Source organism: Melanotaenia boesemani, chromosome 11, assembly GCF_017639745.1.
Source record: "Melanotaenia boesemani isolate fMelBoe1 chromosome 11, fMelBoe1.pri, whole genome shotgun sequence".
NCBI lineage: Eukaryota > Metazoa > Chordata > Actinopteri > Atheriniformes > Melanotaeniidae > Melanotaenia > Melanotaenia boesemani.
In genome coordinates this window covers 21,482,974-21,543,921 of record NC_055692.1, presented here as the reverse complement: position 1 = coordinate 21,543,921, position 60,948 = coordinate 21,482,974, and the positions used below count along the sequence as shown (strand labels likewise).

Genomic DNA, 60,948 nt, shown 5'->3' with positions numbered 1-60,948 from the left:
CTTATTCATGTTAAATTTTTCATGGGCTTTTCATTTATTGATAATACGTGGTGAAACAGTTTGTTAGCAAAGTATAGATCTTAAACAAGCTTCATAGCTATCACTGGATCAAACTTTATTATTCTTTCTTTCTTTCTTTCTTTCTTTCTTTCTTTCTGTCTTTCTTTCTTTCTAACGATCTGCGCGTGTTGCTGAGTGCTGCACTGTGAACACCTTTCCTACAAGTGACCCAGCTCGTGAAGTCATTACGCTTTCGCTCTCTCAACAGGAGGTGGGGCTTTTCGGTGAAAACTTATTCCACCCATTTGCACAAAGACCACCGTGCAGTCACAGTCTTCTCCACGCTGTGACTGGCTCCACAGAGCGCTCCAGTTTGGAACTACATTGCATGAACCTGCGCACCTTTTATACAGGTTTCCTGACCGACCCTCAGTGTTGCGCTTCTGTCCGCTTTCCAGCAGATAATCCGACCCCGAAAGCTACCGGGCCCCGTGAACACTGAAGCTGCGGGAGTGGTCTAGAAACTTTTGCCATCATGAGCAGGCCAACGGTCAACCTTGATACCTACAGCCTGTCGCTGCTCACAGCCAAAGAGGACATCCTCAACCCTCGTTCCTCCACTAACTGGTAACGCACAGTCCTCTTAAGCAAACTTACTTCTGCCTGCAGAACCAAACATGATTTGTCTTCAGTGTAGAATGAAAATTCATTGTTATAATGGTGCATAATTATAACGAAACAGCTACGTAAGCAAAGAACTTTTAACGAAACTTTTATGCTCTTCTCCATCTTGTTTTACCAAACGGGTCGCTGCCGTCTTTGCACAACCAGAATGGCAGTTGCGCAATCGGAGGCTTGATTTGAATTAATCCAGTCAGCAAGGTAGAGGTGGCAAGCGCAAGGACAGCACGCAAGCTAAACTATATTTATAAGCACAAGTAGACAGTTCTAGTGGCAAGGTGATGCACTGACTTTAATTGCCGGCCATGACACACGTCAGGCGGCTGTTGTGGCTGAGAGCGCAGCTCCTGGCCGGTGGCCCAGTGACCTCACCTGAGCCTTGCGCTCCGTGACTCGGTTATTCATTGGGTCGTGTTTCTGCTGATTTGCTGATCTCCATCAGGGATTGTCCTTCATGGACAAACTTTTTATTTGACAGATAGCATCGCATAGACATATAACCGATGGTAGTTATTACATGTTGAACTAAGTTGGGTAAGTTGTTTAGAGATGAACAAAACAAGGTCTGTGTAGCGTTGCCAAACACCAACATCCAGAATGCAATTAAAGCTATTAAGCACATTTTATTTGAGATTTAAATGTTTCTGCTGGCATCTGGAACCATGACTCATGCTGAAATCTGAGTGCCTGACACTTGGCTCATTCTGTCTTTTTGTTATAGTTTGGCTGGTCTGTCACTATGGCAACAAAGCCATCTTTTTCAAAAGTTTACTTCTCTCATCACCCTGCCTTTCTTCTTTTATATGGTGTGTAAACTCCTGAGTGTTGTACCATCATCTCTGGGCACAGCCCTTATCCACTAAGTTTATAGTAAAAAAAAATGTTCTCACATAAAAATGTAGGGTGCATTCTACCCATCTCTGTTTCATCTTCCTCTACCTCACATCTCTCTCATTACCAAGCTTTTCCTGCCCACTTTCTTCTGTCTTCCTGACTTCAATTTGAAACTTAGGATGCCATCCAGGAAATGAGCTTCAGAGCAGTATGCATTAATCCCCCTGAACAAGCTAAAATGTTACATCTTCATAAACGAGAGACAGAAAGACATTCCTCATCTGGGCCGAACTTTCTCAGTTTCCCATCTCTTTTAGGTTTGGAAAATCTCCATGGTCGGAATCACTATGGAGATTTTTTCCATAGCAACAGCTCCATACTAACACCTCACTGATCCAACAGCTCCTAGTTTCAGAGCATCTTCCTTTGTTCAAAATAAGCATGTTTTCTTGTCCTTAGTCAACAGTCGAAGAAGAAGAAGAAAAAAAAAGAAAATCTCAGCTTTCAGTGAGGACGCTTAAATAAACTCTGCTGTGACTGAATAGAGAAGTGGGAGGGGTACCCAGTGATGTCAGACTGAGAAAGGAGTTTCACCCACTGTGTGGATGTAAGTGTGTTTTAGAAAGATTTTATGTGTGTGCTTGCCAGTATGTGTTTTTGCATGTGCGTATGCATCCTGCAGAGACAATCGTAGTGAGCTAAAAGCATTGAGAAATTTTCATGGAGCAGGGTAGGGGGCTTGTTTTGTTGCATGATCCCACCCCCACTGTGTGGCCTTGAGGTCCTTGTGTGTATTATCTAATGACCTTGTCTTCTGAATGGGAAACAGAGCCTTTGTGGGCAAGACTCTGTAGAAAAGAAGAGCAATTTCAATGCATCCTTCATTCAGACCTCTTCTCTCTGCGTTAAGCTTTGGAAGTCTCTGCTCAGTCCCCCATACTGCTGAACACGATGAAGTGTGTTATTTGTAGACTGGAAACTTGCATTGTGTCCATGTGTTATGTGTTTGTAGATGTTTTAACAGGCAGAAAGAAAGTGTAAAAGAAAAAATAAAGGAAAAAAACAGCGGCAGTGTGCAATGCTTTTTAAATATTTTTATGGAACACAAAAGCATCATATGTTTGCATACAAATTGAAGGTCTAGCACATCTGAGGGACTTTGAAGCATACAAAGCCATGTGCATAAGTATAAAAAAGGTTGCACACCAGCTTAGCCAAATGTGAAGAAAAAGGGCTTGGTGTCTACATGTATGGTGCAGTATTGTTTCAGCTTTGCAGAATATATCAGATATGAATTTCTCTGAAATTGTGGAGCAATTCATCAAAATGGGTGTGGACTCTTATGTAGTAATCTGTGGATCCTGATGGAGTAGAGCACAACTTCTTCAAAGACCTTTTTCTTTTAGGCCACTTTGAAACTGTGCCAAGTTTGTGGAAAGTATTCTCTGTTAGATATTATTGCAGACAGGCAGTGACACATAAAGTAAATTTCTGATTTCACTGTAACAACAGTGACTCAGTTTAAACAATATTCATGCACAAGACTCTGCTTCCAGAACTTAGTGAGATATTTAACTACATTCATTTACTAAGTGTATGTTTTTGAGGTGATATGAAGTGTTATAAACAGTATTTGTTCTGGGTCGCTACAGGTTCTGTATTGATTTTGAAAAGGATGTAGCCTTCAGTTATATACATTTTTTAATATGTTATAGTGTTGGGCAGAGGTATATACAATCTCTCAAGAAACTGGAACGGAGTGATCAAATTCCACCCCATGAATTAATTTGTTGGATGAAATTAACTCATTTATTTATTTAATAAGATTTTAACTCTATTTATATTTGCCTGCATGTAAATTAACTTATTGAGTTTACACATTTTGAATTAGGACATTACACACTATCCCTCATCAGCCTTCTAATCTCCTGTAGCAACTCTCCAGCTGATGATAAGTGGAGGGCCTTGTATTTCAGCACAGGCCTGGGGTGTTTGTGCTTCTCTTTCTTGCCAGAATTTCCACAGGCTCATGCATGATTAACTGATACCTAAAGAGTCCCTGAGTCTAAAGTTACTTGTCAGATGGAATACAACTGTAGGTGTGGAAAGTAAATGGGAGTGAGATAAAAATGTGGACTCTGTGTGACAGCTGCATGATGCAGCTGTCATAGGTTTTGGTTTTTGGTCCAGCTCTTTAATTATTCACAAAAAGCAATCTGTTAAAAAAATACAAATTTTTATTTTTTTAAGCTTTCTTTGTTATAATAAAACCTCTTGATCAATTCACTGAAGGAAAGAAAGCAACCTTGAGTTGATTTCCTCCTACTGACAAGGATATGTCTTCAAAGTACTGCCAGGCTAACACGACATGTTTGATTGAACTTTGATCTCATAGCAGCATTAAGTCAAAGGGCATGCACACTGAACCGAAGCTTGGTTTATTTCTAGCTGTCTTTCACTTTATCTCTGCTTCCTGTGCAATACCTTGCAGTAGCTCTTTCTAATATTGATCACCATTAATCTCCAAATAACAAATAAATAATTTTATTTATTTATTTATTTATTTTTACTGGGAAACACTTGTAAAATCAGTCTTGGTGTATTTGGTTTAACTGGAAGCGCAGGACTGGCTACAGATACTTAAGCACCTACTTGGGCCGATTAAAAGTATTTATGCAAATTCAAATGACAGCAGAGTTAATATTACATAAATAAGTGTCCTTATCAGGGCACATATGTCTTATTTAAAGGATTAAAATATGTTGTGCTGCAGTGTGAAGGTTGTGCTGACCTTCAGCTTTGCCTTTCTACCTGTTTGATCAGGCCTGTGGGTGGCATGTTGAGTGGGTGGATGATAATGATAGTTACTAAGACCAAAGCGAAGGTTATGATTTCAGTGGCGTTGGTTTGTCTGTCTTTCTGTCTGTTAGCAATTTTGATACAGTTTTTAGGAACTCTCAGAACTGGAAGAGTTGGAAGAAAAATAAAATTACAAAGGCTTGCTGGAGGTCTGTGCTCTCTGAGTACATCTAGTCATAATGGCTGTTGTACTATGTATCATTGTTTAGATCAACTTAGGGAATAATTTTGGCAGTTATCACTTAAAAACTGCTTATTACAGCCACAAATAGTATTTAGATTCATTTAAGTGTCCTTGATGAAACTGCAGGGTAATAGCAGGGTTTAGGCATGATGAGACATGACTACAGATGGCTTTCCTGAATGTAAGTTGTGTGAGCTTGTCTCTATATATATTTGACTCCGTAGGGTGCAAACTATAGGGTGGAAGATCACAGACTGACACAAATGTGTCTCCCCAACAGAAAATACAACAGGTTAGCAATTAAATTTTCATGACTTTAGGGATCTCCTGTGCTCTGTTCGTCTTGGTATCAAATGTCTATTGGGAGTGCAATAAAGGGCTGCTTCTTTAACAAAAGATATTTGTGTCCAGTTGGTGTGATATTTCTGTCTTTATTGTTGTAAAAGTTTTATATAAATATTGTTGTGGCAGACCTCCTTACACCTGACCTTTCTATCAAATCCTCCTTTTGTTTGTTCAAGTGCCCTCGCTGGTCACAGTACAGATGGCCTTTGCACATTGTTTCCACTGAAAATTTGTCCTTTTTATTCCAACAGTGGGAGACAAAACAAATATGTTATTGTTTTCCTTTGCAGCTCAAGATAAAGTCTGAGGCATTCTTCTGGAAAATATATTATCTATGTGGAGCTTTTCTTTTAAATATAATTGTTGTGGAGAAGAGAAATAGAATAGTTTATTCTAATTAGTGAGTGAGTGTAGCTGACAGTGTAATGTTACTAAGACTGTTAAAGAGCTGTCTGAAACCAACTGTATTTTACATTTGTGTGTCTGTTAAAGTGTCTACCAAAGGGAAAGAAATAGTTTATTTGGACTCTATTGAAAGTTTTGATGTTACAAACATCAGTGTTTCTTTTCTAAAGTTTCTGAGACTGAGTGTAGTAAGAGGCGAATGCTTTCTTCAGCCCAAAGACCAGTTAAGTTCTTGTTCTTACAAAGTTCTGTTTCAGAGCCACAGAACCAGCCATGGTGCACTGAACCAGCACTTTTCAACTGCACTGTCTGTCTGAAGTACAGTTCCAGTTGTCAAAGTGGTATGTTGCCCTGAGCAAGTGCATGACCACACATGAAAGTGTTATGATTCCTCTTCTGATACAATTGGCATTTTATTCTTGGTTGAAAATAGATGTTAAGTTCTGATTCCAACTCTTTCTTTATGATGGACACACATTCAGTCAGAGCAGTTCTCCACTTGTCCACTCCACTAATGCTGCTTTCATTACCTATAGACTCTCACAGAGATATTTGAATCTTTATATGTAAGATCTGAAATATTAAGGTTATAAATATGATATAAGTCTTTTGCTCATCTCTAGTATCCTGTTTTTATAGCTGCTGGATAATCAGAGCCTCAACAATGAATGGCCTCACTGAATAATGTGTAAATAACTGTGGATGATTAAAAATTTTGTCACTCTGACAGCCTGAACGTGCTTGACAGTTAATAATGTAATGTGGTTTTGCTTCAGTTGCAAACTCATGAAATCACCAGGCACATACCAACATGCAAATACATACACAAGTTGGCCAGTTCAATGAAGACAAAGTCCATTCTCAATCTTAAAGTTGTCCTGATGCTGTAAGGTATCACACGCTGCTTTCTTAGTTGCTAAAGCAGTCGCTGCTGCTTCACTGTGATTGCAAGAGAGCTCTATGGTTGCAATCAACATTTTTTGGGTTAAATGGAATCTTGCAACAAAGTAATACTGAATGCAGAACTTGAGCTGGGAACTTGAGCTGCTTTTCTTCTGACATGTTTGTTAACTGACTGGTGGTGGGATTGAGCGGTGGGCACTGGTAGACAGCTGATGAGTGGGGTGTGTGTTGTCCCGGCGATCCTGGTGGGAAAGCCAGGTTGTTTGCCAAGGGAGACTGAATGAATTGAGAGAGATAAGTGGGAAGGGATGGGGAAGGCTGGGAACGGGCTGAAAATGAATGGTCGAGGACACTTGCTAAGAAATATAGTGGAGTAATGGCACAAGATGTGAGTGAAAAGAAAAAGAATTCCTCTGAATTGAAGACTAGTTCAGCAAGGTGGTCTGGACAAGAAGTCTGTGCATTAATAAGCAAATGATAAAAGCTGTTGGAGTGATGCTGTGAAGATACTCTACAGATGAGAGGACAGGTGAAAGGGGTAAAGAAGGATGTGAAAAAGATTGAAGTATCAGGAGAGGTTGCAAAGAAGATGAGGAAAATAAGTGGACAAGTGATACTTGACTTTGTCTAGCTGTTTAACTGAAGGAAGTGGATTTAGATAAAATGCCAGTGTTTTTACTGGCTCCATTATAACTAATAAAGAGAGGGGAAGCTATTTCTGTAAGTATATATGTGTGTGTGTGTGTGTGTGTGTGTGTGTGTGTGTGTGTGTGTGTGTGTGTGCATGTTTGTGTATTTGGGACAACACTAAACGGAAATGCCAGAATGATCCCAGTGGACCATGATTTTAGAGGATTTATCATCATCATCTTCCCTCTTCTTCTACCATCTCATATTATGACTATAACAAAACATTGTGTTCCTATCTTGTTCCCTGCAGCTTTCTGAACAAAGTGGGTACCTCTTCTAATCATAACAATTTACCGCATGCCCAACAACTCCCCTGGATTATTTCCATCATAATGCTTGCCCCCTGTAAAACCACATATTCCTCCAACCCTGCCTGCAAACCTTCATTCCAGCCTGACTGTATCCCATTGTGGTGCCATTGTTAATAGATGCTTTTCAGTGTGAACTCTTGAGTGGCTTTTCTCCAGCCTGAACATTTCCCTCCCTCCCCCATTTACCTCATCACTCTTTAAGCTCACACCCTCATTATGACCGGGAACTTCATGTACCCATCCAAGCATCAGTTTTAAAAAAGCTTTTGCTTTAAGAGCTACTTACCTTTCGTGACAAGTATAACATTTGATAAGGACTGAGAATATTTTACACATTTAAGTAAAAAATGTCAGCTTCTTTTTTACTGCACAACATACAAATTTGAACATGGCACTATAGTCTTATTTAGCTAACTTTTGCCATTAAAAATTTGATCTCTTTCTATGCAAAATTCTCTAATACCAGACCCCAATTTAATATGAATAAACAGAAAATATATCTACTTATTTAGGTTGTCTGTGGCAAGGCTGTAATTAATGATAATTGGAGTTCGAGCTGAGCTTAATAAGCAAACATACATGCTTTCCCTGTGTAAATTGTTTCCACAAATGCTACTGCACATACAGCAGTGGGAATGCACGTTGAAGGGAATTTATGGGCTTCTTTCGTGGTGTGAAGGTTTTCCTGAATGGATGTGTGTAATTTAGATCTGAAAAGAAAGATACTGTCTCTGTGGATTTATTTGAAACCAGTTTTACTGAGCTACTAAAGTTGTATGCTTTCCAGTGTTTCGTGTCATGTCTTTAAATAATGTGTCCTCCTGAGATGAAATGCACTAGAAGTGACAGATAGATGAGCTTAAACTACACACAGTTATACCTTTCATGATGGTTGGGATTATATTACACAGAGATGAATGGTAGATGCAGTAAGTAATTAGAACGTGTGGGGCTCTGCTCGCATGATGACTGGCTAAAGGTATCTGTGGATTATCTTAAAGCTGAAACATGAGACCAGCTGTTGTTCATGCAATGCCTCATCACCTGTACTTCTCACTGCTGTTCATTCTCTGATCTCTGTGTTAACAGCCTGTTTTATCTGCATTTGTTGCAGGTTTGTTGCCTTAGGACACTTTTATTTGACATCTAGCCCACAGTAGTCATGTCTCATCATTGCCCTCTTTGACCCCCCCCACTACTTTTTTCCATCCACTTCAGTACAGGGAGAACTGTTTTTCTCACTGGTCCTTGGCAGTGATTTAATTACTTATTTGTTTAGTTTGTCATATTCCAAACTTCTCTGGCTCCGTGTTCTGCTGAGAATGGAGATTTTCTTCCTTTCCCTCCTCCATTCAGCATTCCATCCAGTCCACACTGCCCTTCACTCCCTCACCCCCACAGTCTGATATTGTATGCAGTTGTTGTTTACGTTTGAACCAAGCTTTTCCTGTATTTGGTTCAGATACATTTTCTGTTTTGTCTTGTAATTTTGTTCTCCATTGCCTCAATTATTTCTCCCACTATTTACTCTTCTCTTCAGGCCAAATAGCTTCAGTAGTCTGTAATAGTCTCCAGGGGAGTCTGATTCGTCCACCCTGACAAATATTATACAGTGTAACTAAAAGGGTGGATCTGAGCAAAAACTGTTTTTGGTTAAACAGGCAGCCCACTTTAAGTATGCTTCAAATTTGCTCTGCTGTGGGGAAAAGGGGGTGTGAGCTGTTTCACATATGATCACCAGATAATTGTGTAGACAGTTAGGACTTTTTCCATAGTTGCTGTTCATATCTTGATTTGTCATCACCTAAACATGGCTTATCATCAGTTTGAGTATCGCTCCACTATCACTGCAGAAAATCAACCACAAAAATTGGTTACATGAAAACAAAGCACAAGTTTTTTCATGTTTCTTACTAAATACATGAATGCAAGCAGCTATCATGTGGATGTATTTGAAGCGTGCAAAGCAAGCAGTGTTTTTCCAGTTGTGCTGTTGGAAGCTTGCAAGTGTAGTTACTTGATAATTTCCTTTAGCAATTAATGACATACTATGTATAGTTTAATAACAGTTGTTACTGAAGTGATATTAAAACAACAAACGTACGTTGTCTCAACACGGCTTTGCATGAAAATGTGGGCATAGAGAAGGGGATTACATGCAGTGAAGGACCACAGGTCGGAACTCCAACTCAGGCCGGCTAAGGACTTACAAGTCCATACATGGGGTGCCTGCTCCACCAATTCCTACCTCAAACTTTTCCTTTTTCAATTTAAAAATATAAGAAACTTGTCACTTTACATTGTTGTTTTAATGGGATGGCTTAACCAGTCATGAGTTAATTTTTAATTTTCATTATCAAATTTAGGATTGAAATTAGATTCTATAGTGTTTCTTTTTTTTAAAAAAAAGTATAAATTTTCTTTTTCCTCTGATATTATTAAATTTGATTGAATGTCTAATGACTGTTGAGTTGGACTTGGGCATTTAGTTACTGGTATAAGCTTTTGGTCCAGACATTAACAACCGACCATAACGTAAACCCTGTCAGAGGTTTAAACAAGGTATTTTCAGAACCAAGCTTACACATGGAACTAATATAGAGTTTGACATGTTTTCTGTTTAAAATATATATATATATATATATATATATATCTACGAAAAGTAGAGAATGAGCAAAATCATATATATATATATATGATTTTGCTCATTCTCTACTTTTCGGTTTAAATGACAAATCTAATGGAAGAGGTACACCTTTATTGAAAGAAAATATGCCAGGCCGATGTACTTGGAATACATTTATGAAGCCAAGCAAATTGAAAAGCTCAAAAAGAAGTTTGCATATTTATGCTTAAGTACAGTACTTGAGTAAATTTACTTTGTTATATTCCACCATTGTGCTCCACTTATTTGACATAACTTGTATCTGATCTCAGTGGGAGGCCTTGCTAAGTATTGTCCTGTATTGTACTGCAGCAGGATATTACACCCTGTTTCGTAAACCGTGGTACTGCTAGAAGCTATTTTACTTGTTTCAGGAAGATTTCATCCCACATCATTGTAAGAACATTTTCTCATTCATCTGTGCTTGGTTTCTGTCATGCACCTTATAAGCACCTATTTGATTTTGCTGTGAGTAGTACTTCTCAATGTAAACCATGTTTCTTTGCTAAATATTATAAAATAACTCTAAATCATCTTCTTTCATCCCATAAGGCTTGAGTGTGACAGCTTATTAGTTTATACTAATCATTAAAGTGTTTGTGAGTATTATGCTGCTCATTTTGTAGGTCACCTGAACAAGTCCTCCTCAGCAACTTAGAATTATAAAGACCTAAATGAAAGGAAGGAAATAAGAGTTCTCTATTTCTGACCAGCTCTCTAAGTGACACTGACAAATTTGTCTTCCCTTCTTAATAACTCTTAGTCATTGTTCCTTCTGACACTTTTTCTCCCTCTATCAGAGATCTGGGTCAGTTTTGTTGTGCAAAAATTAACATCCATCCATAAATTGACTTCCATGCATCATCACTAAAAGAGGGGGCAAAGAGGAAAACGTAGTCTTTGCAGTTTGAAGTACAGGAGATTGTGGAAGACTAGTATGACAGTCTCTAGTTTAATGGCCTTATTGTGTGCAGCATAACTCATAATAAAACCTTCTCTATCCAAAGTGTGAATGCTCTTCAACTACGACATCAACCTAAGTGCAGAATGTGCTTTTCACTAAGCGTGCTGCATTTTCAATATAAGTGGCTGTGAAGAACCTTAGAACAGATGCAGCTTCTATTATATAAACAAATGTAATATTCTTCCTTTACCCTATTCTCCTCTTTTATAACTGTAGAACCCTATCAGTCTTTCATTCTTGCCCTTTATTCCTACTCAAATGTCTCAAATATTACCCATAAACTTCCACATGTCTCTGCAGTCCAGACTGTTGGTGGAATGTGTGCACAACTGGGGTTGCTACATGGACACTGTATAAATAATATGCTGGAGGGGGGGAGCAAAAATGACTTTTTCAGCAGTCAGGTCTTGCTAGACTTATTTTGCCCATGTTTGGAGAGAGGAAATGAGCGTGTTATGCTACGGGGATGTCTCTTGAGCTTCAACACAGACAGAGAGGTAGACTAAGAGACAAGCTAAATATAGCCGTGGAAGTCCATGTCAACTTCGAGTGGAGAGTAAAGAATTGAGAAGTTGAGAGGGAGTGGGGGAGAAACAAACAAACAAACAAAAAAAAACAAGAACACATTATGTAATATGCAGTAAGGAGAAAAAATCTTTTACAGATTCCAAGTTTTATAGATTAGTTTTTATGCAAGGTAGAAGAAATGGCACGTTTGACAAATTAACATCTTGAGACTTGTTCAGACCATTGGGAATATGTGTGCTGTATCTGGAAGGGAAAGTGAAAAGGGAGTGAACTAATGTGTTGATGGAAAACTTAATCTGGGCAGTGAATCTTGGTGATAGCTCCAAACCTCTCTTCTATTTCCTCATAGTTTTTTTTTTTTCTCTCCACGCTTGATCATACATCAACCGTGTGCATAACCAGAAATCTCTCTTACCTCTACTTCTAGCAACATTGAAGTTAATAAATGATCTATGAACCCACAAGAACGTTTTGTCAGAAAAATAGAGGATAGGAAGAGTGCAGTCAAGGGAGAAAAGATGTTAGTGAGATATTGTGAAAGTCTCAGATTGTGAAAGAAGTGGGCTGTGCAAAAAGATGTCAATTAAATATACCTATAAGTATATGCTGTTAGAGGTGAGGGTCACAATAAAGAATTTTGACTTGTAAAAATGGGGGTATATCAAGGTAATATGTGTAGAAAGGAAAAGCAGTAGAGTTAACAGTGAAATGCTGTTGAATCTGGCTTCAATATTTACTCTTTTAGGATTATTTTTGCCTTTTAGTTGTTATGGCACAATGAATTCCTTAGAACATTGTAAGTGTTTCCTGTGTATTATAACAATGGAGGATAGTGTGTCCTGGATAAGTGATGACAAGGCCTTCCCCAGTACTGCTGGCTGTCTGCTTCAGCTATGTTGATCTTGAAATAGTTGAGTGTAGCATGTTTGAAGGTATTAAAAGAGTTCAGGGCAGTTCAAACCAAACCATTCCAATTGTTATTGGCTCAGGCTTCCAGTACATGTTTGTGTGTGTGCATGTGTCTTTGTGTGAATGATTATTTGTTCCTATCTGCATCAGTTAGCTGGCTTTGAGAATGACACAGAGATTTTATCTTTCACATGCATCACTTATGTTTCAGATTATGACATCATTTCTTTAGCTATTTCACGCCCCTCACTACCCTCAATGGTGGCCTCTTTCCCTGCTTTTCTCTGCTCTTCTCTCTTAAGTCATAGCTGGCTGGATTTAGAGGTGGGCTGGAGTAAAGACATAAGAGAGTCTGTTTTTCCCATCTGTTGCAGTCTATGTGGGGAGGTGTATCTGCTCTGTTAGTTAGGGAAAACTTTAACAACTTTTAAAGCTGTTTATACTACCACAGTACTTACTGTAAGAAAATAAGTGGTGCATTTAACAAAACTGACCTTACTGCATTGCACACCATGAATCGAAACCCTTAAACTCTTTAGGTTTCAGACAGTTTTACAGCATAGGAGCAGTCTGATACTACAAATACCTGCCAATGCAGAGTTAGAAAGAAAAACAAAGAAAAAGTCCCTCATTCAGATTAAGATCAGGATGGATATCAAGTGTTAATCACCTCTGCTAAAGTAATCCTGCTAGCAAACAAACTGTATCAACCAAACAATCTTTTTGAAAGAGACAACCAAACAAGTGCTTCCAGTAATGGGGTAAAATCAGAGGACAAATTTTGGTTTGTGTCCCTGTGATGTACTGACAAAGAGTTCGTCGTTCTTCGAAAGTCTACTTGAAACTTAACATATTGGTTAGAGATGTGGTTTGCCTATATTCTCTGCACCATACTGCTTATCATGGTAATTATTCAGTCATTTACCACAGGTAACATTAAACCTCAGAAATATGTAATTAACACAGTTTTGTTGATCTGTAGCCATTCCATGATTGATAATATCTTAATTTAATGTTAGCAACAAGATAGTTTTAGATCAGTTAGAGTACCAATAAATAAATTAAAATTGCAGTTAATATTGAGGTAAAACCATATATAATAGAACTATATTATCTTCTGATTATTGTGGTATTCGACAAATAGAGTATTCCCTCTTGTCAACTATTAAAACCACATACTGTAGAAAAACTACAAATAGGACAAGCCCTTAAGTAGTAGCGCTGTGCATCTTCATTGTCTCATGATTTGATTACAGTTTTCTTGTCAAAGATTAGATTAATTTCAACAGTGCATCACAGTGCATCACTTTGTGTTGCATCCTCAATGTACTTTATCACTGCACGTTGCTACTGTCTTCATCAATGTATACAAGCAGTCAGATAATTAGGAACTTCTTGTTTATTTATAATTGTTTCAGAAATTAACTTGGATGTCCTGATATTGACAGACATGTAAACATTGATGCTATTTTCAACTTCATTATTGAACTTTATTGTTCCATTGCCGGAAAATCAAGAAACATTACTATACTGTGACATTCTGTTATTTGAAATGATAAAGCACTCCTCTAGTGGGGAGATTCCTTGCAGTAAAGCAGTGTTTTTTGTCCCTTCAGTATTTCCATAGTGCAGTTAGTGCAGTTATGTGCTGCTGCATCCCCACGCTGTGCCATTTCACATATGACTTTGGCAGGCAGAAGAAAAAGTAGTTCTTGCCAACAGGGTATAATTTATAGAAGATCCTGATATTATAGTTACTTTCCATTGTATTTCAGTTTGTTCCAGTTATCCCAAATCAGTAAAATATTGGTATTCTAGCATAAAACCCGATTATAGAATATAAAAAGCTGGTTTCAGTGGTGTCAGTAAGCATTCTAGTCAATTTGTAATTGAACACAGAGAATATTGTTGAGGTAAACATTTGTTGATAAACAAAGTTTTGTAAACAAAGATTGTAAACCAGGGCGTGATCAGCCAGTACGGCTTCGCACAATTCATTTTCAGGCTGGTTACTGAGCAGAAGAGAACGTCTCCTGCTCTTCCTTCAGCTCAGGAAAATGGTTACACAGAATCATAGATTTACAAAGACATGCTTATCACATTTATTGATGATCCTAAACTGACCTTAGGAATGAGCAGGGGAAAGCATGGTTGTTTGTCTTATTTGTCTCTGTATTGACCCAGGGATGGATTGGTGATCCACCACACAGGGTGTACCCCACCTTATGCCCAGTTTCATCTAGAATTGTCTCCCTAAAGTGGATAACCCTGGTATAAAAATAGATGGATTAGATAGATGGACATTATAGGTCCACTTTATGTTAAGCAGTAAGTCCCACAGTGATCTGTGCGCTTGTGATTAATAACGTGTCTCTCTGTTTTTAAAGATGTCAACTCAAATCATAAATTTCACTCAGTATTTCATGACCACTGTTTCATCATTACCAGCCCCCTTTAATGCCACTTGTGGTGATTAACACTTGTGGTTGAAGCATTTCAAATGGAAAACAATGCAGGATGTGGTGGCTGGAAGGATTCAGGACTGTTTTTCTTAACTTAATGTGCGACAGAGTTAAAGACGTGGTGCAAAACTTTTGTTAATTTTCTTAGTGACTCGCGTCCTAACGACGGCTAATTCGGCATCCATCTTGCATAATACCTGCACTCTGATTTCTCTCCAGCCTAAGGATGGGCATTTTCTGTGATTTTTTAAGGCCTTTCAAAATCGATTAGTGGTGATGTCATCATGAGGTCATCAATAATAAAATTTAAAATACAATCTCCAAAGGGAAATTGTAAAAAATGTGAGAGATGTTATTTGTACAATGTGTGTGATCTATAAACAGGTGTTTTTTAAGTTTTGTTTGTTATATATTTAACATTGTGTGGGCTCTAGTGTCCTTTATTGTCTAGCAGGCTGATGAGAAAGTGGGTCAGCAAGACGTCGGGATTAAACCTGGCTACATTCATGGGTCAGCTGCTTTACCAGGTGAACCAAACATCGCGCCTACAAGAGTGTTCAGCAACAACACAAACTAGTTATTTTTCTCATCTTTCCATCTGGTCCTTTTGCTCCTGAAGCATAATTTCTGTGAGGTTTTAGTAACCGTGCTGCTGCTCTGGTCTGTTGCTGCCACTATCTGCGAAGAAACAGCTGTTCAATTTTCCTGCTTCTGCATCCAAACTGAGATTGGGAGGAGGAGGTGAGGCGATTCCTCCTGGATGAACCTTCAGGGTTAGCTCCTTTCACTTTACCCAGCAGTGGTGAAGCAGACACAGGACTCTGCTGGAACTGGAGGAGCTGTGTGGTGTTTATTGCTAAAGCTCGTAGCAAAACATTCACCACTAAACAGTTTCTCACAACTAACTTTCTCTGCTCCGACGTCCCCCCTCTCTTCCCTACCGCTCTGACCCGCGGTGTGTGTCTCTCTCTGTCTCCCCCTCTCTAGCGCTTAAACGCACCACGCTGTTTTTTTAAACACAACACTGTAAACAGTACAATGTCTCTGCGTAATGACACATAACTAATCCAAACATTAATCGACTTTTAAAAACAGCTGTCGACTTTGTGTGCCTAATCGATTAGTCAATTAGTCATGCATCCCTACTCCAGCCAGTAAAGTCAGTCCGGTGTTGACTCTTGTCTTATCTGCTCCTTTCTCTCTTTTTTCCCTGTTCTGCTCTAATAATGTTCTCTTATGTGTCTTTGATGAATCAGCCAGTCTGTTGATATCCGGTCCTAGCATGCGATGCAGTAAGTAAAGTAAAACTTAGCTATTACATGACACAGTGTCCTGTAAGCAAAAGTTGTGAAATGCTGCTTCTCAGACCCTGCAGGGCAATGACGGCTCCAGTTAATAAATGTTACAGTGCCGTCAAATAAGTTCCATATTTTTCAGGTCAGAAAGTTACATAGTGCTACTTAAAGAAAGAATAACTCAGTTCTTTCCACTTAAACCACAGTAATGAAACTGACTAATAAAATGATCACCAGTTGTTAAAATTAATCTTAAACTTGGTACAGATACAAGCAGCTAGGGATGAGCGATAACCATTTTTTAAAACCGATACCAATAACCGATAACTTTCAGCTACTAAAGGCTGATACCGATAACTGATAACCGATAACAAACACACCTAAGATCATGACATCAATACTAAAAAAACCTAAAAGACTTTTACTGCTTATATAAAGAGATATTGTTTTTTTCCAGTGAAAAACTTTTAGCATGCCTCTCAAACATGTTCTAAAGTATCAAACAGAACTATTTGGACATTTGGTGATAGCATCATACTCGGATGGAAGGCACACATCAGCAAAGTAGCGGCGGCTTGGCATCGTAAACCGTGGCTCCAAGTGATGAATCAGACATGAAAAACCTCTGTCCTCAACGAGGGTAAAGGGCTGGTCGTCAAGCACCATCATTTCCATGATTAGATTTTCAATAGGCTTAGCCCGTGGGTCAGGTCTGGCAAATTTCTTGGATGTCTCAAACATCTCACGGATGTATGTCAGTCCTAGTGGCTTCTTTGCAGTTTTGCGTCTTTAGCAAGTGTCCTCATACTCTTTCAAAACTCCATAGAAACGTTGATTATGTTTCAGGTGACTGTTAAGGTTTGTAGTATTGAAGCTCATGCTACTTTTATCTTCTTGTGGAACTTGTTTGGAACAGTTGTTACAAATAACCAGAAAACTGTTTTCTTCAGAAACTTTGAAGAATTCCCACACTACCGACACCATGTTCTCTGTTGTCAAACATAAGCATGCTGTGCTGCATGCTTGTGGTGCTGCATTCATGGGGTGATGAAAATTCCCCATTCCTACGTTTGCTAATCGTGATTCCATCCTTTTAAGTTCATGCTTCTATTGTAACATGTCAAAAAAAAACCTTGATGTCGGTTTAAGTCAGCAACTCAGTCAGTGTTCTGCTTAGATAAAAACTACCAAAACTATGACCGAGTTTTAACGAGCTCTCTTCCAACACAAGAGGTTATTCTTACATTTTTCCATTCAGAAAGATTTTCTCTTTTTATGCCAATGTCACATGAACGCAGCATTCACTGCAGACCATTCAGGTCTCATAGTATAAGCGGAGCACTGCCGTGCTGACAAAAATATATATGTTATCGGGGCAAGTTATTATGATGTTGTACTTATCGGAATGACATCATAATTTCCTGTTACCATCCTGATAATTATCGGGCTGATAGTTATCGTGCAACCTTATAATCAGCCCAAATGAGTTTCCTCCGCAGGGTGTCTGGATGCCTCACGCTTTCCTGATGAGGTGTTCCAGGCATGTTCCATCTGGAAGAAGTCCTTGGGAAGGCCCAGGACAAGCTGGAGTGACTTTGTCTTTCTGCAGGCTTGGGAACCTTTCGAGATCTAGCATGAACTTGTTGGAAGAAGTGGCCTGAGAGAAGGAAATCCAGGTTTTCCAGCTTTAACGGTTGCTCGTGCAACCATACCCTGATAAGCGTTGGATGATTGGATGCTACTGGATAGCATTAAATATTTCAACTGCTGATACTTTTTTTTTTTTTTTAAAAAAAAAAGCTTACTCTGATGCATTTCCATCATATTTCCACCATAGGTATTTTTTGGGTATAAAATCAATACACTGTTTGTCAAGCAACCCCAGACACATTGGTAGCAATATATATTGTCTCCTTAGACAGCACATCATGACTATTTGCACATATTGATTGTGTTTACAGGTGATAAATAAAGCTGATAATAGCTCTCACAGTCTTTTTGTTTACATAAATAAGTAAACTGCATTTACACTTCAAGTTTCCCTTTTTAGTTCATATATTTCCGAGTGGGTAATTTCCACTGATTGTCACAATTATTATTTGGGATTGAAGCAATCACACTGATTGCCATAAACATGAAACACTGTGTCTGTAATGCTGCAAGATTGATGCAGTAGTGCTCACAGAGGACCACTTAATAGAAACATTTAAGAGGGAACAACTGTTAAGGGACCATAAAGATTTCTTGGCTTGTAAGCACCTCTGCTTGAGTGTTCATTGTAAAGTGCCACCAATCAGCAAGGTTATTTCTTTGCATCAACATAAATGACCATCTAAGCTTAGATTTGGATGTGTGTGGGATTGGATTAAAGGCTGATCCATATTCATGGAATTCCAACCAAAGTTTACACTGTCTAACTTTTTATTCTTCTCTTCTCTTTCTTTCTTACTTTTTCTCAATTAATAGAGCAAAATTAGGATTGCAATTTTTGAAAAAAATAAATGATCAGATAGATAGATAGATAGATACATACATACATACATACATACATACATACATACATACATACATCCATACATACATACATAGGTGAAAATAAACAACTATGTATCCATTTATTGACAGATTGTTGTGGATGATTTTCAGGAATCATAATGTTTGTGAAACCTTTGACCTTTAAAATGTACAAAGCAATGATTATGTCTTGGGCAGAAAATAAGCCTGAAGAAGGACTTTTTGAAAATTCCATCTGGTCTCCTGCAGGCCGCTGCACAGTCTATGCTCATGTGTGAGCCTGTTAACGGTGGGTGGAGAATTTGCAGATGCATTGAGGACTGAGAGGCGCAGTGACCTTTGCTTGTGAGTGGCAACCTTTAGGAATGTGGGAGGACCAATGATCAGTAAACGTAGTTTGGAGCCTCAACTTTGGATGTCGGTTGTAACATAGATTTACTCAAGTATTAAATAGAAAATTGGAAATACTTCTGTTTTATTTACATCTTTTTTCTCTACCTCCTATGTTTTTTCTCCACTATATCTTGGAGAAAAATGTACTTTTTACTCAGCTAGATTTAGCTGACAGCATGTAAGTTTTTGCAAACAAAATTAGAAAAATATATTAATGATTTCATCCCTTTAATCAGTCAGTTGATTGAAATTTGGCACCAATTTGGTGTAACATGTAAAGCGATTGTGTAATATTTTCTCACCTTATCTTTACTGCTTTAAGTAGTGCTTTCACTAAAGTCACCTTTCACTTGTTATCAATTACTTTGACAGTCTTATATAAGTGCTGTTACTTCAACTAGACATGTGAAGACATCTTCAGTCACTTCAGAGTGTGATATCAGTATTGCTATTGTGGCTAGACCATTGCCAGAATACATATCTGATGACCTAAGCGTTGCCAAGCACACATAATACTGCAAAGTTGGTGAGAATGTTCCCACTACCTGCATTGCATAGCAATTAAACCTGTTTTGAAAACACAGATTTTTTTGGCTGGTGATGCAATAGAAACAGTTTAAACTTGTCAGCATCATCAGCACAATAAAAAAAAAATAAAAGAGCAGTGTTAGCCTGCCTCCTCACATACTGGATCAGCATGCAGCCTGCTGAATAGTGTACACAATATGGCTATTGTGTCCTCAGCACTCTCACATACTGACTAACTTTTGGCGTGCTTTGTTCTTGGGAGAAAGAACAAAGGCAGGCTTGTTGTATCTGGAAAGAATAACAGTGATTCAGAGATGCTTCCTGAGCTAGCTACAGTACATTATGTATAGTTGACCGAAATATTTGAAACTGATACTTGGTCTGTCCCTACTCCTCACACATCCACTCACACACACTTACACAGACCTTTCACCTTTGGCCCATTGTAATAGCTGTTCATGGCTTCTTGCTACCCAGCTCCAGATGTTATTGACACTGAGCTACAGAGAAAGATTTACACCTAACCACACTCAGACAGAGACGCATGCGCATACTTGTACCCAAACACAGAAATATGGGCAAAAGTTGTATAAAGATTTTACTGTTCGTCTCTCTGCAGGCAACTTTTTAGACTGTTTTGGTTCAAACACAACTTGCCTAGAGGAGCAAAGCAGTGGTGCAGATGTTGTTTTAAATATCGAACCAATGATGTAAAGTGAATAAATAGTCCTGTTTGTCCATAGTTTAGTGTCTGTTCCCTTTACATTTTTCTTGAAAATATTCCAAGAAAACAAATCATCCTGTTCTTAATTGAGCAATAGTTGGATCTCAGTGGTCACATGGAAGTGCATCATAAGTTCTTGAGTTTCCACAGTGATGGTTGACTTATGAAGGGTGTGGTAGGACAGGTTTTCACCTGCAAAATGCCAAAAAAAACTTTGTTTAATTTAGTTTCACATTCATTAGCCATTTATGCATGAGGCAAACAAATTGACAATTGGTTATTGTGTTGTAGCACACTTTCCTGTTTTAGAACCATAAAGGCCCTAAAAAACAAGAGCAGGAAGTGACATAGACAGGAAAGAAAATACAACTTCATGTGGTATGTTTGGAGAAAAAAACATTTTAAGATACTATGCACTATAGGAAGGCCTGTTATATTTCAGCCCAAGTCCCAGCACATGCAGTAAAACATCTGCTTTTGCTTGTGCATAATGTTATGCATCCTCTGTGAACATTGAAAGTTTAAAAATATGAACATATGACTGGCTGTATGCTTAAGTTTGAATATAAAAGGTTAGGATGAGCCCTCACTTAGACACTTAAATCTCGGAAAAATTATTCAGTTAACTCAAATTAGTATCATAGATGTGTATGCTATGTCTTTGTCCCACATTTCTGTGTAGCTAATATGTGTGTGACTGTTTACAGGGCTTTATTTACATACGAAGGGGTCTCCAATAAGCTCAAACTGGCTGACTCAGGAGGTAAAGTGGACTGGTCATGTTTGCCTCAGATAAGACGTTGTTTTGGGCCACCTAAGGTCATTAGTGAATAAAACTTGCTTTTGTTTCTTTTCCAACAGCAGGTGGTGTTGCAGAACTGGCAGGGAAGTTTCACATCTCAAAACCTCAGTATGGACTGTGCAAAGTGGAAAATGCAGAGGCAGGCCCCCCTCGGATTGCAATGATCAGCTGGGTGAGTGCCACACAGACTCATGGTGCTTAGCATTATCTATCATAAAACACATACCAGCTAAATAAAAGAAACAAACATGCACACTTTGCAAATACATATTGTAGTAGAATAGTAGAAGGACATATACAACCATAGTTCATTTAGATACAGCTGGGTGAATTAATATGTTGTCACATGCATTCTGGACAAATTCATATTCTATACTCCAGTTTAGACAGAAATCATAGATAATGAGAATTTAAGCTATTAATCACTGAGGCTTTGAAGCAACTAAAACATAAATGTCCATCAACATGTCTCGCAGTTGGCATGACGTATATAGTTACATTATAAAAGCTGACAAACCTGTCTAAAGTCACTATGGACAAACTTATTTTTATGCATCTTTCAAGAGCACATTAGTCCTTGCCAACAGTATATGTTAACTGGCAAACTGTAGTTTAGCTCTGGTTTAGTCAAAGCTATGCAATAAGACTTTCGACAGATTTACTTGGACGCCTTTAATTACAAGACTTAGCAGCAGATTTTTGCTTATTTTGAAATTTGCAGTCTTTGAGGACAATGTTTTAGAAAATAAAGATTTGGATTTTTTTCAGTCCCCTTCCCTTTAGTGTAATGATGTAATATACCACACACTTGGAAAACACCTTAAATTTAACCTTTAATCCTTATCTGACAACATTGTGAATCCTGTTTCTCTGCAGCCTGGCTTTTCTTACCTTTTTATAGTCTGTTGGAGAGTTATAGTATGAATGTAAGTGTATACATCCTGTATTTGTTTACAGGTCGGTGAAAATGTCGATGACTACCGAAGGACAGAATGTGTCAACCACATCCCGGCAATCAAAAACTTCTTCAAGGTAAAAAGTGCATGAAGATGTGGTTAATAATTCATCACCAGTCTTTGGTTTCAACAAAAACTTGATGACAAAATTTGGTGATGCATGCTTAACTGAGTGGTCTTTCTCTTTCTCTGTGCTGCTAAACAATTCTTGAGAGTTGTAAATATAGCATGATTCTTATCACTTGTGGTGAGTCACATGTATTACAGAAACATATTAAAGTTCCTTTTTGGAGCATTTCTTTTCACAAATTTCTCCTATATTAAAAAGAAAAACAAATAAAATAAAATCTGTCATAGTTGCTTCTCTCCTGGACTCTACACTTGTACTCTAAACTCTATATTTGTACTCAGTAGTTTACTTAGGATTGTTTTGAGAATTTCCTGTTTTCAGGCCCTTCCTGTTCTATTGGTTCACTGGTCCCACTTTGTTTTGCCTGTCTGCTAGTACTGGGGGGAGGACACTGATAGGTCTGGGGCAAAAAACTCAATTTTTGTGATGCAATCCAAAGTCACATGTCAAATTCTTGTGTGCCTTTTTATTTATTCATTTATTTTTTATTTTATTTTATTTAATAAAAGCATTTAAGAAACACAGTCCAGAATATCTGCTAGTTTTCAGTTTCCCATCTGTGCTCCTAAAACAGTTTATTTAGTGTTTTAGCCCAAGTAGGATCAGTTAGACTGTCCCTTAGATTTACTAGCTTCCATATAAAGGCATCACCCCGTCAACCTCAGAGGCATCTGTGGAATGTTTGTTTTTTTTTTCCTATTTTTTTCTTAAACAGCAAATATCCTGGATTTTGCAAGCCAGTGTCTGAAGACCCACTAACCCCCTCATGAGGCTGTGCGTGTGAGCACTTACGGGTCTTGGTAAATTTTCATGTGGGATTTCAGTAGTAAAGAGAAATGATTACATGCTGGACCTGGAAGAGATTGGAGAAACATGCCTTTCCGTTCTTGATCTATGGGAGAAATGTGACCTTTAACTTCAGCAAACACCCACATATGTAACAGCTGGAGCTGTGTCACAACAACATCAATTAACTGTGGTCACAGCTGTAAAGAACAATTAGCTTTTCTCTGAAGACGATGGAATAAAGGGCAACTGATTTAAAATTAGGACCACATTGTTATTGCAGTTATTATCTGAGCTTAAACTGTAAGAATGTTTAATGCTCCACTACTCAGTGGTTAAAACTAATTTATTAGTTAAAGGTAATTCAAAGCTTTTACAATGAATGTCATAGTTTTGCATATGGACTCCATTTGCAGACGTATTCTGATCTAAAGACTGTAGGATTAATGCATAACTGAACAATCCTGGCCTCTTTCTGTTATCTGGCATTAGAAAAATTATTCTTTGTATCACTTTTTCTTTTTTCTTTTTTTACATTTTTTTTTTTTACTTTGTTTCTTTTCTTTTTTCACTTTTTTTCAGTCCTTAGAAGTGATGTTTCACAGACATTACACAATGAAAATAATTTAACATGAAAGCCAGCTAATATGTGTGTTTGTGAGCTATATTAGGATATAGAAACCAAATGTTTATCACTCCATCAAAATTTACCACATACTCCATACAGTAATAATGTGCCTTTTGTGGAGAGTGGTTAATTCTCAATCAGCAGATCAGACCATCAGCAGAAAATTCACCAACAGACATTTTGGGGTTTGGACTGCTTTGTGGAAGACATTTTAATATATTTTTTGGCCTCTAAGACTAATGAATAGGGCATTTTTTTGTAATGTTTTAACATCATTTTACTTACTAGATTATTTACAATTTGACTGGAAGAAGTCTACATACCAATTCATTAAACAATTTTTTTTATTATTATTTTAATACCCAAAAATAAGTTAACAAAACAAAGGCTGCTACCTTTTGCTACACTAACATAGCATTCACTATGCAAGTGTGTTTTTCAGTTGCTTATAAGATAGATAGATAGATAGAAGTACTTTATTCATCCCAAGCTGGGAAATTTAGGTTATAAGTAAGAGAAGAGGCTGGATTAAAAAAGAAAAAAACTAATAGAAACACTTCTATTGGAAGTGTTTTGGAAGAGTAAATCTCTTTGGTGCAGATTTTTGACTATGAAACGTTCCTATAATTTCATTTATAAAGGAAAATCTCAAAAGAATAGCATGGACTGTTTAATTAACTTAACGATCAAATAAACAATTAGTAACAGAGGAACTTCATTTACCTGTCAGATTTAAAGTTAGCAAACCCAAATATAATACTGCAAATAATGCAGGAAAACTTTTAAACTTTAAAAGGGTCTAAAAGTGTTGCTTGGAATAAATAAAACTGACAAACTATTACCTGCTGTATATTCTGCACAATCTTGTCTTTGAAATATCAACATTTAGGTCAGCATAAATTATTATTTTATTCTTAAAACAATCTGATTTATGTCTTCCTCGACTTTTTATCAATAACAAAAACAAAATTAGGGAGATTACCTTCATACATGCGTTGACCGATAATAATATCTGATAAGTTCTTAGAGTCGTGTCTGTCACTGACTTTTAATTTGTGCCAATACTTTCATTTCATTTGTCTTCCTTCTGTCTCCTTTGTCTGTTTTTTTTCTGGCTGTGCTGCATGTCTCAGCCAGCAGTGAGGGGGTTTTGTCGAGGCGAGCCTGCAGTAGCCTATTTGGGTGTGTTTTAAACTGAACTCTAGTGTTGCATGGAGTTATGAAAAATAAATATGAATAGTGGGCAGGTGTTTCTATTGTTACCTAATGGGTCAGGCAAGCTTTGTGTTTGTGTGCATAAAAGATACAGAAATGAGAATATGAGAAAAAAAAGTATGAAAACATTGAAGTAACATTAAGTAAAATCTTTTTTAACTTAGCTGCATGGTGGCTGGGAACAAAGCCAAGGGTTTATTAAAGTGGAGCAGGAGATTTGGGTTGACATGAAATGTGAAGGAACATGTTCGGGTAAAGACTTTAAACCCCAAAGTTCTCATTCATCTATCATCTGATCTGACACACTTGAGAAGAGATATGTTAGTTTCAGATACTTCTGTCTTATTACTTTTTTCATTGTGTAAAGAGCTTTTATTACAACATTAAATAGGATCAGTAACATTAATCAGTATCAAGTCCTGGAATTCCAGCAGTGACATTTATCATAAGTAACCCATCTGGCATCTGGGACAACTTTAACTGGGCAAACTTGAGTTTTCCCACATCCACTTATACTTCTTCTTACTCTGAACATCCCCTGGGTGGGAGAAAGACTGTGAGGCAGTTTGGCTCCAGAGCAGAGAGACAGTTTGTGTGGAGTTGAGCCCAATTATAGCTAAAATCCTGTCACATCACCTTGGGCTCCTTTTCCTTCCAGACAGGTTATATTCTCATACCAATAGTTACTTTTCATTGCCACAGGTCATCAATGCCACAAACCCTTAAAAGATTACTTCACATGCATCATCCCACTTCATCCCAATTTTAAGATTCTCCCATGACAATATCCACACCGTGCACAGCACATTCGTTTAAGTAGAGCAGTTTATAGTTGAAGCAATATTATGACTTTATGTAGAAAAAGTTGAGTACTGAGCTGGTAGGCACTGTTGTTTTATTAAATTACATTTTAATCTTAAAATGTGGGTAAAATTCAAAGGCTTTCTTGTTATTGTATACACCCTTCCATTTATAGCTAATCAAATCCAATAAAGTTGAAACTGGGCGACAACTTGGGGAAAAATAAGAGGAAAATGAGAGACTGGGAGGAGAGCAGGGCTATATTTAATCTGACATATATGATTTAAATTTAAACTAGATATTTATGTTGATTTTTAGATGTTCTAGAGCAAACCTCATACATTTTAAAAAGATTTTTGTTGAAGTTTTACAAAAAAGTAATTGTTTGTTCTGGCTAAATACAGGATTTTAGCCGTCTGTGGTGGTTGTGGTCTGATTATTCTCTTAAAAATGACAGATTTGAACTACAGGCAGGCCAGTTAAACACACACTCTGTCTATAAAGTAACACTGATCTAATTCATAGAGAACAAGGTCTCTTTCTATATGTATTAACAGTTTGTTTTTTTCAGACAAAGGTTTCGGTAGAAGATGTTTGTTTTTTACCTTGACAGGTTTCGGCTGGCTACTGCAGTCTTCCTCAGAAGTGTGAATTGACCATCCTAGGCTTCTGAGGAAGACTAGTCGCCTGTCGAAACATGTCAAGGTAAACAAATGAACTTATTCTACATTAACCTTTGTCTTAAAGAAAAAACTGCTAATATATTAAGAAAGAAGACAAAATGAACCTTTTTGAGGTCTAGTTCTGGCCTCCTGAAACAACCACACAGACCTCCCAGGAAAAGACATAGTCTAAAGTCATGTTTATCCAAATGTGGTTTCTGTTCTTGACTCTCAGGATTTTGCCTGAATCATTTCACAATATCGTCACTGCAGATGGTGAAAGATCAAAAGATCTTTGCAGTTTTGCATCAAGCAATGATTTGTTGAGTTGATCACTGATTCTCTGGTTAGTCAGTTTGGTGAGCCATTAAGTGGATATTTTTTTTTTCTGACACCCTCACCTGTCACCTGTCAGTCTGCTGAACACTGTTACCTGCAAATACAATAAACATAGCTATTTCTCTTTGTCTCCTGTACAACTTCTTTTTTCAATCAAATTCTAGATTTTGTTAAATAATTTTAATACAACAGAGTTTTTTTTTTTTTTTAGTAATGACAATGGTAATCTTATTACTGTGTATCCATTATCAGTTTTTAGTATATTTTGTATTTATTTTTATTTTACTAGTTTTTATATTATACTAAAGGTTTAGTTTTTGTTCCCTTGAGTTTTGCAAATGGGGTGGAAGCCATGTTATGCTGTGAAAGGTAGAAAAATGGTTATTACTGTGATTTTTGCAGGCAAAAGAACACATGGACCTCTTGTGAATGCCAACTTCTCTATTCTTTAATCAGCCCTATGAAGCGATCTGCATACAACTACACAGTACTATGACAACACTTTTTCTGACTGTGATCTCATATTGTAACCCTGACAATTCTTGAATGTACGGTAAATAAGAGGGTTTATGTAAGTAATGGAGGTAAAAAATTACATTTTTTTTCTTTCTTTTACCTCTCAGGACTGAACACAGCACCATGCTGCTGAGAGATTTGTGCAGAGGGTTGTGGTTTGTGTCCAGGATTTTCCCAATGTCATTGGCAGCACTGAGGACTGCTTGTCTGGTCCCTGGCCAACTATGTGTGTTTTTGGCAGTGACAGCCAGATTGATATGGATTGTACACCACACTGACATGTATTATAAGGCACACTGAATGCTCCATTCAATGTCAGTGTCAGTGTTGTCACTCAGATAAAGCCGTGGTTTCCTGTTGGCGGCAGACAGACCTTGGCCTTCATCAGCAAACCTGGATTTGCTCTCTCAGGGAAATTATTCTAAGAACCTGGCCACATACAAATGCCTGCATGCATTCACAGACATGAAATCAGTCTATGTTAAAAACCTAGATATTCCAGAAGTGAAACACATATATATGATGTTTTAGTGTTTACTGATGCAAGCCTGGAAGCATCTTGTTATTTTGGGCTGTCATGGTGAAAACTGCAGCACATCGATTCAAACTGTGGCAGCAAAGTTAAGAAGGTAGTTTTAGCTGTGTACACATGCTTGTTACAAAGTGGAGAGCTTTAACATTAGGTAGGGTTTGACAATTTGTCTCAAAATAAATTAAGGGTTTAAAATAGTCTATCTCTCTCTCTTCTTTTCTGGAAACATGTATAGTCATCCCCTTATTCTCCCTTCCTCTGGCCCCTACTTCTCATTTCCCTCCTCTCCTTTTTTTGCTATCCATAACTATCCAAACAAATACATTCCTGTTCCCACATTAAGGCCTCTTTCTTTTTTTTTTTTTTTTTTTTTTTGTTCTGTCATAATCCTTACAACTGTTTGGCTCCAAGTTATCATAACTCCCCAGTCAAAGCAAGAAAAACCCTCCACAGGGACCATGCATATGGATTTCTGTGTGTGTGTGTATTTATGTACATCTTTGTGTATGTGCGTGTGAGGCTAAAGGACAGCATGTAAGGGTGGATTAAATTCACATCTGTCTTAACTCTGCTTGTCATCTCTTTTTCATTCCATCCTCCATGTTTCAGGAAGCACATGCTTTCATTACTGCAGAGAAAGTGGAGGATGTGACAGAGGAGAAGATAAAAGCTGAGCTCAGCAAGGCCCAGACTCATACTCCTACACAGTGGGTGAGAAGGAGTTCCAGGTCTGCAGACAAGGAGGAAATTGTGGTGAGTCCCCTGCAGTACCTCATTTGTCCATTAGATGGTAGCAGAGACTTTAATTTACATATTGTGACACCTAATCCCTGTCCTGGTTGTTTTTTCTTATAGGGTACAAACTACAGGAAAACTAATGCTGCTATGGAGATGAGACTAATAAACAGAGACTCGTTCTGGGCACGTGCAGAGGTATTTGAAATCCTCTTAACTGTAAAACTAGCTAATGGTAGTTCAGCTGGGTATATTCTTTGAATTAACCCATTTACCTGGAGGAAGAAACATTTATATATATATATATATATATATATATATATATATATATATATATATATATATATATATATATATGTGTGTGTGTGTGTGTGTGTGTGTGTGTATAACCTCCATAAGCGTGAAGGTTAAATGCATGTATACTTTGCATCATCAGAAGGACTAATACAGGGAGCTACAGTTTGGATTTAAATTTAAATGATTGTGTATTGTCATATTGTTATTCTTTCTGTATGCCAGCGTGAAGAAGAAGAGAGGAAAGAAGAGGAGAGGAGAAGAGCAGCAGAGGAGAGACGGCGCTTAGAAAGAGAAAGAATTCTGAAGGAGCGAAGAGATGCAGAAGAGAGAGACAGAAAAATGAATGAGAAACTACAGATGATTGAGGAGCAGAGGTCTGAACTGTGTTTTGTTCTGTTAGTGGTTGTATAGATATAGAATAGAATAACAAAGCACGGTGTATGTGATTTCTTTGGACAAAAATTTTTGAATGGGGAAAAATACATTTTATCTTTTGATATTTTCTTCCTTACTGCAGAAGAAAACAGGCAGAACAAGAAGAAGAGCTGCGTAAAAAGGAGAAATTTAAATGGGTGAGTCAAAATATCTTGCTAAATTTTTCATGTGTTTAGCATTTAAGCTGTTGCTAAACATATGGCACAACTTAATATAATTGAAATAAAGAAATTACATGTTTGTCAGAGTAAATATTATAGCTGCTGTGTTTCTTCCCCGACAGGAGCAGCAGCAAAGAGAGCATGAGGATGACATGAGGGCTCGTCTCCGAAGGAGTGAGTCTATAGAGAAAGCAGCAGTGAGTAATTCTAAAAACTTAATTTTCAGTTGAATTAGAAGTTTGCAAGAGAGGTAAATGCTGAGACATAGTTAAAGACTTTTTCCAACTAAAACTGGTCAAGCATTGCAGAACTTCTTTTATGGCTCATTTCTTGACATGTAGGAGGCAGCAGCATTAGTATCCCAACGGCCCATGAACCCAAGGGAGTTCTTCAGGCAGCTGTCATCATCGTCATCACAAAGTCCCACCAGCCCTGGATCCTCCCGCACTGGTATGATCTTTAACAGAAAATGAAGCAACTTTCTGTTATTTGAACCTCCACATATGGTTATTCAGGCTTTTGGATGTTCAGTGTGTGTTTTTGTTAGAACTGATAGCAAACAGTTTTCTTTCTCTCCAGGCAAACCATTCAGAAGATACCAGCGGAGCTTGACAGATACAGCCTTCATCTTCTCTAAAGCTGAAGAAAGTGCAGCTTCTTCTCCTCACAGTTCTCCTTTGGTCTCCCCTTTTTCATGGGTTCCACCCTCCCCCATTTACCGTTCCATGTCACCCCTTAAAAGCCCTGATTTCTGTTCTGTCAACTCCCCACAAAGGGCCAGAGCCCCCGTGACACCACCCACATCCCCTCTTAACCCTGCACCTCCAGTCTCAGCTTTGCCCAGCTTTCCACAAACGAATGACCAAGATCAGCCAAAAGCTCCATCACCAACAGAACCATCTGCACCTCCAGCTTCTCCAAGTCTCTTGGTTTCTTTGTCACCCATTTTAAAAAAAGACAACCCCTCTCAGCTGCATTCAGAGGCCATACCAATCTCACCACCAGTCGTCCCGAACCAGTCAGAGGACCCAGCTTTGAACTTTGAACCAGGAGTGCCCTCACAGATTCCAACAGCTCCTCCTCCAGAGAGTCCACCACTATACACAGGTAGGGCTGACAAACAAAAAAATATGTTATGTGTTAATATAAATAAGGACCAAGGTCATTTTTATCTACTATCGAAAACTACTGACTTACCTCCAGAATGTCACATCTCAAATACCACACTGTGCAGCACACAGCTGATTCTGAGCCTTATTCCCCCTCTAAAGATCCTAAGTGACTTAAATGTCTCTTTTAAAAACAACCTTGTGTTGGATGGTTTGGAATATGTGCAGGGGAAGAGAAATTACAGTTTTTGTTTATAAATAAATATTCCTAAGTTAATCACATATTCATAGTCATGTCATTCTCTCACATGCATGTCCTGTGTAGCTGCTTATAAAAATTAACCTTATTAAATACACAGTTTTTGACGTTTTGTTTTTCTAGTAATGACAATTTTTCCATCAGCAGATCTCAACACAGCAAATTTTGTGAATTCTGAGCTTGTCTCAGACACTGGTTACAAAGTACAGGCTGTACTGGTGGAGGAGGAAGAAGAAGAGGATATGGAGGAACATGATGAAGAGAATGTGAAGGAACATGAGGAAGATGAGCCTGAAATGCAGCCAGAGCTATGTGCCGTTACCACCAAACCATCGCAGACTGAGACAGAGGAGCTAGAAGAGGAGGAACAGGAGGAGGAAAAGAAGGAGGAAGAACAGGAGAACGAGGACAAGAAGGAGAAGGTGGGGGAATTACCAGAGGAAACTGAGCTTACATCTTTAGAGGAACCAGTAGAGATGATGCAGGTAAAAGAGGAGGAAGACGAAGATGCAGAAGAGAATAACCAATCAGAGGACACTAAGCCTCTTGTTGAGCCTGCTGTGTTTTCAGAGAAAGAGGAAGAGTCAGAAGTCACAGGTAGCCATTGTGTTCTTGACTGATATTACTCAGACTTGTATGTCACACAGTCACAAATTCTTTTTAAATGTTTTCTGCAGATTTATAATTTGTTATATTTGATAAGGTATCATTAAATCATTATTTCAGATCTCGAGGCAATTTGTCAAGACATCAAACATGACACTGTAACCCTGCCAACCAATGGAATCATAAACAGAGACATCACAGAAGAACAGAACGGCACAGGTTTGGTCATAAATCAGTTTATCCAGTGATGATATCATTATGCAACTTTTTTTTTTCTTTTCTGCAGTGTTTAGAGTGTTTTAAATACTTTAAATCACTGTTTTTTTTTCTCTCAGTGAGATCTTTGAGTCCATTCAATACGGATTGCAGCACATCTGACCTGAATGTGTGCTACAGTCTTTACACTACTGCAGAGGAGGACAGCAACATGGAAGATAAGGAGCAAGAGATCTCAGAAAATGGACAAGAGGTGCTTCATGTTGTGGCTGCAAACTGTCTTGCACAAAAAAACTGTTTTTAATTAAAAGCTTTGTTAATCAGTCCTTGCACATGTGAAAGGGAAAAAAATAAGTACTTTCAAAAGACGCAAATCAAATAGTTGTAATTGCATAAATTTTTCCATGTCTGACAGTGACAGATCATTTAAAATACCTATATTTGCTATTGTTTATATTGTCAACAAATCCCACAAAATAGATAAGTAAATAAAATAAAAATTGACTTAGTTGACTTAGAATAATCAACCTGCCCTGTTGAAGCTCAGCCCCAAATTCACAAACAGCCTTAGTATTACTTTAAATAAGCAAGGTTTACTCAGGCAGGAGTATATAGTGTAATAGTGTACTTGAAACAGTTTTCACAACATTGTTAATAATAATTATTCTATTAAATTAGAATTTGACCTTATTAATTCAGATTGGGAAATTGGCCTCAGCATTTTACACACCACTTTATTAGAGAGAGCACTGGGTTACCATGTTTGGGTGCCTGGGGTGCAGTTGGGAGCTAAGGTTCTTGCTTGGGGGCTCAGTGAGGTTTACTGCTGTTGGCACACCGTTCCCCAGACCCAAGCCCATCTCTGTAATCCTTAGGCTACCACACACCCTTGAATTTTTACCCTTTTTTATTTATTTATTTTTTTAACCTTTTATTATAACCCAGCGGCTTATAATGTGTGGAATGTAAAGCAATTTCTTAAAAACAAACAAACAAACAAAACAGGGGGATGCATTAAATATGTTTAGCTATACAGTTTCTGGAAAACTGATTTTAGTGGTTATATTATGATTTGGCTTGTAATGCACTGATGCCACATTTTTTCAAACCGAGTACAAGTGCAGGTACTTACATTTGAGTACTAGTCAATACAGAGTACCGATATGGTTACTAATAAATCCCTTTACAATTCACTGCTAAGGCAGAATGCCAGATGCAACGGCTGAGTTGTTAACTGTGTGATATATCAAATGGCTCATCCTGCACACGTCCTATAAACGTAAGACTTGAAAACTGTCAGAATCTTCATAAATAAGGAGGATAAAGTGGTTGCAGGTGAATTATATTCACTGTGACGAGACACCTATATGCCCAAAACCAGCTTCTCTCATGACATACTGCCAAATTCGTATTTTTAGAATTGCACCCGTAATAACTTTGTTTTTGGACACCCGATGATTAAAAATGATAAATTAATCACTTTGTATTAGCATGTTCATTTTGACAGCCCTAGTTTTTTCACATTGGTATCGGGTTGTGTAGTAACGGAACACTTTTATGAATACAGAGTACACAAACATAGTATCGGACCGATATCTGATACTGATAATAGTATTGGTGCATTCCTAGTACAATTAATTCACTGATGGTTTTATCCTTTTCATGGCACATGTTGACAATAAAAAAACAAATGGTACATATTAGAATGTGTTCTTGAAAGTGGTGTGATTTTCCCTTAATCCTATTGTGTTCTTGAATTGAGAAAGAAATACAATATTTCCTGATTATAGCCTTCTTCTTTGATTCTATCGTCCTCTCCTTTTCAGGATTTACCTGAGAAACATATGTGTGTCCGAGCTCTTTATGACTACCAAGCAGGTAAGCTGCCATTTAGAGGATAATTATCACACATGTGCACACGAAGTACTTCCATTTGCAATAATTACTGTGTGATTATCTGGTGTTCACCATGTTATCTTATGTTTCCTGCAGAGGACGACTCAGAGATCTCCTTTGAACCAGGTGACATCATCAGGGATGTGGAGACAGTGGACAAAGCCTGGTGGAGGGGGTGGAGCAAAGATGGCCGTCAAGGCTTATTCCCTGCCAATTATGTGGAGACCATATAGGCAGGCAGACACACTACACACACACACACACACACACACACACACACACACACACACACACACACACACACACACACACACACACACACACACACACACACACTCAGGGACACCTTCTCTCCTCTTGTTTCTGCATGTTTTACCTTAATCCTCCCACTGAAACTTTATACTTTCTCTTCTGTAGGAAGAATAAAGAAACATGTGACTCCCTGTTTTGTAGAAAGCATAAAGAAAAGTTTGACTCTCTGTTTTGATGTTTTTGAGGAAAACACAAGTATGCAGAAATTACCCAGCCTCATTTTCATGTATGAAAAAACAAATACCTTTTCCTGGACCAAAATAACTTATTTTCTTTTGAGATACTGTGGAAATGTTGGTGGGAGAGATGGGATCACAACAACAAATGATCACAAACTAGCTCTTCTTCTAAGTAACACAAACATTTTTAAGTGTATAGTCTTTTGATCTACATATATAACAAGGATTCCTCTGCTCACCATTTGTAGCCATGTACCAGATATCCTTCTATAATCATCTTTGTGTATTTCACGCATTAATTCATAGCACTGTATTCATTACTGACAGTCTCACAGCATGGTTTAATTATCCAAACCAGAACAGAAGCAGAGCAACTGATGAAAAAACAGAGGAAAATGATGTTATACTTGACACCTGTATAACCCTGTATTTTGGATGGGCTGTATTTTCTTACCATAGTTTTGTCCTTTCATACATTTTGTTTTGTGTTTCATGTTTCTTACTTTTTAACTAAAGAATAAATTTTGTTAACTCAGACAAAGATATGAAAAGAAATTGTCCATTTTAATCACCTTCAATGTCAGTATACAGACAATACACTGTATATAAGAATGTATAAAAGACATCAACGATTGTCTCTTTTTTTCTATTCTTGGTTTGTATGTTTGTATGTTGTATGCTTGTTTCATGGCATATGTTTTTGTTTTTTTGTATTTACTCCAAACTTACAAATATATAGCATCTAAAAAGTTTAACTTCTCAAAAAAATGCTTGTTTGCTGATTTATTTTTGGCTTTTATAGTGTTAATCAACCAAACAATCTGCAATGAATTTGCTTTATATTTACTTTTCAGATGTAAAAATGTGATTTCAATGACATTTTCTTCTCTGTGCTTTGCTTAGGCTGATCCTCATTGAAACGAGCAGAAAATAGTTGCAGTGCTGTATTTGGCCCTATAGGTGGAGACAGTCCCTTTTCCAATTTTCCAGGGACAACATTCTTGAGAGACAGAGCTGACTGAACTGAACAGATTCCTCAGGACAAAAGGCAAAATATTTTGACAGGCAGAGAGGAGGCTCATTGTTACACACATTTTCGAAGCAGGATATCCTGACATTTCTAAAGCTAAAAATTACTAATGCTTCTACACCTTAAACAGGATTTTCCCTCAGGGTAATAATGATTGATTGAAAATGACGTTAATATTTCTTAACCATGCACCTTTAATACTTATGGGGCGGCTAGGTTACGCTCTTGTGTGCCAGTTCAATAACAGTGTTTGGCAGATGTGCCTCTGTTCTGGAATAGAGACTCCATTACCTGGAGAGGTAATGTTTGACATGGGTCTCATCCTATTTGAACTGATGCCCGTTGACAGTCTGACTAAATCTATCCAGGAGACAATTCTGTTGAAGTTCCCCCAGAAGGTTAATCAGCAGTGATATGTGTGAAAAGGTGATGAGCCTCTTATGAAATCTTAATTGGTTTGCTAGAAAACCGTGAAAACCTCAAATGAGCAAGATTGAGAGATAAAGTAAAAAAAGGATAATTAGAGTTTTGGATTAGCGGTGAAATGGAGAAGTACATTAATTGTATAATGGCAATGTATAAATTTTACATTAGTTTGCATATGAAAGATAAACAACCACAGGTGATATGAGAGCAGAACAACATCTGTACACAGAGAGCGTGAAGGCAAATCAGTCCAGACAGTTGTGTCCCCCTTTCTCCCGCTTTACCAGTTTCTCGTTCCCATGGTCATCCCCACAACTCAAGAGATCCCCTGTCTCTTCAGATTAAGTAGAGTGATAAGAAGGCGCCGGCTAATGTGCCAGTCAACTTTCCCCTCCCCTCTCCCTTTGTCTTTAGGCTCTTCCTTCCTTCTGTGACCCTCATCAGTAACAGAAACCTTTTGGCTGTGATGTTAAACCAACACAGAGGACCACCCCCCTTGACTTTCCCTTTATCTCTTATTTAAGTGACAGAACCTATCTGACCGGTGGAGGGGTGACAAGTGTGGGATGACCGAGGTGAAATGGCGGTAGGGAAGTGCCACTCACTGTAGTGTTATCAGTACACTGCCAATGACAGAAATCTAATCTGACCTGGCTGCCAGGTTTCGACTCTAAAGCAGATCATTGCAACTCCTGAGACATTTCCAGGGAAGGATAAGTACAGGCACACACGTGTACACGCAAAAAACACCAAGATTTGCACACCATCGCTGATGCCTGCTATTATGAGCTCACATTCCTGCCACTCCTCAATTCTTTCCTGTCATAGCAGCTTTCTGCAACTTTTTTGTGATTAATTAATTGTTGGGAAGGAGACAAAAAAATCTTACTACAGCATTCTCCCTACTCTGACTCAAGCCTTACTTCTTTACTGTACTATAGCTGCATTACCTCACAGAGAAGAGACAGAATTTTTTTTTCTGTTTTTCCCCCTTTTAGCTTGCAAGCAAACACAAATGACAGGCTCACCTGTTCTTTCTTTAAGGTTTCAGCTTACCTTAAAAAAAGGCAAGAAAACTGCCTGTTTGAATTGTTCCCATTCCAAAGTGCTGAAACTTACAATGCCCGAAGTGCTTTGTTTTAGTAAAGGTTTATAGAGCATGCAGCGCTTTTTTTTCTTCTTAAAACACTGTCTGTTTTCCTCCTCCCTTGCTGATATAAGATCGGTGTTTTGTAAGCACCAGACTGAGAAAATGGGTTTCATTTTGTTTTTCACTCTTTGTTCTGTGGGGCAAACAGTCACAGCAATCAAGACTTTGTTCTATGTGATCAAACCTTACGGGGAATGGAAACTCCATTGCTAGCATGGTGTTCTATCAAAAGCTAAATCCACTACTGATGCAGTTTTCGTTTGAGACCGTTTCAAGGCGACAACAGTTATCTAGGAAGAATTTCTCTAAACTATTATCCAACACAAATCAGCTTTAGCTTAGAGATAATTCCATCTGGTGTAAGTCTTGATAAAACCTTTGCTTTTAAACATCTCTCTTGTTCTTGACATTGTCATTTTCCCTTTAAAGATAATCTTCAAAACCGCTGAAGTAGATAACGCCTCGGATGCTACGGATGGCTCTAGCCAAGATTTTACTGTCAGTATAGAAACTGGCCCATTAACTTCTGAAGCCCTCTTTGGCAAAGCTCCCCATCCCCTCTGTTGCCATCAAAAAGCTATTTTCCTCAGCTAGTCCCACACAACCCTAACAATGAACGGAGGATTAGAACATCTCACTGTCTTGAAACACAAAAACCAACACACAAAAAAGTATCTTTTTACCAGCCACTGGTGAAGCCCAGCTGGCAGCATTTCCACCTCAGGATTTTTCTTGACATGATTCCCAAGAGGTGTTTTTTTTTTTTTTTTTTTTCGCTTTTATGATACAATTCCTGCACTCTCAATCAGCCAACATGTGGCATTGTGATCCAATCAGAGATTTTCTTCTCCTTCAGTTTGTAAATGGTTAAATCTCCAAGTCTATTGTGAAAGAATCTTCAAAGTGGTTGGAAACCACAAGGGAACATTGCTAGTTGTTAATTAATGCAAGTGAATGTTCAAATGTTTTATTTTCCTGATTCTGAAGATGAAAAAAAAAAGAAAGAAAACATGCTTTGAATCTAGCAACAGGCACATGTAAGTCTTTTACCTAATCTTCAAGACATTATCCTGGACAAAGAAAAGCTGTTGTTTCTCTGAAAACCATAAGTATTTTATTTTATTTTTTATTAACTCCGCTCTGCTCCCTCCCTGCATTAAGGTTTATTGGATTTTTGCTCATACGGATCATTTATGTTTCCATTCAGCAAACTGACATAAAATGTGTTTTGCTAAAATGATATTTTCTGGCCTTTATGACTATGATTGAATTTGAAAGAAATGGGAAATAAGTCAAAGGTTGTGGTAACAGTTGAAAGCCCACCAAAGCGAAATGACGGTCTGGTAAAATGATTGATTACAGGGACTGATCTTGAGGTTTTCTTTATTTTTTATTTATTTAAATTACAGTTGAGTTAGTGAATGTAAAATATTTTGGTTAGCTTCTGATTCATATTTTCAAATGTCAACAGTATATACACAGTAAAGTGCACAAATATCTATGAAAAGCATGGCTTTGTAACTTAAAAGAACATTTTCTTTAAAAGTCACCAGCCTCTGTAAATGTGTTTTAAGTCCTGGAGGTCGGTAACGGGGTGAGCTGTCTCTTACCCTAAAGACCAACAGGGTTGAAAGCCCTTGTCCCCTTGGTGACAAGCACACACACACACACACACACACACACACACACACACACACACACACACACACACACACACACACACACACACACACACACACACACACACACACACACACATGCCTGCTCTGTGTTTGAGACACATTGCCTGGGGCACTACAATCACTGCCAGATGCTGTGACTTTCTCTCAGACAATTCATTTCACAAGTATATCTGAAGGAGTGATGCCGATGGTAGTATTTGAGGAAGACAAATGTACATGCATGTGTGTGTGTGTATTTGAGTGATGGAGAAATGCCGTTGGCAGTGTGAGAAAAGGACACATATGAGATCAGATAGAGTTGAGACTAATTCATAGCCTGGCCTAAGGACACCAAGCAGGATAATGTGAGACATCTTTTCTCACACCATTTAGGCTAAGCCCTTGGGGACAGAGTGTTTATTTCTTGGCTGAACTACATAATTCAGGTTCACAATATGTAGCTGAAAATAAATAAATAAAAATGGCTGACAAAAATAAGCATTATGTGTGATGAATTTAAAGTTACTAGGTATATTAATCTTACCAATTTGTCTTTACCCTTTATAAGACATATACAACTTGGCGCTTTGCACTGCTGTTTCAATGATTTCAATGACTGTGATGTTAACCGTGCAGATTTATAGTGGATGAGACACCCAGTGCCAGCCCTTGGCAGCCCAGGCATTGTGCCCGCCCCAGGGGAGGTAGATGATGGAGAGCAAACAGCTAATAATTAATACCATGATTACACAGGCTGGAACAACACTGGGAGACAAACCCTAACACACCCAGGCAGGAACCTGACCAAGACTGATAGCACCAGAGCATGCAAATACATATACAGATGCTCAAATATACAGGCACAGGCATGTACACACTATGTTTGCAACACACACGTACATTCACAAAAACAGACAGACAAGCAGAAACAGCCCTCAGATAATTATTATTACAATATCTAACATCTCTGTGATCACACAAAGATCAATTACAAAATGTGAAAACTCTCCTGTAGCATAGAGAGAATTAAAAAATTAGTTTATAACGGTTTTATTTTACAAGGCACTTGCAACGTGGAACTAAAACCCTCTATTCTGCTCTATTCAGTTATCTTCTCCTCTTCTATTCTAGCTGAACCAGTGTTTTTCTTATTTCATTGTACAGTAAATGAAACACAAGCTACAACAATTTGGCTAAAGTAAATAAATCTAGCTTGCTAACCAACCACTAAACCCTACCTGCCATGTATACAACTGATACCATAATTCTAAGACTACAACAACCATAAAAATGAGGTTAGGCAGTAACAATACTGACTGGACCCCCCTTTAAGAGTGTGGACAAAATCTCCCATCCTTCAGCCATTACCTAAGCCACACAGTAGGATAACAACATGAAAGCGTCACGGTCACCCTCATTAGCAGCTGGGATGGAGCTCTTTTGATTTGTATGTGCATGCATGTGGTCTATGATGACTTCCATATGGGCACCCCTTCATTTTTTAATATAACCAGCATCACGTTACTCTGAGATGAAGTGATTCCAATTCCTCCAAAACCGCAAGTATTTTTCTAAATGTTCTCGACATGTCCAGGATTTCCTACCATTTAAAGGGATGGTGGGTTGCTGTGTGTTTTTTCTATGGTGTGGCTTGCCTATCTCATGTGTGTGTGTCAAATTCTTGTAGGGAGAGAAATGTGGTGTGAATAACGTGTGCGGTGAAGTGCATGTGTTAATGTGTGTGCATGTGTGTGTGAGTATAGAGTTGCCATCCATGAAGGGGCCATGGAGGCCCTGGGGCCTGCAACCATTGGCCACCGCTTCCTAACTTACCGTGTCTCTGTTTCCATTACTACAGTCAAAGGGCTGATATGGGTGTGTGGTCTTCTAACACACCAGAGACCCAGACAGCCCAGGATAGCTTGGACTAAGCTAGTGATACCTGAAAAGCTTTGTGTATGTGTGCATATGTGTGTGTTTGTGTAAACATTTTTAAGCCCTTTCTTGGGAAGTTTTCTGGTATAAATAAGCTGAACACACGGAAACACCTGAAATGAGCACAACTTCTTAACACCTCATTAATTGGTGGAGGCACGTGAGGTGCAAAAACACACTCCCATGCTCATGGAATTAACAAGCTTTTCCTCCAGTGACTTGGTTATTTGAATGATAAGTGCCAACCCATTCATTAAGTTAGAGAAGGGCAGGCAGAATACTGGGAAACCCAAACCATGTGTCTTTTCAAAACTAACATAGTTTAACAAGTAAAAAACAAACAAAAAACAAACAAACAAAACAAACAAAAAAAAAACTACAACATGCATAGACACACATTAAATACCATCACAAAAGTTGCTGTTAACAGCTTGAACATATTTCATTCACTATGTGATATATTTGATATTGAATCTGACATCTTTTGGACCAGTGGCCCAAAGCTTGGTTATAATGAGACCAAACTTAATTTATGGGGCCCAGGCTATGTCTGAGATAAAAAATGAGGCTAGGCATGACCTGGTTATGGTTTTGTTTAAGATAAGGGCTACAGTTAAACACTTAAGTAATCTTGATGACCCATGCCAGTTTGAAACACCTCACTCTGCTCAGGTCAGATGTTTCCTTACCACTGACCTATCTATGTTGTTCAACTAGGTTTATTTATTTTATTTGTTTCAGTCACACCAACTCATCCAAAATGAGCGTACTGAAGTGCCCAAATTTTGATTGGTAGTGTGGGTCTGAATCTTGTTATGAAGCTAACCGTGGTATTCACTGTAACAAATGAGAAATAAAATAGTGATGACATTTTTTTTGCTGTAAAGCAAACCTTCCCTTCTGTAAGTGTACATATGGAGTAAAATAACAGAACCTGACAAAGTGAAAATAGTTGAAATCATAAACCTGGCTTGACATTATTCACAAAAATGAGCTTATACTGCAGAAAAAGAGTTTCTCATCTTTTTGTTTCATTGTTTGAGAAGATGATGACACATTTGATCCTGTCTCTTGGCGTCACATGTCAACCTCCTCATACCCTGTCACACTGACAGCTCACAGCCTGCGAGGCAAAGGATCATGGGAGCTGTGTCAGACACAGCGGGGAGGTCGGAGGAAGGCAAGCTAAATGCACGTTGTGCGTTTCAGTGTGTCACTGTGTGCATATGGGTATGTGTGACTAGGGTAGTGTGTGTATGTGTGTCAGTCTGAAGGGATGGATGCATGCCAAAGGCAAGAGTAACACCATGTCAGAGTGCTAGCAGACGATGCCTATTTCAGATACACTAACACAAACAGTCAGCTCAGCCATGAAACCATTTCCTCCCGTGAATATTTCTCCACTCCCTTCCTCTCTGCTGTTTGTGTGTCAGAAAGGTATTGCAAGGTGTAGCAATATCTTTGTTTTAAGTTCACTTAAAAACTGTGATCAGAATGAGAATGTGATGGACAGTAAAAACCAACTAAAAGTTAAGGTCATTGGGAGCATAAACAAGGCTTCTTTTCAACTTGTTGCACATTTACCTTGAACTGTTGCTGTATTGAATCACAATTTCTTGTCAATCAAGTTCATGTTTTCAAGGTTTTAATGCCATTTTATTTAGCTAACTTGGGTTTCTGCACATTTTGTTTGTTTTTGGGTTTCCTCAGGTTTATCACTGATGTGAGACCCTCAGTGCACACCTCCACTATTATACAGATGACACTGTGATTATGAAGGCGCTGAAAAAGCTGGTGTGCTGTGTCCTATAAAATGATTTGTCCTTTTCTGCAAAGGCCCCCTGGAAAACGATTGTTTTCATTACTTGCTTTCCAGGTGCTTGAATGGATTATACCCTAAATTTCACTAAATTCTAATTAGGTATAATTTACTTTGTGTAGGTCCCAAACTTTTTTTAATACTAAAATATGTCGTATACTTATTAAAAAAAATTATTAAAAGTTCTGTTATCAGTGATTTCTTGTCAATCAGCATTTTTAATTCATCATAAAACTTGATAGACATTTTCTTAATTTGTTGTTTGGGATTGACACATGGTTGTAAAATACTGCGCTATAAAACAAACCCATCCATTCTAGAAATGAGGAAAAAGCAACATTTTACTCTTGGACTACAATTAGAAACTATATTCTTTGATGGTTTCTTGCTTGCTTTGCTCAGTTTTTTTTAGCCTTCTTCTTACTTGCCACTCACATTTTACCACAAACTCTTACATTTACTTGCTCCTTATTTTATGTCTGGAATCTATAAAGACATATTCTCATCCCAACATTTCCTTACACACAACAAAACTCCAGAAATATTAAAAAACATACCTCAACTTCTGCTGACATGATGATGTTATACTTTAAGTGAGAAAAACCAAAGACTTATTCTTCTCTGTGATTGTGGAGATTTGGAATTAAATTGAAATATTAAGTGCTCGTATATGAATGACACGTCATTGCCATGGTTGCAAAGGAATTGAATAAATAAATGACCTACAATGTAATTGCCCATTAGAGGCTGGAACAGGGCATGCTTTTGAGACCTTTCCAACAAAGACCATGCTGTAGTTTAAACCAGAGAGCAATCAAATTACATACAACGCTAGTATGGAAATTGTGATGGCTTCATACAAAGATATGAATAGTAAGCCCATAATAGTTGTGGCTTAGCCTGAATAATTCCTTTGAATGAACAGTTGGTTAAAGCATTGCCTTCAAATCGTTTTAGCTGTCCGCCACTGTCAGACAAAAAAGAGTATCACATACCTTCAGTGTTTTGGTCAAGATATAATGTGTTTTACAGGTGTAAGAGTCTTGGAGTAATTGGTAATGGGCAACAGCAAATGGGGCCCGTGTGTGCCACCTGGAGAATCACATTAACCCTGCCAACCACCACCCATTTACTCCCCCAAAACCCACACAGACTCTCACAAACACACATACACAGTAGTCAGAGAAAGATGTTCCTTGGAAGCAGAAGGAGCGAAAACTGGCTCTCAATGTAGATGTATAAATAGTCCTCACAGTGCACAACATGTTCTGTTTTGATGTAATTATGGTGCAGGAAAAGACTAGTTTAGTGAGGATTGCTTTTGGGCAGCCACTGTGGGGTCTTAAACTAAGCATTTGGTAAGGAAAACGCTTGCACCTGGCTGAGCATGGTGCATTTTGGGCCATGGGGAAGCAAAAGACAGTAAGAGAGTTATAAAAGAGTAGTGAAAGTGAGACAAAGTCACCGTAGAACTGCAAACAGAGTTTGAGAGGCAGAGAAGGCATTTTCTAATACACACACAAACACACACATGCACACACATTACTACTGATTCAGGAACACCTGCACTTGATAAGAGCCAGATGTTCTGGCTAGTTGTGTTTTCTGTAAAGTAGAAATAGAGTACTAAACAAAACTGAGGCACGAAACAGACAACTGATCTATAGTCTCATTCAGATGGGTCATTTGGGGCCCTCACACAGTTCTGTGTCATTTGCTAACATGCTGGATTGATTTAATTTACACAATTCTCTTGATAATGGTCAACTCACTACCAAAAGTTTAGAAGACAGACATTACATTGACAGGCTTTGTCATTTTTTTTTTTTTTTTTTTTTGTTTTAGAGGCCAAATAGATGGTAAAACGAGGTAGTTCTCACTGTAGAAAGGAAGAGACTGCTTTGCCAAACCTTTCAAATATCCATAGTGACAGGGCACTGTAAAGCTATAATAAGATTTTGCTACTGTGAGGTGCACTGGCCTACAGTGAGTCTGAATTAGAAGTTAAGAATGTGCTGAACACAAGGGGGAGCAATTATGCTTCGTCTGTGTTTTCCAGGCCACATAATCTGCTGTTCCTTCAATGCAAAGCAATCTTTTCCATTCTATTGTTCCCTGCTTTAAATCAGGAAGTCCCAAGTGCTTGTTTTTCCCTCTGTGTGTGAAAATTTACCGAACAAGACCAGTCAGTCTAATCAACCGTATCGCCTCAGCTCACACATACCTTGTAAATAAAGTATCTTTACAAAGATCCGCACTATACCTCAACAATCTCAAACTTTTCCAAATTTTTAGTGTTTAACCCAAATACTGAAAAATAAATTGCCTAGAATTATTTATATTTTAAAGAAAATTAAGCTCAAGTAACTGAAATAATAACTAACAATTTAAAGACATGTAAGGAACTATTGTAATTTCAAAATAGTATGGAGCTCAACACGCTCCCTCTTAACACTTGTATAGGCCTGTGGCATTGAATGATTTGAAATCTTACTCTGGTGAGTTTCCCCCCTCCGTGAATTAATTAGTCTCTGCCAAAGCGGGCCACATTTGTCATTTGAATTTATGCTAATGAGCTCCGAGGTCTCGTGGAAGAGCTGATAGGCCGGAGCAGCTGCTCTGTCCTTGCGGGGCCTAGCTGTCTCCCCCCTTTTTTAACTGCTCCATCTCTCTGTCTACTTCCCTGTCTGGCTCCTCATCCCATTTTTCTCCTTCAGGTTTATACCTCCCCCCCCCCCCCCCCCTCTCTTTTCTCTTTCCCTTCAGCTCCTTCTCCCTTTTGCACCTTTTCTTCTTCTCCTCCTTGTCTCTCCTCCTGTGGCCTTATCATACCACCTCCTCCTTTTCACCAACCTCCTGCTGGTCCTGGGCTCCATGACCTGTCAGTGGAGAGGAGATTGCCCATGTCCCAGGCTGATAAGGCAGCTAATTATCCGACACTTCACACGGGGAAGCAGATCGGCAAAAAGACAGCCACACATGCAGAAGTATATGGGCTGCAAAAACACTGTCAGAGGTGTGCATACCCCAGCAGGATATAACACAACACAGTTTAAAACAGATAGATAGATAGATAGATAGATAGATAGATAGATAGATAGATAGATAGATAGATAGATAGATAGATAGATAGATAGATAGATAGATAGATAGATAGATAGATAGATAGATAGATAGATAGATAGATGGATTTGAAATGGAAAAAATAAATTATAGCCATAAACCTAAATACTCTTACAAGAGAGAAAAAATGAAAACAGAGACCTGTCCTCTTTACTCCTGTCTTATGCTGTTATAACTGAAAGCTGGTTGAAAAGTCAGTGGCATATCTTGGCAGCAATTTTTGGAGCCAAGCACTCCAATTCAGCCTCACAGGCTCCCAATTTGATGGAGCAGAAATAAGCACTTTGGTGCTCTTTCTGCAGTGTTCGAAATGCAGCGCTGGTGGAGCGAGTGGTCTGCATTTTATAATGCTCCATTTTGAAGTTTGCCTTCAAATAGTGGCCAAGTGGTTTAGATATTGTGTTATAGGACAATCCAACCAAGTAACATAATGCATTTCCCTCTTTTTTTTCTTGGAATTTTCATGGTTGAAGTACTATATATAGATTTGACTTTAAAATGTTGTTATTCCAGTGTGATCATGTACATTAACTCCAGCAGCCATGATGCTAATAACAACCTAGGGTCGCAGTAATATTTATTTGAGAAAGCATAGTGACCAAGAATAGTGAAAAGTTGATCAAACCTTCACTATTTTAAGGCATACCTTTCTACTGCTTTGGAAGTCAAGTCAAACTACCACATGGACCAAAATTCAGTTACTGTGGAGCTTCTAATAAGCTTACCATGGAATGCAGAGCAGATACCATATTTATACTTTTTAGACTTAATCAAATTACATTGGGAACTTTATATGTTTATCACATCATTCCCAACACCCTAGAGTGTCATCAGTAATTTGGCTCAGATACATCCCACCTACTCAAAGAGGAGAGTGAGGACTAATGTCATTTTGTGGGGATTATTGTGATCTTTCAACACATCTTTGGGGAGTTAAGCATGTTGTTAAATAGAGGAAGGGAAGAGCAAGAAAAGTGATAAAACCCCACCACAGAGCCTATGTTTTAACTTTCACATTTTCTCCCCTCTCTCTCCTCCGATCTCTTCCATTTTCTCCCTCACATCACCAAAAGCCATATTATGTGCTTGTCAAGATGGATAAACCCCTTAGCCAAATATTCAGATGAAAACAAATAAGTAGGAGACGTTCATGTAATCGCTTCTGCCAGAGAAAGGCTTTAAGAAGAACATAAACACTTTCTGGAAATGTGCCTCGCAAATACTAATTCCCTCACGCTTTTGTCTGAGTCTCATTCAACTTCAGGACCATTTCATACTGCGCCATGATGAGATGTCACCATTGGAGACACGGTTAAAACTACTTTGCAACACGGTTAGCAGCACTAAATAAAAATATGTGATCATATTACCTTGCTGCTTGTAAGACTGTCATGTTTCTATTCTAGGGAATTAAGAGGAGAATTCTTTAATTAACCTGGCTACAATTATGACTGTGGAGACAGGTTGAAAGAAAAAAAAATGGGGAGGGATTGCTGTGGCACTTCTTTAGATATGACTAAACTCATAAAACTCAGATTGCCTCATTATCAGGTCATGGATGCTCTTTGCTTGTAGTGGTGTGTTTTTCTGTGGAACGGCTGGGCTCTTTTCACATGAGAAAAGTCCCCCAACTGTCACTACACTCCCACAATCTTTCCAGCCAACCCCTCTAGAAAAGTTCCCATGGTGGTCCTTGTACAGCTCACAGACTTCTGCGCCAAATACTTCAGTCAGATAGGGAGGTTTTTTTGGTTGTAACACCATAGTGTGACTGTAAATTTGGCTAAATAGTTATTGGAATTAGAATTATTAACTCACTCTTTACACACTGCTGAATTAAAGAAAAATCTCAAAGCATTTTTCTTGTGTGTTAAACATAAATTAACAATATTATGTGTCCAGGGCAAATGTTTAGCTTGAATCTCAGTTCAATAAAGGTGGCTGGCAGCATGACGAGCCAATAATTCAGATAGATTGATATTTCCCTTTTGCACTTTTTATCCCGGTCTTAACCAAATAATGCTCTCTGCAACAAACGGAATACAGAAATAGCAAAAAGAAGATACCTTGGTAAGATAAAAAAAAGAGAATATAGCGATGAAAGGATACTGAAAAGTTTTGCAGAAAAAGCTCTTCTCTTGTTAAATATTAAAGTGAGAGGACATGCAATATTCCTCACAACTTCTCTGAGTTTCTTAACCTTGCACAGAGTATGTGCAGGAAGCAGAAACCATTCTCTTCTTAACCCTCTGCTACTAAAAGCTTTGTATTTTTGCACTGGTTCGGTGCTCTCAGTTAAAGGTTTAAAACATTGTCTGTTTCAGTTAAATGTCTATATCAACAAACCTCAGATGAGATTAATCCTAAATTTACATTTCCTGTTTGTGGAGGAAAACAAAGCAGATAGAGATTTGGATTTCCTCCACAACAGCCATATGTCTCAAAAGAGAACTATCTTCAAATAATGTGGTTGAAGATCTAAGAAAAACTGCAACTGTGAGCAATGACAATGTCTAGGAATGGCCTATTAAAAGGAAACATAGAACACTCCATCTTTTGGATCAGCTTTATTATAAAGTGATGTAATACACACAGAGCACGAATAGTAACTGGATGAAGGGCTGTGGCCGTGACCTATGTGTGCAGGGAACTCATTTTCATAGTAACTAAACACCAATGAAAAGTCTTCCCTGGAGTGAATGAAGCCAGAGCACCAGTCAGCTCATGAAATGAACAAGGTTATGCAAATATGTGGAACAGGAAATAATATCAGGGATGAGAAAGGAAACACACTAACCTGTACTGATGACCTCTTTAATATCCTTTAAATCTCTTGCATCTGTCACCAAAAAAATGTATCAAGGATATTCTGTTGGAATGTTTTAGTTGAAATCTAAACCATTTGACTACATTAGTCTGTCATATCAGTCATAGTAATTTCATATAGTTGGTAAAACAACTTCTCTTTGAGAATTAATGTGGCATTCCAGCACACTCCTCTAATAATACAATTGCATTGAACCTTTTTCCTCCAAATGACATTATCATAGACTGAAAGCATGCCGCAAAATGAGTATTTACTACAATTTAGTTTGGTTCAATTACTCTTTAATAGGGTAACCAATGAATGAGCTGTGAATGGTCCTGTAAGTCTGGTTTTAGGCCTGTGGTGTGTTAACTGATAAGCAGGCAGAGCATGTCAAGCCTGTTGGCCAGCTGGCAGTGGTCTAGTGTTTGTGTTGTGCTAGTTGGGATGTCAGGGATATAGTGGGATGAAGGGGGCTGAAGGGGCTACAGGAGCACCCGGCCTCCTCCAGACTTGGCTGCTCCAACTAAATGGACCAGATCAATCACACTGGACGGCACTGTGACAGTGAGTTAAGGTTCTGCGGCACGGCACAGCGCTTTTGGACACAACGGCCCTCAGCAAGGCTGGCTGGCTGGCTGGCAAGCCATCGCAAAGCATTCCTCTCACATACCATGGGCTCACCAAGCAGATGGCAATGGCAAGGACGGAGGCGGCTGTCCTGCCGTCAATCCCAAGCCTCCATCCAACCAGAGACAAGTGATGAGATTAGGGTGTAAGTTATGTCGTGAAGAATGAAGGGATGGTATAGATGGAGGATGAACTCGTGTCAGCCAGGTCTGGGTTGGATAATACACAGCTAGGAAGGACTGGCCTGTCCTGAGTCTGGATCTATGAGGCATGGCACTGGACAGTGGTTTGGGGATACAGTGGCAATGGAGGTCTCAGACAGTGGTGCAGAATGGTTGCATGTTTGAGGCCTGCCTGGCATGGCATCTGTCAGAGAGTGTGTAAGTGTGTGTGTGTGTGTGAGCTTGCATATGTGTGCTTGCCCCATGAGGCTTTCAGTATGGTGGCATCCAGAGATGTGGCAGGGCTAGCCTCATGCTGAAACACTCAAGAGGCAGAGCTGGAGAAAAATATGACCTACATTGCCATAAGGGGTAGAGGATGCTTAGCTTTCACAACATACACATGAGCAATCTAAATATTTATGTGTTCAGTATACAACCACACAAGATGTACAGTTTTATCTCAAAGGTGTTCCATATAAAAACTTCTGAATATCTTACATTTTGCCAGAAAACCTATTCATGCATGCCTTTTTTTTAACACAACTCTTACAGCTATATGATTCACAGGCAAAATCAGCATCGAGCATTTGTAACTAATACATGTGTCGAAGAGAGAAAAGAGCCACTGAGCAATTTGGTTTATGCACAACGAATATCACCATCCAGCAGAAGACAATAATACCAGATGATGTCCTCTGGTAAGTACCTTGGAAATGCTTGAAATCTGTACAGTTTTAGGGTGCGTATAAAGTGCCATGGGCATCTTATTCATAATCCAGATTTGATCTGATTCTTTATTGTGTTGCAGAAGCAGCAGGGAGGGGTGCTGGCTTGTCACACTGCTTTGTTTACTTGCTAACAAAGAATCCTCCCACTTATGCATGTGACAATGAGTGTTTTTAAAAATTTTTCTTGAGAAGATGCATTTAAAAACTCACACATTATAGATGGTTATAAGGAAACTATTTAATTAATTTATTTGTTTATAAGAATTTAGGCAGAATTAATTTGAAATAATTTGTCAGCATGTTTGTCAAGAGAATCTAAACCAGATATTAAACATCTACCACTCCTCTCAGCATTTTGTAGATGAAAATTAACATACTGAATAGACTAAATTGAATGTAACAACAAAACTGTGCAATCCACAGTGGTAATAATGCTGAATCCTTGTAATGATCATGGCCTTCAACATCAAAATTCTAAGTGAAACCTACAGCAGAAGTAGCCAGAAGAGCTGGTTCTAAATGTGCAGACAATGTAAGGGATTAGCATAATGGTATGAGATTACATTCCTTGAATCCTTGAATGTAATTACAGTATGTATTGAACAGTTCTTTTAGAAGCAAACCTTGTTCATGATTTCTCATTTTCTTATATGATTCTATAAAAATATATTCCACTCATCTCTTCCAATAATCTCAGATGATACACAGTACAAATTAATGGATTCTATGATAAATAAAAATGATTTATCAGAACCTTCACTGTAACTCAAACGTTGCGATGCTCTGGATACTGTAACTAATTGGAGATCTTTTTTTGTTATCACTCCTCTCTCCGTGGTTGAAATGTAAACAGGGTGTTATGAAAGTGCCCTTATGGCATTGGGGGAAGCAAGCAAGGCCACTCTGGCACTTACACGGTATGCCTTATAAATAAGTAATGGTACTGGACGTGTAGCGGTTAGTCATAGAGGAGGAAGGTCTGCGCATCAACTCCACCTCTGTTTGCCTAGTACATATTTCATAAGTTGCTGGGGTGTAGAAAAGTTGGAGGTAGTTGGCTATATGGGAGGGGGGTTGAAATAAAAGGCAGCTCGCACAGGCTCCTCTCTGTTCACTGTCGTGAGTCTGTTACTATTAATAATACCAAGTGTCCTCTCTCGCTGCTGATAAAAGTTCATGGTGTTTTTCTCCTCCCTGCCTTCCTGTATTTGACAACAAAATAGAGCCAGCTGCCACTGCACTGACTTCAATCCAGGAAGAACATAGTACAGGTTGCACAGTGTTAGTTTTAACAATTAAGACAAAGTTTCCTTTACAAAGTCCAGATGAACATTTTCTTAAGGGCGCTGATCAAAGTTGACGTGGAAAGTACACGGAAGCTTTTATATTACTCAGAAATTAAACAGACTAAGTCATATAACCATAAATGTATTCTATGATGTCATCAAAGTGTGGCATGGTATGTAGTGCTCTTTTTAAATCTAATAATTTGTATTAGTGAAAATGAGCATTGTGGTCTTTTTTTACTTAGATTTTGAGCTTTGGTTGCATTGTATTGATTAGAAACTATCAGGGCTTGTTGATCTTCTTACCTCATCATTCACTACCTTACTAACATGGAGATGCAAATGAAACAGCTTGACAGTACTTAATGATTCTCCACCAATCAATGAACTTTATGTCTTCATGGTAATGTAATGGAGGTCATTTTATCTGAATAGATCTGGATCTTGTCTAGTGTTTACTCACTGCTCAAACAGCACTATGAATTATTGATTGGAAGCACAGAAGAAGACCTTTAAAACAACATTTTCCACATGGTGCTTCACATAACATCACGAGCACAGGCAAAGGGAAGGCAGAGCCACATCAATGAAATACAATATTTTAAACATAAACATAATATACAAATTATGTTTATTTATGACTATAATGATGGATAATGGTCATAAATAAAACAATATAAAATAAATGTGTAGAAACTACACAAAACAGAAGATATGTAATGAAGAAACTTAAAAAAAAAAAAAAAAAAAAACAAACAAAAAAACAAAAAACAAAAACAAAACAAAACACTGCCTACTTCAACATTATCCCTTTGGGGATTAAAAGAATAATTTTTCATTTCATAGTCATTTGTATATGTAAGATATCAAGTTTCACCTTTTTTCTTTCTTTTTTTTTTTGTTTTGACAGTGTTTTGGGTCTTTAACCTCCAATATCTGACCTCCTAGTTTTAACTTGGTAAAGGCTTATTTGTTATATTATTGTTGCCAAAGGACTGAGTGAGCTACTCATCAGGTTTACTGTATAGTGTATGCATATAAACATAGGCTACAGCATATATTTCTTTTTTTCTTCATAAAAGCACACAATATGAAGAACCTGTTGCCAGGTTACTGTTAGCGATGTCTCATAAGGAAGAACAAACACACAGCAGATAGGCAGGAGAACCTCAAGAGCAAACCTATAAATATAAAGTCTTCATGTCTGTTCAGAGTTTTCTCCCCCCTCTAAGATTAAAGTGAAATGATGGTCATGTGGTTTGGTGCCAGTGATAAGTAGTCTCAGACCAACAAACAACTGACTGTCTCTTATGTGTGTGTCTGGGTATGTGTAATTGACCGGTATATGAACAAGGTGTGATTTAAATCTACTTTGAGAACAAAGACACAGGCTAACATTTAGCAAGCTGCAAGCTATTTTGCAAATTACCTCAGATGCTGTACAAACAAGGTGATTATTCTTGCGTTTTAATGTCTTCTTTGGTTAATGGGTCAAGTGAGGACAGTCTATTCAAGCATACAAGTGAGTTACTCTCTGTCTGGGCAATTCAAAATCGTTGTGTTTGTACAATGTTCAACTAGAATACAAGTGTATCCAGGCAGTTAAGTGAAGACATTATGTTGCCAGAAGTGCTAGCTCAACTACAAGTAAAGTTCTATGCAACTTAATATATACACTGTTACTGTATGGTACCTAGTGTTGAGTTATATAGGTCAGACATTGAGCTCCTGGGGGCCAATTCTAGCCTGCAGCTGAGGGATTTGGCTGACTCAGCACCTCCAGCTCACTCTCTGGGACCAGGATGCAGCGCTGTGTTCCGCTGTGACTAGGCAACCAGCCTCAATGTTACGTGCACACATGCAACTGCTACACCTCTCTCTAATTTAAGTCTGGCTGTGTCCCATTTTCACCTCATGCAGTCTGCACAACGCTGCTATATTTCATTCTGTAGTATAGGGTAAAGTATCACAGGAAAAAAAAGAGTATGTCCATCTTCATTCCTATTACTTGCCTCATTATAGTATGGTTACATTTATCTGTTGTTTTTCACTATTGATCCTCATATTTAGGCTGCTGGATAAGAGAGGAGATTTTCTTTGTATAATCATGTGATTTAGAATTCATTCATAGACCAGTGACTGTGAGCAAAACATTGGTCGATTATTAAAATGTCATTTATGTTCTCAATCAGCGCTGATGTCCTCACAGTGTCCATCATTTACAATTGTACACTTCAGCCCAGTGATGGAAAGGCAAAAAGGCATTTATATTTTTAATCCAATGTGCTTTTTCAAATAACTAAGAGCTTAAAAAACAAAGTTTATATAACATTAACTTTTCCAGTCGTGTAAAGTATAATGTTATTTAAAAAGGTAATAAAAAAGCTATATTTGGTTTCAGCAATTAAAAGAAATTAAAGTCAATTATATAACAGATATCCAGACAAAAATAGTCCTCTTTGGTTGCTTCAAATCAAGTGAAAAGCATTGTCTTGTGAGGACGTGAGGATTTCAAAGGTGACCATAGTTTATACATTGAGCTCAATTCTTAATGATGGAGATGACAGAGGCCAGAGTTGTTAGGGTGATGCAAATGGATATATTGTGTTCACTAGTTTGCCCTGCCAACCAGGTGATGAATAATAAAGTTCTACTCATTTTCTGCACCTCTAGCTCCATGAAGCATACAAGTGACATTCTTTCTTTTCTTCTTTATGCTAGTATCACATGCAGTGAAGTCCAAGAAAAGAAGGTAGGTCCTTATGGTGATGGATGCTATACCTTATCAGCAATATCAGCAATCAAGATTAAAGGGGATGTTGCAGAAAAAATGTAGCATGTTTACAGGGTTTTACACAATGTAAAGCGCTTTGGGTGCCTTGAAAAGCGCTATATAAATCTAATCCATTATTATTATTATTATTTTAATCTAAAATAAATAAAAAAAACTGAAAACACAAAACTTTCTGTCTAGATATCAGGCACTATGGAAACAAATTCTTGTTCAAATTGATTCATTTTCTATATCCAATTTATCCTGTTCAGGTATACTGGTAGCTGAAGCCAAAGCAGCTGCCATTAGGTCAGATGAGGATTACATTCTGAGCAGGTCACCAGTCCATCACAGGTCTACATCATTCCCCACTCTCAAACCCATTGACAATTACCAATCAACTTAACATGCATGTCTTCCAAATGAAAGAGGAAACAAAAACACACAGAAAAAAAAAAATCCTGATTTAAAATCAAAAGCGCACTAAAAAAAAACCAAAAAAAAAAAAAAAAAAAACTGATCATTGTAAATAATTGCAGATCTGACTAAAAAAAAGTTTTTATTCTCTTAATCACAAAGACATTTGAACTGTCTTCGTTGCCACTCTTTCTTATTGAATGGATACATATTATACAGAAATGATTTTCTTAACGAAGGGTCTCTATGGATACAAGGCTGTTACTTAATTGCCCAGCTTGTGGCATTTGGAGCCACTGTAATGTGCCCCCATAATTGCTAAATTCCAACACTTCTGACCTTGCTCAGCCATGATTTGAGTTATTGTACAGTGAACAATTTCTGAGCCAAGTGGACAGCATTGGATTATGTTATTGAACATAGTGATTAAAAAAATTGTGGAACCTTTTGTGTCATCTGGGACTGAAAATGTTGGCTGTCTTTGGCCGCATCTGTTCTACTGAAGCAACATATGATGCACATGAAGGAATATGCGATTTTATACATAAGTGCATGATCAACTTTGGTAAATTTTACAAAGTTTTTGTGGTATAAGTCTACTGAATAAGGTCACTGACTGGGTCTCTGAAAAGACTAATAAGTGTGGTCTCAGAATGCTGTCTCTCAATTGGACTTTTCCAACATATCTAGCACCCGACTTCTAAACCCTGAACTTTAACATGATTGTTAGTCTCAGGTACCAAGTGAGTTATTCTCTCAAAAGCAACAAACACTGTGGGAAGAAAAATAACAAGCTATAAAGATACACTACGTTACTTTGGTAGTATATCCTAAAACACTGTGGGATGAATTAAATCATGTCAACAGCAAGCTAAAGAATTTCATTACATTTGCAACAACTGCTCCGTCAGTGTGCCCTTATGGGCCCCAGAACTTTCTTTATTGTGGCTTCACCATTGCATACTTTTTTGCATGTGTATGTGTCATCAACAAGGATTTCATAGGCTGCTTGCTTTCCAACTAACTCTTTATGACAATGCCTTTGTGCACAAATTCCAAATGCATTTTTCCAGCCCTCTCCACAGGAATAACAATTTGTTCAGCCTGACACAATATCGTAACAAGTGCTCATTGTAAGGCGACCAGATTAATTTAGTCTGGAGCAGAAGAAAATGCTTCAGAGGTTTAACTTGACAGCTTCTTAAAAAGTACATTTTTGAGTTGTTTTTATGATATGATATGGTCTGGACTAGAATTATTTACTGAAATACCAGACAGAAGAAAATGAAGGTACATGTAAATGATAATCATAAAGCATTTGATTCAGTTTCTATGGTTACATCTTTGTTTTGCACTGGGGCAAGTGATGGTAGTGGAAATATTTTCTCGAACACAAGCATGCAGTGTCTGAATGCTTGGTGGGTGAATTATGATACTAATGTGGCGACACAAAATCCAAGTAATCCTTATATAGTGAGTGTTAAATGCTCTCAATAGATGTAGAAGCCCTCAGTTGATGGAAATCAAAAAGACTTGCACTTTCCTTTCCCAACCCCTCTGTGCCTTTGTCTTCTTCGAAGCCCTTGATAGTCCTCTGCAGACAAGAGCAAGAGGCCACTTGCTGTTAATGCTCTCCAGTGGTAAATTTATTTTAGCTGGGATATAGTGCATCATGCCAAAAGGAAGACTTCCTGACCCACAATCCGCTTAAGCTCTGACCAAGGGCACTGTGAGTTACGGCTTCCCACAGCATGGTGTCAAAGAGAAAAGCATGGGGAAACAGAGGACTGGGAAACTGCGAGGCGCGTGGCAATCGATTTCTTCATGGGGGAATCCAACACATACAGTGTTGTCACCTTACTGATTTCTCTCTTCTACTTCTCTATGCCCTCTATCGCTCTCTATTTTAACTCACTGTCAATCTTTTTGAGTATACACTGTTTCCTTTCTCTATCAGATTTTTTTCTTACCATGCTAAGGCCCACCTGCCATCCTAAGATCTGGAGGGGTTACCCCACACTGTCTGCTTTCTCGACTCCAACAGCCTGAGCTTTGTGACTCTGGCCTGACCCAGCCCTAATTAAACACCATTAGATAAATCCCATGGACTGCAGCCTAATCCTCTGGACTGCAGCAGGAGGAAGAGGGAGCACAGGCATAAGAGATAGTTGGGGAAAAGGGGGAGGCTTGGCAAAAGAAGGGACAGCACATCCCTGCAGAACAAAGCCAAGCAGAGTGTCTAATATATCAAACACATGGATTAGTGGTTAGCTGGGAGAGCTGGGGCTCAGCAAGAGCCTGTGGTTTCCAGCTTTCTTGGGTTGACTTGGCCAAGTGAGAAACAGGGGCCCTGGTTAATCTTGTGGGAGGCCAAACTCTATTTCTAAATGTGTAAATTAACAACTGTATAAAGATAAGTAAATATATCATAATTCTGTCTTGAAGGTTTTTTTCCCTGAAAAATAGGGGTTATGATGATTAGATTTCCACATTAACACACAGTAACCAGAATCCAATTCATGGGACATGGAAAAAAGCAAAGGCTCAAGAATACAGTAGAACTACAGATTTACTGTGTCATCCTAAACAAAGGCTTTCTTCTTTTTTCAGTCTAAGCCAGAAGAACTGAACAACTGTTTCCTCTTAATGTAGGGTTAAACTTGGCCTAGCTTTTAATTTGTATCGATTAAATGTTATATTTATATCCACTAGCATACAGACTTTTGTACAATCATTTCAGACAAAACTTACATTCTGAAGAACAGCAAAATATTCACATAAAAACATTACTTCAAACTGGCTTCATGCAATCATCTTCTCACCTCCCCTATTGTTTTACAAAGCTGCGATATTTTCATAACTGTGGAAAGATAATCTCTCACTTGACTCCCAGTATCGAGTCATTTCAACAGACCCACTTTTGGCCATGTATTATTCACGGGTATTCAAGCCCCACTCTGGCCCAGAGAGGAAGTGCTCTCTCCCAGTCTCCGTCACAGGATATCAGCCTCTAATTCATTATTTAACAAGCTGGAGCAGGGCCACTCAGTCTAACTCACTGACATGCTGCTTGGACAGGAGAGGAGTGAGTGGGACTACTGAGGCTGGTCTGAGGCCTCCAGTGATTTATCCCTCTGCTCTCTAAACAGCTCAACTCTTTGCTTTTTCCTCACTGGATGGATGAATGGATGGATTGACAGATGGAGTTGTGTACTATCTATGATTTTATGTTGCTGAACTTGTCCCAACAACCATACAATGTTCTGCCCAGCAATCACAGTTTTGCTTACCTGTTGATGGCAATTATGATCCCATTAGTCTCTGATGATGATGATGTAGTTGTAGCTGCTGATTCTCTAAATTAATTATTAATAATTGCAGTGACGATAATGCCAATGGCAACAGTTTTAAGCACGTTTTGTGAGGTGAGCGAAAACACAATATCTCACATTTAGTGGATGACTTTAACTTGATTTAAGTTGAATCATCAAACAGGGATGCATCATCAGTTAAAGTATTATGAGATCTGTGCTATTGAACAAATTCCTAAGATAAGTAAATACAATTGACAACCCTGTCAAAAACAAGCTATAATGCTGCTTCATTAAAAATAAAACCCCTCAAAACATCTGACTATTTATATATTCAAATTAGTTTTTCAGTCAAGGGTTTTACATGGATGTGGCCTACACTTGAATGTCTACATATCTATGTAAATAAAAACATCATAGGAATAAAGATCAATTAAAAGACCAACAGCCTTAAAAGAAAGTTTCAAATCCAGATAGTTATGTGATAGAGAAAAGTGGCAGAGAGGTCACATTTGAGGGCTTGGAAGATGATCAATTGGTATAAATTAGGTCAGTGCAATGTAGGTCTCAGGAGGGAGACAGAAAGGAGGGTCTCTGGTTTTGGGTCATCTGTGCCCCTGACAGAGCTAGCTGTAGACAAGTGGGGAAATAACTGACCCTCCTCCATTTCCATACTTCCTTCCTGAGATTTTCCTGTCTTTCGACATGCAACACCATCATTCTTTAATCATCCACGGTGCCTGTTACTTCCTTTTCTCATTTCTGTCCTATTAAATCCTTCCTTACACCCATTTCAATCACTATCTGCTAAAGCCATTAAATCTGCTTTGTTAGAAATGGAAAAAAGAGTAATTTTATTTCCTTTAGGCATGTTTCCAAATGTAACTCTCAGTGGGGTTACAAAGTGGTACTGATTGGTTCTAAACCATACAGAATAAGTTAGGATAAATGAATCTGAATATAAAGCAAACAGTACAACCAAAGTGAGCTACATTTTTGCATGCTAATTGGTAGCATTTATCAGCCCTGTAGGCACATGTGTTACACAAAGTGAAGCCTTAAAGCTATGATACCATGAGTGTTCATGAAAATATTAAATACAGTGACACCCTTTATCAAACAGTTTCCTGACATTTTAGAGCAAACTAACACATGACTTTTAAAAAAGACAAAAACAAACAAACAAAAAAAACAACAAAAAAACAAAACATATTTATCCTGTTAGTGAGACCAAAGACTATAGACTTGTAACAGGCATGTAAACATCTTAGTTTGCAACACTGTGGAGTTGCTTTTTACTATGTCACTAGTCAAATTTTAACACGTATGAACTGGGCATAGGGTTTATAGTTAGCACTGTTTGTGTTTTTTCTTTAACTCTAAACAGAGTTCTTAAATAACTCCTCTTGACTAAGAAACCATATTTTCTAGTGTTATCACAATGCAGGGAAGCAGCCAATTAGGATGACTTTGTCTGCGCCTGTGATTGGTTGAAATTGTGGTACATTTATAGAGCTGCACAGAGTTGAACGAACATGTTGACAGAACTGATCAGATGGTTCACTGAGCATGTGCACAGGTGTGTGGCAGAATGCAGAGGAGGGAACAATGAGAGAGAAAATGAATGAAACTAAGGGAAAGCTTTATCCTTGTACATCTACACCGAAAGGAGCAATCACGGAAAATCATTTTGTGTGCACATAATTAATTTTTGTTTGCTCAAAATGTAATGTGCAAAAATAAGTTGTCTGCGCTTAAAGTGTCCCTCTGTTTACTCAGGAATGGGGCACAATAATAATTCTATAAGAAAGCTAGTGTCTGTAACCACTGTAACATGTTAGAGTAAATTCTTTTTTACGTAAATAGTTTGGCTGAAACATTTCAAAATCATATTTTTATTCCTACCTTTGGCACCTCACTTAGAAGTTGTTTTGCTGTATGAAGCTGAAGGCTTCATGGAAATCATTCCCACATAATTTTCAATGTTAAACATTTTAGTGACTGTTTCTGTCTGTGTATTGGTCCTGGTTAGACAGGCAACCTTTTAATCACACATTCTTAGTATAATTCTGTTTAGCATTTTAACATTTTTATTGAGTTTAGATTGCACAATTACCCTAAATTACTGTAATTTTACCCATGCAAATTAAGGCGGATTAACCCAAAGTATTATTGTAGATCAAACTGATTTAAACTTAGTTAAACAGACATAATTAAAATAAGACAACAAGAAAAAATAAATAAATAAATAAATATAAATAAACTTAAATAAATCAGGTTGACCCAAATAAAGTGCACTGGATTAAAACAACAAAATTGCTAATGTTGAAAAGAGTAATTTAAGTTTGGAAATCATTCACATTTATTTATTTATTTATTTTTGTTAAAATTGATTCAACAAATTATTTCTTTGAGTGCACCTGTATTTAATGCTGCAATCAAACTATAAATCTAATTTCGACATATGATACATACAAAAGAACAAATTCGAGAACAAAAATCGAGTAAACTCTAACAAAAGGTTTTACTTTACAGCAATTGACAGTCCCAAAATGGCACAAGTCACATCATGGTATCAATCTCATCAATCTCATTAGAAAAATATTTGCCATGAGTCTGCAATAAACCATGTCATCAATAGAAATAATAGAAAATTAATAAGATCTCACCACAACACAGTTAGCATTAAGGGTTTCACCAAAATAAAGAGTCAACTTCATAGGTCAAAATTACAGCTTTATGTGATACTTCCAAATTTAATTCTTGCAATTTATTGGGTTAAAAAATTTAACGCATACTCAGCATCCTTCATTTATGGCGGCGAGACATAGAGATTTCTAAAGGTGAGCTGCCCCTCCTTTGGATTTGAAGACGTCACACCAGTGGGGATGAGGATGTTTTAACGCCCACACTTTTCCTGGTGAGAGGGTTCAATGGCTGTCTGTGATTAGCTGATCGGCTTTTCTGTAGCTAGCACCGTCTCTCTTGTTGCGTTCTTTTATCATTCAGCTGAAAAGTAGGAAACTAGCTGTTCACGGTTCACACTGACATATATTTAACCCAAAATATTGTTTTTGTTTTTTGTTGAATTGATGTGAGCTAATCTCAGGGACGCATATCACTCCAAGCTGAATTCATACAGCTATTTATTTCAGCATAAATACTGTACTTAACAAAACAGGATGCAACAGTCTTTAGAACGAGAGATACTCCTGTTGTTTGATCAACACAAAAACCTGAACTTAGAAGATAGATGAAAATCACTTTACAGAAATTTAGCATCAGTGCTACATAGCTCCACATGTTCTCCCTCTCAATAGTGGTTTAAACCTGCCTGCAGCATCAAAGGTCTCCAAGAGTGACGTGTCTTGCCCTTGCTAATTTCCTCCTCTTCTACATCATAATTCAGTTATATACTGTGGTATGGTTTACTCTCAGAAGTTTATGGAGATTTGTGGTGTTGCTACAATACCTCAATGTCTTCCCACACACATTGTATATCACACTGTTGCCGTTGAGCTCCATGCGTGATGCTACGGCTCGAGTGATTGAGAAGTGCAATGCTACGCCCCTATACTGGACAAATTCCCAAATGACCTTGGCAGGCTGAAGAAAAGTAGTTCCTGCCAGCTAGGTACAACTTAGAGAAGATCCTGATATTAAAGTTACTGTATTCCAGTTTGTGATAGAATGCATTTTTTTTACCCACAATCAGTACAAAATCAATATTCTAACAGGAAAATCAATTCTAAAAATTAAAAAGCTGATATTGATAGTAGCAATATTTTGGTATCGATCCACACATGACTAGTTTACAGTCACAGTGAAAACTGGACTTAAAAGTCTCACCACAATCCAAGCTATATATCCTTTCTTTCTTTACTGGAGCAAAGTCTAACCTCTGATCATTTTAAATCACTGAA

The 60,948-nt window shown here is 38.0% G+C and overlaps 1 protein-coding gene across 2 annotated transcripts; it reads left to right on the top strand.

Moving 5' to 3' along the window:
• The first annotated feature begins 302 nt into the window (after positions 1 to 302).
• On the top strand, positions 303 to 34,533 carry si:dkey-40c11.2 (drebrin-like protein A). 2 transcript variants are annotated; one of them, XM_041999182.1, is made up of 16 exons: positions 303 to 627; positions 20,902 to 20,957; positions 21,056 to 21,168; positions 21,954 to 22,028; positions 28,171 to 28,314; positions 28,417 to 28,494; positions 28,816 to 28,967; positions 29,111 to 29,165; positions 29,312 to 29,386; positions 29,531 to 29,639; positions 29,769 to 30,296; positions 30,705 to 31,154; positions 31,284 to 31,382; positions 31,499 to 31,632; positions 33,206 to 33,257; positions 33,372 to 34,533. In XM_041999182.1, exons 1-16 carry the CDS (start codon positions 536 to 538, stop codon positions 33,506 to 33,508), a joined length of 2,349 nt encoding a protein of 782 aa, XP_041855116.1. In that variant the 5' UTR covers positions 303 to 535; the 3' UTR covers positions 33,509 to 34,533. The 2 variants fall into 2 exon arrangements, with proteins under 2 accessions (XP_041855116.1, XP_041855115.1); XM_041999181.1 differs by having other exon boundaries at positions 30,702 to 31,154.
• Positions 34,534 to 60,948: the final 26,415 nt, after the last annotated feature.

Bases quoted from the DNA above. Each gene is read 5' to 3' on its own strand.
- si:dkey-40c11.2 (XM_041999181.1), top strand. From the start codon at position 536: ATGAGCAGGCCAACGGTCAACCTTGATACCTACAGCCTGTCGCTGCTC. The intron at 29,166-29,311 runs GTGAGTCAAAAT...CTTCCCCGACAG, and splicing joins AAAAGGAGAAATTTAAATGG to GAGCAGCAGCAAAGAGAGCA. The intron at 29,387-29,530 runs GTGAGTAATTCT...CTTGACATGTAG, and splicing joins AGTCTATAGAGAAAGCAGCA to GAGGCAGCAGCATTAGTATC.